At 38.3% G+C, this 54,774-nt stretch overlaps 2 protein-coding genes and 1 non-coding gene across 3 annotated transcripts; 2 read left to right on the top strand and 1 right to left on the bottom strand.

Moving 5' to 3' along the window:
• Positions 1–1,123: 1,123 nt before the first annotated feature.
• Positions 1,124–1,205, bottom strand: TRNAS-GCU (transfer RNA serine (anticodon GCU)). The gene has a single exon. It is a non-coding gene; the product is annotated as a tRNA-Ser (tRNA).
• A 257-nt stretch (positions 1,206–1,462) lies between these two features.
• KNL1 (kinetochore scaffold 1) lies at positions 1,463–38,449 on the top strand. Its single transcript, XM_063288736.1, has 21 exons — positions 1,463–1,532; positions 1,895–1,950; positions 4,115–4,174; positions 4,928–4,989; positions 6,782–6,819; positions 9,033–9,082; positions 11,768–16,357; positions 18,548–18,695; positions 19,975–20,042; positions 20,362–20,460; positions 20,856–20,971; positions 27,042–27,132; positions 27,864–27,980; positions 29,145–29,232; positions 30,631–30,714; positions 33,506–33,545; positions 33,637–33,738; positions 34,481–34,581; positions 35,045–35,113; positions 35,965–36,074; positions 37,584–38,449. Exons 1-21 carry the CDS (start codon positions 1,463–1,465, stop codon positions 37,716–37,718), a joined length of 6,294 nt encoding a protein of 2,097 aa, XP_063144806.1. The 3' UTR covers positions 37,719–38,449.
• Positions 38,450–42,450: 4,001 nt separating this feature from the next.
• RAD51 (RAD51 recombinase) lies at positions 42,451–50,176 on the top strand. The gene is made up of 10 exons (XM_063289951.1): positions 42,451–42,718; positions 43,034–43,141; positions 43,846–43,983; positions 44,512–44,629; positions 45,336–45,427; positions 46,465–46,559; positions 46,821–46,934; positions 48,055–48,184; positions 48,327–48,448; positions 49,410–50,176. The coding sequence occupies exons 2-10, from the start codon at positions 43,055–43,057 to the stop codon at positions 49,531–49,533; spliced, it is 1,020 nt and encodes a 339-aa protein (XP_063146021.1). The 5' UTR covers positions 42,451–42,718; positions 43,034–43,054; the 3' UTR covers positions 49,534–50,176.
• The last annotated feature ends 4,598 nt before the right edge of the window (positions 50,177–54,774 follow it).

Raw genomic sequence — 54,774 nt, 5'->3', positions numbered from 1 at the left:
ACAGGGTTATTTGCAGGAATGCCTGTCCCACCAGATCTGGCATGCCCTGGGTCCTTTAGTCAAGCAATGGCATTTGATAGCACTCAGAAAGTGTACCTTCTCTGTCATGGCACCTTCCTGATGGAATAGTCCCCCCCCCAAACAAATTGGCCCCAACCCTGTTGGCTTTCAAAAGGCAATGAAGATCAGCTGTCCCTATGGGCATTGGGCCAGGATCTTGAGCAAATCTTTTTCCTCCAAAAAAGTTTAGTTTATACAATATTTCAAAAATAATTATCCCAACATAAACTATTATTGCAAAGCTAGTTAGATGTCAAGCACATAGAATGAACTTTATTTTAAAAACAAAAAATGAACCCTAGATCCACTGGCATGAGCTCTCTAGAAAGAGAAACTCATGAAGTTCTCACAGCAAAAGCACTGAAATAATTTTAAGAAATGATACGAGGTTTTACGGAGATGTTAGTCCTAAGCTGCAGTGTGTTCTGTTTAGAGGTTGATGTTTATAACCTTTTAAATTTGTAAGCTGCTCAGAGTTATTTTGACTTGGGTAGCTAAATCAATCAATCAGTCAGCTGTATTCCAAAAATGTGGAATTTATTTTATGTGTCTGAGAGACCAAAGGTTTGATGAAATGTGTACACTTTCAGCCTTTGAACTAACTCTTTATTGATGTCATGGAAAAACTGGATAATTATTCCATGTGGTTATACAAATTTGTTGTTTAAAAAACAGTTTGTATTACTTTATATATAGATATAAATAATAATTTAATATTTATTATATATATATATTATAAAATATAAATTATTTTAATACTTTATTTACTTCTATTGTATTTTCTGTCTTTTAAAAATTATATTTCGTTTTTGTTGCAGTTGTATTAAAGCAAATAAATGAATAAATAAATGTCTGATTTCCATTATTCACCCTTCCATCTATATTATTTGTATTGGTGAAAATTATTTGCAGTGTTCGTTTTTGTTGGGAAAGAATACAATTGTATAGTAACAGCAATTAATCCAGATCTGTTGTAACAAAGATCTATTACTCTTTTAAAGGCATATATAATTTAAAGGCGCTGCTGCAGCTTTAGAAAAACTGGTGAATAAAAGGAACACAACGACGAGGATGGGATTCGAACCCACGCGTGCAGAGCACAATGGATTAGCAGTCCATCGCCTTAACCACTCGGCCACCTCGTCGCGGAAGCTTAGACTCATTCCAACCTTATAAGAAACGATTTCTGCCGAATGGCTTTCTCCTATTCATTTTATACGCTCTTGTTCTAAGCAGCGACATCATTATATGTAGTACTTCGTGCTGATACACGACAACTGTCTCGATTCTAAAGATCATTTGCTCGGATCTTTGCTATTTCTCCTCCTTCCTCGATTACTTCGGCGCAGCACAGTCGTGGCCACTGGGGGGCCATGATATTGTACGGCAAGAGGAATCCGCCATGACGGAAATGAGCCTTCAGGAGTGTTTCGACGTGGTTGGAGGCAGCGGCGCATGCGTGGAGCCTGGCGGTTAGTTTGAATCCGACGGCAGTGGCGGCGTCAGTGCTTCCAGCTGCGGAAGTGAATGGCCGGGGCGGTCGTGGGAGCTTGGCAGCGAACAAGGGATCTGGATTTGACCAAAAGCGGGAACGAAGCCTAGGCCTAAGTAGCCAGTGTATGGTCGGGGCTGGCGCGAGTTTGTGACCTGGTGAGGCGGGTTTGAGGCTGGATTCCTGAAGGCTCATCGGAACCAAGCCTTTTCCCGGCCTCCCCTAGAAGCCCTTTTCCTCACGGCTAGCTGTGGGCGGCCGCCGGAGACCCGCCGCAGGCTACTCCATTTCCTTAGGAACCTCCAAGCTCCCCCCTCTTTTCCTCCCGTTCTCCTGTCAAAGGCTTCAGCTCCTCCCCCGCTCGCGGCCCACCGCGTAGAGGAGCAGTAACTCTTAGTGTAAGTTCCGAGAGGTCGAGGGGAGGGGACTTTACTCCTGCCCGAGCGAGGGTCCTCGTCTTCATCAGAGAGGCTTGACCGTAGGTAGCTTCTGCAGTCTCAGCCTCCGTCCCGTCCCTGCGTTTCTTTTGCGCGGGACTCCTCCCTGCCTTTTGAGTCCGCGGCCGCCCTTTGCCCGGTACTGGCTCCCGGGCAGATCAACGGAGAAGCGCTGACGAGTAGGGCCGTCTTTTCTCCTCCTCTCGACCTTTCTCCCGAGCTGCCCCTTGGCCGATTCCCGGTACGAGCAGATGTACTTGGCGGTCCTTCCTTTCTGGGGAAGGGCCGCTGCTCTCGAGATGGAAGTTCAGTCGCTGGGTTTCCAGATTCCTTCTGGGAGCAAGGGTCGTGCAGGGAGAGTTCACCCCTGGTGTCAGGTCCACACCTGGAAGGGACCCCATTCAAAATACTGTATCGATCCATGCTTGAAACGATTACAGTGATACTCTGTCTTCAAGGCAGCAAAGCTAATCTGCTGAGATTTAATCCCGGGAATTATTTCAGTATTTTAGGTTTTCCCTCACGTCTCATTTGCTAGGTCATTGACAACCAAAAACATTTTCTCATTTAAGCTGTATTACATAATGTGTATTTATATTGTTAACCTGGAGAACTCTCCAAGGCAGCTCGTTGTTGTAGTTTGATTGACTGTCCCATTGTCCTTTGATTCACCAATATCGTAGAAACCAGAGGCTTCCAGAATGGACAGGATATACTCTGAGATGAATGAGGAGAAGTAAGTTGAGCTTCCAGTGGAGGCCTTTTCTGTGATGGGTTTTGGTTACTCTATGTAATTTACAGTACTGTGGTTATCACTATCTCTTAAGATTTAAATGCTGTTTTTATTTTACCTTTTGAAATATTAACTGTTTTTTATTGTATGCATGGTATAAGTTATTGTGTGTGTGTATGTGTGTACTGTTGGTAATAAATGGATATTAGCTTTCACATAGTTTTTTCCCCCCATTATTTTAGAGACTATACAGATGGCACAAATAAAAGAAGGATTTCATCAGTAAGTATAACTTACCAGTAACACATATGTTTTCCTTGCAGAAGAAAATGATAATAGTTCTGATTATTCTGTTTACTTTAATAACATGAACAATAATTTATCAAAAAGATGTTGCAACTGATGTTCTTTGGTCTTATGTCTACTGAAATAATAGATACAGTACTTCATTTTTGTATTATGCTAGAAATTTCTGTCCTATAGATATATTTTTGCCCAGGACAGTATTAGTTAGATTATTTCACTGAACAACTATGTAAGACTGCTTTCTGGAGGGGGAAAAAGTATATTTTGAGCTGAATATAGTCAGCTATTATGACAATTACTGATCTGAAACAGTCAACTGTATGATAGCCCTCTCAGTAATGGATTTTTTTATCCTGGCATTTTTTGATAGATTATGTGTCATGAAGTCAGTGTCAACTCTTAGCGACCACATAGATTTTCTCCAGGGTGATATGTCCTCAAGCTGGGTACTGAGTTTCTTGCTTTAAATAAACAGAAAATTCTTCATACCTGATTTAATGAAGTCACTTGTGCAAGGGAAAGAAGATGTTTTCCAGAATTTTCAGTGAAGTTTTTGCTACAGCTGCCTAGCAAAGAGATTACTTTGTTTTAATATCTTGCAGTGCTAACTATGGAAAATAATGCCACAGTAGTGTGTGAATTTCATATCTGTTTGTTTTTCATAATCTGCTGCTCAGTAGAGTGTGCTATTTGCATTGAGCTGAAATACTCAGCTTGTTATTATAAGGTTACTAGTAAGATGTGAATTAGTATCTTGTTTTTGGTGTGTATCTGCAAGGCATGATCTTCAGGACATTTCTTAAATAGTTGAAGCATGTTAGAATTCTTGTTGAATCCATTCTTTCTGAAATTTTCCAAAACGGGTTGCTATACAGGTTACCATACTTTGACTATTTAAGATATATCCTGCAGGTAAATGTTTTCAGTCTTGGGCAAGAGAGAGACCAAATAATAGAAGTAAACTATAGTTCAACACTATAATTGAAAACCAATGTACCCATCTTTTTTAAAACAACAGCTTCCTTCAGAAGTTAATTTTTGGCAATGTGAAAATTATTTTCTGAACTATGCCTATCTTCTTTTTAGATTTTAAAAACTCCTCGAACACCTCTTTGTGACTTAGGCAGTGGAAATGAATTAATTCAAGTAAGCACTAACATTTTTTGATTGAAAGAGAGTCTCATTTAAAAAAAAACTTCAGTCATTTACTGACTATAGTAATTACATAAGAAAATGTGACATATTTACATGGGAAAAATCCAACTGAAGTATGTGGGACATAGTTGCATGCAAGTTTGTTTAGGATCAGGATGCAATGTTCCAGGAATATTTCTACAATATTCCATATTATAGCTTGGATTGTATTTTACCACAGACCATGGTCCTTAAGGATACACCTTAATTGCAATTATCTGTAAAACTCTGTTCTGGTGCTACAGAAAATTAAATTTTTCTCCTGAAAGATGCTGATTAGGCGATACTGGGAGAGCTTGTAATTTTTTGGCCTGTTTCAGACTTGGACCACATTATAGGCCACTCCCAGAATAGTGTGTTATGGGATAAAAAATAAAACATTCCATATCTTGAACACAGTGTTTTGCACATTCCTGCTGAACTATACTGCAAAGACAGCACATTTACACGCCAAGGCAATTTTAAAATATATTGCTATTTGGGCATTTCACTTGAGAATCAATTCTATTAGCGGGTTTTGTACTGTATCTTCAGCATCTAGAAGAGATCAAATCAGGGTTTTCCCCCCCCATTTACATGTGATTAAATACCACAGATACACCCATCCCCTAAAATATGCATAGATATAGGCAGCAAGTTATTTGTCAGTGTTACCCATATCAGATGTTCTAGTGCCTCTGAATTTAATTTGTCTTGCATGTACAGGACTACAATGTTGAGAAACGTCAGAAAAACTCTAGACGTGTGAGTTTTGCAGAGACCATAAGGTGAGTTTGTTGAAAAAGCACTTCAAGAATAAATGCATTCCTGCATATAAAGAACGGTATGTGATAGTGGCTACAGAATATTCCTTGAGAAGTTGTACTGAGATTTTTCAACTGAATCTTACAATTGTTTTTAACATAAATATAATATAATATAATTTAATTTAATACAAAGAAAGAAAGGAAACCTAAAGGAGAATCTCAAGTACTAAACAAGAATAAGTTCTCTAAATTTATAGATAATTAATAATATACAGTTAAATTACTAACATTTAAGTCAATTCATTTAATACTAGAATTCAAAAGAAAATAAAGTATAGAGGTAGTCCTCAGCTTACGACAATAATTGGGACCAGAATTTCCATTGCTAAGGGATGCGGCTGTAAAGCGCGACAGCATCACTTAGCCATGGCAATTCCTGCAGCCCTGATTGCTGTTGTTAACTGAATTGTAGCGGTCGTTAGGTGAGGACCTCCTTGCAACTTCCTGCCAGCTTCCCACAACCAAAATCAGTGGAGAAGCCGGCAGGAAGTTACAAATCCCAGGAAGGTAGGTAAGTGGCTGCTGCCAAGTGGAGGAGGGTGTAAGTGGGTGTGCAAGAGGTACTGGGTGGGTGGGGAAGGGTGTGTGGGGGTGTGTGAGATGCTGCATAGGTCAGGGAGGGTGCATGGGGTGTAGTGTGGGTGGGGAAGGATGCGCAGGGGTGCACAATCATGTGACCATGGGGACGCTGCAATGGCTGTAACTTGGGGACCAGTTGTAAGTCCCTTCATTCAGCACCGTCATAACTTCGAATGGTCACTGAACAAATGGTCTTAAGTCAGGGATATGTATAGATTAGGATATGCAGTCCAAAAATCTTTAATATTAAAAGCAGATATAGCATTTTCCAAATACTGCTCCAGTTTATGTCCAGAAACAGCTTGGTAAGAGCAACTTTCCAGACACTAAATAGAGCCAAGTTTGAAACTAAGTACAGGTTAATTCCCTCTCAGGACTGACTGCATCATTGGGTAATATGGCTGTGCAACTATATGAATTCCAAGAAGAAAAGATGATTTAGACAGTGTTTGGCTCACACATTGCGTCTGTCAGCACTTCCTTAAATAAACCTATTTCTAATAAAACGAAAATACTGTTTTGTTAGCCAATAGTTTATATTACTAAAATTATCATTATTTTTTAGGGTCTTCCCACATGATCCTCAAACCTTTGTTGAATTAAATTGTGCAGGTGAGAACTTTTTAATTATCCTTAACTGGTACATATAATAAAAATAGATGTGTTACATTACTATGATTGCCACATATGCTTGTCATAACTCTGATCATTTCTCACAATATTTTATTTTAGACCCTTCAAATGAAGCAAGAAATCAAAATCTGTTAAATGAGTAAGTTACTGAATGAATAAAATGTCAAACATTTTCTTTTAAAATGGTCCCAGCACTTCGAATGCTTTGTATGCATTCATACTAGTATCAAGGTTGTTTGTTTAGTACATTTAATACATTCATTTTTATCATGTTATTAGTGTTCCAGTTCACAGTTCTAAAATTATTGGCTAAATGAAGGAATCTCTACTGTGCAATTGGAGCTAGAAGGATTTCACTAATAAGATGTTTCCAGACACATCAATATTTTGAACAATATCCAATATCTGGCATTATTAAATGCCAAATTTCTTAGAAACATTCCACTAACTCCAGCATTTGCAATTTCAAATTATGCTTACCGCTTGATTTGCTTAAGAAGCCTTTAATAAAAAGTTAATCTTAAGTGGATTTTTTTTTCAGAAATGAAGAACCAGAAGCTACCAAATATGAGATCACTGGTAACTTTTACTTTATGTTTTATTTATTTATGCAGGTATTTCAATTTATATGCCCACCCAATCAATAAATAAATATTCAAAGCTTTATTGATAGCTGTGGTTTGTTATATGTTTTCATAAAAACATTGTTGCTAAGTAGTAATATACAGTTGTAATTGAAATTATTCAACCCCCATTGCAAATCAGGTTGATTGTCAAAATGTACAGACGTTCAGCTGTTTGCAATGAACAAATCAAAAACAATTGAAATAACTGAACACAACGAGTGCTTCAAGTGGTGTCAGCAAATTCAACTGAAAATGCAATTTATAATGACTTCTCCAGTCTCAAAATTATTCAACCCCTTCATGGCAAGCATCTTCAGTACTTAGTAGAGCACACTTTTGCTGTTACGACCTGCTGCAAACAAGATGCATAGCCAGACACCAGCTTCTGGCAGCGTTCCTGAGGAATCTTAGCCCATTCCTCATGAGCAATGGCCTCCAGTTCAGTAATCATCTTGCGCTTGCATGCTGCAACCTCCTTCTTCAAATCCCACGAGAGATTTTCTATGGGGTTCAAGTCAGGTGACTGTGATGGCCACTGTAGAATCTTCCAGGACTTCTTCTGCATCCAAGCCTTAGTGGAATTTGAGGTATGCTTGGGATTACTGTCCTGTCAGAAGGTCCAATAACGCCCAAGCTTCAGCTTCCTTACAGACGGCATGACGTTGTCTCCTAAGATTTCCTGATACTTCAATGAATCCATCTTGCCGTCTACACGCTGCAGGTTTCCAGTGCCAGAGGATGCAAAGCAGCCCCAGAGCAACACCGAGCCACCACCGTGCCTAACTGTAGACAGAATGTTCTTTTCTTTTGCTTTTGGGTCAGTAGTGGTGTACGTCTTGGAGTTCTGGCATAGAAACCTTCTGTGTTTAGTACGCGCCTTACTGTACTCACTGAAACCTCAGTGCCTGTTGCCACCAAGTCTTGCTACAGGTCTTTTGCAGTCACTCAAGGGTTTTTCTCAACCTGCCTTCTCAGAAATCTGGTTGCAGCCATTGATTCCTTCCTTTTTCTACCCTGTCTAGGTAGTCTTGGGGGAGATGGGCGGTAATTAAATTTGAATAATAAATAAATAAATAGTGTAACCACTGTTCCTTTAACTTTGAACTTGCGAACTATGCTTCCAACAGTATCTCTAGGAACATTCAGTGCCCTCGCTATCTTTTTGTATCCTGTTCCTTGTTTATGAAGGGCGATGATCTCTTATCTTTTTGGACCATTATTTTGACTTAGCCATACTGTATTTCTAACATGCAGTCAAACGTGACACTCAACAAACCCCTAGCCAGTTCAGGTATTTCATGTGTCCCAGCTCAACCACACCTGGTGCAACAAATGAAGCTCTTGATTAGTTGCATCAGGTGGGCTTGAGACAACACCTGTTTTGCATACTGTATGTGTGCTGTTGTGACAGATTCTAATCGGGGTTGAACAATTTTGAGACTGGAGAAGTCATTATAAGTTGCATTGAATTTTGATAGAGAAGCTTCTGAATCCTAATAGGCCCACATCAAATGGTTATATAGTGAGACTGTTAAAATCAACATTTTGTAGCAATCCATTTCTGAGAAGGTGAAGAAAACTGCCAATTTTCTGAATTGCAGATAAACAAACTGGACAGGAAGAATAAACGGTAGAACAAATTTCACAGAAAAAAAGCTAAAGCAAGGGGCAGTGTTAGGCAATGTGTTAGGAAGAATGTATCCCTCTATGAAGATGAAGAATCAGGGCATGGACATTTGCAAGATGAACAAAAGACATATGTTGTCCTGTCATCACGCAAATGGCACAACTTACATATTTGTGTCAGACATCATGATGCCATTAAATAAACACACCATTTACCTGATTATGTATATGTCATTGTGGTTTGTAATGGGCACTGCTGCTTGAACAACAAAAGACAGAACTGAAGCCAAACTGGGGATATGAGAAGGATACAAAAGAGTCCCTCTTTTGGGGGCGATGGGCGGTAACAAAATTTGAATAATAAATAAATAAATAAAATACTATGAAGAAACTTCTTGCATCTAGAAAGTTTAATCTTTTACTAGTATTAGGTCAGGGGGAGAACAGTCTTCCAATTTTAGTTTGATTTTATAAAAAATATATGTGGCATGTCAACACAATGCTGACCAGAAATATTTAATCTTGTTTTCTTCCCCAAAGGGATGAACACTTTACTTCATGCCCCTATCCACACTTTGCAACAAATGGAGGTAAAAATACAGAACTTTTTCATCTATGTAATCTAGCATATCAATTTATATGCAGTACAATTTATTGGAATAATAAGCTATAAATATCAGTACAGGTCTTCCAAAAGAAGTGAATACTGCTTTCAGTATTTCCACAGGGTGAAGGATAACTACCCTGTCAAACTATTCCTTTTATAGTTGCTTATTATTTTCTGCAGCAACTCAAATAATACTCTTACTTAAATGGATAATCGATTCTTTCATCCAAATTGCTTGAAGATTTAATTGAAGAGCTTTGGCTCGCAAATTATAATTCCTGTATATACACTAGAAACTGACAAAAAATTAAACATGTTTTTGTTTTTTTATAAGAATTTTATTAAGTTTCAAGCAAAAATAAAAGTTACAGAAAAACAAAAAACTACAAAGAAAAAATAAAGTGTAGAAACACAAGAGAAAAGTTTTCAAGATTACAAAAAGAGGTGACTTCCGACTTAACGGCAAGGATATACAACAATTTTCCATAATCAATCTCTTACTCTATATTAAACTAAAACATCAGTTTATTTCTATAAATCATTCCACTGGTACATTATAAAAATCACTAAATACAGTTGCTCCCTCCCCTTATATTAAAAGGAAAAATATATATAAACCTCCTAATCAACTTCCCCAAGATAACATTTATTTAATTATTTCCTTCCTACTACTATTCTATACATTCCTGTCTACTATAATAAAGATCAAACTAAAAAACATAAATTGTCTGCCATTGTAGTTGATAATACAACAATTTTAATAATCATATTAAACCCAAAACCATCTGGATAGACATTTATTATTTTTTTATTATACCTTAATAATCTTAATCCAAATCATTAAAGATAAATGAAATCAGCCAAACCCTAAAAGCAATCCAGAAAATTATTCTTAAACTCTTATCCCACTTCAAAATAAACCAGAGCATTTACATATCCCCACAATGGCACACAGAACTTTTTTCTTTAAAAAATTGAACAGTCGAACTGCCCCACTCAAAAACTCTGACTTCTCTTCAGGAGACCTCCCATACATAATAACCCCTTCTTTTCCATGGTGTTCCACCAGAAGATCAATTTCACTTGTGGCTTGCAACTCACTCTCTCCCTTAAGTTTCTCCAACTGGACTATCCGATCTTCATCCAGCAACTCAACAGAAATCCCGATCTCACTCTTAGAAGAGACATTTCTGTCACTGTTAAATTCCTCAGTTTTATCCACAACATCCCCAACCAGATAACACATTTCAGACCTCATATTTTCCACAATGTCCTGAATGCCTTGCATAAAAACTTGGTAGGAATCAGAAAGAATCTGTTTAAAATCTCGCTGGAAGTCAGAGAATGTCTGCTTAAAATCCTCCATGTCTCACGCAGTAGATTATGGCATCCCTTAGGAGCTTAACCAGCGAAAGTTGAAGATATGAAAGGATTCTGGAATGTGTTTACATAAGCGAAAGTGAGATATGCAGAAAGTTCCCCAGGGAAAGTAGAAGTAGAAAACTGAAAGTTCAAAACAGCTGATTCAACGTGTAGGAAAATGCTAATAACTGCAAATTTAGTACAAAAATAATAACTGGGAGACAATTATTTACTCTCAATCCTCCTCAATATCTGGAGGGAAAACAAAGTCCAAAACTTAAAAAGATTTTTTTTAAAAATTGATTCCCCAAAATAACACTAAGCACCAAGAGAACCCGCTTCTCCTTGCTGTAGAAAGCCTCTCTTAGGGTACACATACTTAAATTGAGTGATTTAGAAATGGGGTGGCTGGTCTTAGTGTCCCTTTAAGGCTACAGCGTGGCTTGGAAATGGTGATGTCCCAGCTTCCCAGCTAGCTCTTACCAGTTGAGCACGAACACTGTTTGCAATCTTCTGGCGGCAATCAGCCATCTAGAGGACAGATGGTGTGATTCCAGGTGTTTTCAGAAAAACACTCCTGGGCTTCAGGAAAAACCTGCCTGAGCCTGAAAAAACTGCCATGTTGTCAGTTCAGCCCGCTGAGCCTGTGGGCACAGCTGTTCAGTCTGCCATATCCCCACCAGAAGTCCAAAAAATTAAACATATTTTAAATCTCTGAACAATCTGATTTAGATTCCACACTGATTTTTCATTCCCTATTTTTCAGTTTGTACTCTTTTGACCTACACATCCTCAATACTTTTCCCTTCATTTCTCTGCTCTTGTGTGATGTACCTAAACACGATCCTGCCAGTAAACATTATACCTTGAGTCTTAAAGCTTTTCTTCTTTCTTTAGAATAACTTTATAAAAACAACTGTTGAGAGCATTTTGAATTTTTCATGCTATATTTTCTTTGAAACCTATGACATAATCTCTACACACTAAATATACATAATTGATCTGAACTATTGTGGAGATGCTTTCATTTGTATCTCCCCTTCCTTTATTGCACATAATAATTGTTTAGTTCAGATTCAGGGTTCTTTCTTTCTTGTAACAATTTTCAGTTTAAAGCAATCACATTTGAGCCCAGAACTGCCAAACCATTCCCACTTCTATGAAATTCAGAAGACAGATTTAAAATAAGTTCTGTATTTTAATTGATTTATTGAAAGTACTGGTCTTAGATTTTCAGTATCTGTAAAACATAGGTTAAATATAATTAGTAGATAAAATGTTGGTGCTTTCTTCATTTTTTTTATAGTGTCTTGATGCCAACACGTTGAACAAGATGGATAGAACACTGATTTTTTCAGAACAAAATGAAATGGATATGACATCTGGCCACACAATCTTGATTACCCATAACACTGAAATCTGTCAAGAAATTGACAAACCCCAGAAAATAGATTTTGAATCATTTTCACCTGAGATAAAACTGGAAAAAAAATGTTCACAAGTTACTGAAACCAGCTTCTTCAATAGCTCTGTGAAGGTGAATGAGAGTAATTTATCTCAGCAGAAGACAAACCCTGAAAAGATACAGAAAATTAATTTTGGAGAGTTTTTGGAAAGTTTAAGGTCCACTAAGTTGTCTTCTGCACCCTGTAGTGATACTGTTCCTTCAGCTGCAGCAGTTTCAGAAAGAAGCACATATTCTAAGCAAAACATATGTTCTCATTTGCAAGCAGAAAATTGCAACATGACTACTCTCTTTGGAGGACTTGATAATAGGCAACACCGTGTAACCTCTACTCTGTCTAATGAAAAGACCATTCTTTCTGCTTCAAAGCAATTAGGATGTGCTGAAAATATGGATGTGATTACTGCCAATACAGAAGGACTTTTGCCAACTGGCACTAGCACAAGTAGCATGATAAATCAACAGAATCTCAGAAAGGATTATTCAGTCACTCACAGCACAGATAGCTGTACACTAAGGACTTCAAGTTATCACCTTGGTGTTCAGCAAAAGACAAATATGTCTTACAGTGAAATAAATATAAATAACAAGGAAGCAAATATGAACCATAAATCTGCTATCAAGATAACTAGCAGGGACTCCTCACAGTCACAAACTAGTTTTGGAGCTACTACAGGACCTGTGCCTCTTACTTCTGTCACTTCTGTACCAGTTCTCCATGGTGATAAAACTAATTTCTCTGCAGATATGGAAATGACCAAGAATTATACAGATTTAATCTGGGAACTACATTCTAAAGGAACAGATACCCCTCTTCATGGATTAGTTCAAAAACAGAGAAATGATGTTTTCAAGCTAATGGACAGAACTGATTTTAGAGAGATTGATATGGACATTACAAAAAATCGTGTTTCTATGAATTCTTATCTAAATAGTATGCACCATTCTAACTTATTCAGTAAAATGACTGCTGCAGATCAGGAAAATGATCACAATAATATGGAGCTTTTAAATCCAAGAGTAAATCTTAGCTCTGCAAAAAACATAAACTTAAATTCAAGTCAAGTTTCCAAGAGTTTTAAAAAGCAGGTAGAGAGTCCATTACTGGCATGTACTACTGGTGGAATCACTAAGTGGACTAATTCAGCAATAGGAGATAGTACAATTAATAGAAAAATGGGGCTTTTGAACACTACAATATCTTTAATACCTGAACATGAAATTAATACTTTCACTTCCAGTGAGAATATGGAAATAACCAAAACTACAGCATCCTTAATACATAATTCTTTGAGGCCTGTTGGATTCCAAGATATACCACAGCAGTTGACAGGTGCTACTAAGAAAAGTGTAACTGATTCAGATTCTGATAAGATTACGGCATTTCCATTTAGTGAAGATAGTGAAATGGAGATTACCAAGAGCTGTACAGTACCAGTAAATTACAACATGCAGCAGCATGAGAGAACTATTGAAGTGTTTCCTTTAGAATCTGTAGATAAAACTGCTTATACATATAATGATATGGATGAAACTAAGCCCATAACATGTATAATAAGTCAGCATGTAGAAAATTCTGGTGCCCAGATTGTGCAAAAACAAAATAATGAATCTCGTAGAAGAACTGGGTCAACCAAAGATAGGACTCCTGTATTTTCCCTCGATGACGGGAATGAAATGGACATTACCAGGAGCTACACAGTAGCATTAAACCATGATGCTGTCACTTATGCTGAAGATATGCCTATTCTATCAATTGTACCTTCAAATAAAACTATCTTATCTGCATTAAATGATGATGTGAAAATAACTAATCCTATGGCATGTGAAACTGATAACTCTCTTAGAAGTGTAACTAATTTCCTTAATACACCAAAGCAGAATGCAGGAACTGGAAAGAAAAGACTTGAGTCAGGCACTGATAAGCCTGTTGCATTTTCTCTGGATGAAAATGGTAAAATAGAGTTTAGGAAGAACCTTACAGAGGCAGTAGAAAGAGCTCCTCAAGAAGAAACTTTATTTTCTGAAGAGAATACCAACATTAATATATCAAATAATACGGCAGTAAATAAAAGCATGCCTTTTGCTCCAGCAGATAAAACTGTAATGTTTATGCATAATAATGACATGGAAATCACTAAACCAATAAGCATGACATCTATCAAAGATACTGGTTTTGAGGCTTTGCAGTTAAAAAACAAAAAAAATGGCAAAGCAATTCTAGTAAAATCAGCCAAGGAAGGACCTGATGCATGTTTGCTGGATGAAAATGAGATGGAGATTACAAGGAGTCATACAGTAGCATTAAACTATGATATCCAACATACCAAGGTAGCTCCTCAGAAATTGTTTTCAGATCCTACAGATAAAACTAATATGTCTGTGTACAATAATTATGAAACAACTCAATCCACAACTTTTGTTCCTGCAGAAAAAAACACAATTATGCATAATAATGATATGGAAACAACAAAACCTTTATCAACTGAAATTTTAAAAAATAGCGTGAAATCTTTGCCACACAAAAGGAATGGAAATTGTGAAACTACATTAGCAGAATCAGTTAATGTTTTTGCACAACATGGTAATGAAATGGAGATTACAAAATGCCACACAGTATTAGTTAACCATGATAATGTCTCCCATTACAAAAAGACTCCCCAAATATTTGTTCAGAATAATATGGATATTGTAGGATTCCCTACAGTTACCAAAAATGCTGAAGAACATTTTCATAAGACTGAACCAGAAAAGAATGCTGAACGGAAGTCCTCTTCAAATCAAACAGCTAATGAACCAGTGAATGCTAATATGCATGCAGTACTGTTTGATAACAAAACAATTGAATATTGCCAGGCATCTAGCCAATCTAAGCAACTTTTTCCTTTCAATGAGACTAGTGTATTCACATCTTATCAGGGTGGCACAGAAGTTATTAACTTGCTTTCAAATACTATGAGTCGTGGGGATCTGCAGGAATTTAAGAAAGAAATGCCAGAAAAAAATATAGAACAGAGTCATGAAGAAAAGACAAATAATCTGGAAGTTACAAAAAACCGCACAGTTATCAACAATGAACGTAATTGCTATGTGCTGTCTGTTGAGAAACAGATACCAAGCACCTCCAGAATCCTAAAAGAAAAAACAGTTGCATCTTCAGATGATGGGAACATGGAGGTAATTAGCAATTACACAACAGGAACTGAAAGAATATATATGAATGATAGAAATGAATGTGACTTACCTTCCCTTGCTATATCTAATGCTGAATTCTCTTCTTCAGTGGTTGCTTGTGAAAAAAAATTAAATATTGACAAAACTACATCTGAAAAATCCATTGTCCAAGAGCAGCAGAACTTTTTGAAAACTCAACTAGAATTTTGCACAGCTAAAATTAATCATATGCAAGAAATTGTATCAAATGTAGATTCAAATAAAGGGAATGAATTTATATTTTCTATGAAAAGGTCCTCTCTAGAGCCAATCCTATCTGAGGAAACTGCCCTTGATTTAAACAGAGAAAAAAGCAGCCTGTTAGGCAGTGAAAGCAAAACTCTAAAAGATGACCTTAAAAAGTTATCTCAGTCAAGACAACTAGATGATACCACTGTAAAAGCAATGGATGCTCTTCCGTATGATGATAAAATCAGAAAGAAACATGAATGGGGCAGCTTTTCAAAAGATCAGCATAATGACTTAGAATCCAGCCATGTAAATAACTTACTTCCAGTGGAAGAGCGAGTCATTTTACATAAAGGGTCTAGTGTTATTAACAACTGTCCAAAGCTACAAGATGATGAAAAGAAGCTAGAACTTGTTCTATTCTCTTATGATGCTGAATCCAGTCATGGTGAAGAATTGTCACAGCTGATAATGAAGCCGGAGAGCTCCTTGAAATTGAAAGAAGATAGAAGAACTGAATCCAGTGCAATGGCTTCTAAAGCATGGGTAAATACAAGTTCTACTGAGGGTATTCCTCTCAGTGTACCTTTAAATACAGGTAACAGTAAAATAAAAATAATACCCCTGGCTATATTCCCACCTAAATTACCAAATAAAAGAAAATCTGCGCTTTCCAACATAGAAGCTACTGCTGCCGGACTGGAAAAAAGAACAGAAATTCAAGGTTCAGAAGTCTCTTTAGTTACAAAGAGCTCCTCAGACAAAATGACACAGAAATTGGGTCCCTGTTACATAGATGAAGAACTGCTCCCTGCATATGCAGAGGAAGTGGATTCTAATGAGTCTTTATGTCAAGAAGTGCCAGAAAAGTGTCATGATGAGGTAAATGAAAAAAGAATTGTCAATAATGAAATGTTTGAAACTGATCAAAAATTAAAGAGAACAAGAAATCAAGAAAATGAGGACGTTCAAAACGAAAAAAGGTTCAAGTTAGATATGGACTGGAATGATATCACAGAACAAAAGCAGGTTGGTAAAAGATTACTATTTTGGTAAATTCTTATAGTTCTGTGGATTATAAAATAGATACCCAGCATATGGTTTTATTTTAAAAAAAGTCAATAGTATTAAAATTAGCTAAGTAATATTGAAAACTGATTATTTCAGTTGTAGTGCTGGAACCTGTGCTTTGAGGTTAAACATGCTCTTCTAACAAAATTGTGATAATAAATTGGTATTGTAGCTAAAGAAAAGACTTTTATAATCATTATACTTTGCTTTAACCTCTTACCATTTTTTCTCATACATAAAGTCTGTATGTTAGAAGAAAACAATTTTTAACTGTGGAGAAACTTGGATGATTAAAAATAGCCTTTAAGGCTAATCAGAAAGAATTATTTTTGAAGTATTTTTCCTCTTTTCTTTCACTGGTTTTCTGTTATGCTGAATACAATTAATAATTAAACATACATATACCAAATTTGCTAGGATTGTAAAGAGTGATCATAGTTTTGGCTCAGTCCTATTCATATTGACATATATATATTAGTACATAGACTTTGTACTAATACAACATGAACTTTTATTAAATAGTTTTTTATTGTATTTTCTAAAGTAAGAAGCAACATACAGGTACTAAATTTAAGCACAGGTTTTATAGGTAAGAAAGACTCCGTGGGTTGGGAGTGGGAGGCACTGTATTGTGCTGGTTTTCTTCCTACAGGGCCGATTCCAGTCAATGTTGATCAGGAGTGAGAGATTCCACCCTCAGCCCCTACTATGTGGGGTTCTGCAAGGTTCGGTACTCTCTCCACTCCTGTTTAACATATACATGAAACTGCTGGGTGAGATTATCTGTCGCCATGGAGTGAGGTATCATCAGTATGCTGATGATACCCAATTGTACAACTCTGCCCCTGGTGAACTAAACAAAGCTGCTGATATCCTGTCCTGCTGCTGGAGGCTGTGAGGGAATGGATAGGGAACAACAGGCTTCAGCTGAGCCCTAGCAAGACTTAAGTGTCTTTGGGTTTGGGGGCCCTCTGGATTTGGGAAATTACCATCTTTGGTGGTAGATGGGGTTGCACTGCCACAAACAGACTCTGTGCCCAATCTGGGGGTCCTTCTGGACTCATGACTCTTGCTCAAAGAGCAGATAGCAGTCATGGCTAGAAAGGCCTTTGCATAACTTTGGTTGTGTGCCAGTTGTGTCCGTCTCCTGATCAGGAGGCTCTACACTCAATCACTCATACCCTGGTCACCCCCTGAATGGACTACTGTAACATGCTGTACAAGGGGCTGCCCTTGAAGAGCATCCAAAAGCTTCAGCTGGTGCAAAATGCGGTTATGTGTGCTCCTAGAACTGCACACAGATTGGTTGCCAGTCTGCTTCCAGGTTCAATTCAAGGTTCTGATTTTGACCCTTGAAGCCCTACATGGTATGGGGCCAGGTTATCTGAGGGACTGCCTCTCCCCAGTTACATCTACCCATCCCATCAATTCTGACAGGAGGGGTATGTTGTGGGTCCTGTCTGCTAAGACGTTCCCTCTGATGGGACTGGAGAGGAGACCCTACTCCGCCATGGCACCCCCTGTTTGCAGCATCGTTTCCCCTGAGGTAAGATTGGCCCCGACCCTACTGACCTTCTGGAAATCCTGGAATCCCATGGAAATAGGGAGCCGACAAAACGGTTATACTGCATGTAAGATTTTGAATGCACTCCCCCATGGTTTTGTTTATATTTATAGTTTTTTAATGGTTTTGTTTTAATTGTTTGGTTTAAATTGTGCACACCACGCAGAGTCACATACATGAGGTTGGCAGCTATATAAATGTAATAGATAAATAAATTAAAAAGACAGATCCATCTCAGGTTAATTTGCTTAACGCTGGAATATATAGCACTTCAAATGATATAATGCAGTATATTTAAAAACTTCCATTATAACATAATGTACAGTCAGCTTATTTTCTTCTACTGAGAAGAAAGGCCCACTGAATTAAAGGAAGCTTCCTCCTAGGTAAATAAGATAGGAAACCTAACTACTGTAGGTTTCTGTGTATCTGGCTACTGTATACATAATGCATTCCCACTGCAAGTCTAAACGTTGCTTTATATGATATCTACAGCAAAAAATCAAACATGTTAAGTATCTGTAATATTACCTTGTGATTTGATATTTTTGATATTTTGTGAATAATTACTATTTTAATTTTAGACCCTCCATAGCTCAGTGGTACCGCATAACTACACAGAAACTGATGAAAATAAACATATTCCAGAAATGGTGGCCACAGAACTGGAAAAGAAACAAAGCAGCAAGAACAACCTTTTTTATTCACTTAAGGGTGATTCAGATTGCAATAGTAAGATTTATTTCTAACCAAATTAATGACTTGGATAGCTGAGACTGAAGTAAAGGCACTTCGCAGTATTGTATATGCCATGGAGGTTTCTCCTTCAGTTGGCAGAAGGTATCCAGGCTTATTTCAGAGGCAGGCTTATCTACTAGAATTGCCCAGTTTGGGGTAATTTTCTTTTCAATTGTCTTCTGCATCTCTTCGTACTCATATTGTTCAGACGTAGCTCACTCTAAAGATGCTTCTGGGCAGGAATAACAAAACTTTCGGCTCAGTAGACATGTGGAATTTTGCTGCAAAATAGTTGTTATAGGCTTGGTCATTCATAGAATTACTGTTCTACAGGTAATGCCAGTTACAGAACAGTGATTTACCATATAGGATGCTCCATACTACCCCACATAGATACTGTTCCAAACAAAGCACTGGGCTGCAGCTCCTTCCATCTTTCTTTTCTAAAAATGCATACAGCACACTGCAGGCAATAAAGATTATGCTGGGAGGCTCGCTTTTTGAAGCATGCCAGCTTCCTGTTTACTTTTTTTTTAATTGGAGCTTAGCAGGGGACAAGGGAGGTGTTTGTGGCACATTATTTTCAAGGGATCTTATTGGAGATAGCAGCTTTTTGAGGATGGATACAGACAGTCAGAAAGTGAGGGAAGACAATAGACAGACATTGTTAATTTCTTTAAGTTGACTTACCTTTGAACCCAAACCACATTCTCTCTAATGAGTCTTTGGATTTTCTATAATATTCTATATTATGTTTTCTATAATATGATATTAGTCCCCCTTTTTCCATGAATCAGGGTGGGCAAACTGATTATTGGGTTCTCTGAAGTAGGTGGGGCTGACATTGTCTGATCCAGTTTTGAAGAATTTGAGGAGAGCTGAAATGGCTTAAAGGTTAATTTCATTCGTAAAACCAGGAAGGAAGGTTGGTTGGTTGGTTGGTTGGTTCTGCCTGCTCTGGGGTTGTTACTGCCATAACTTTGCAGTTGTGGTTTTAGAAACATAAAGTGAGAAACTGGATGACCTTAAATTTAAATTCTTCTGTAGAAAGATTTCTCCACTCTCACTATATTAGTCATATTATAAGCCCCTATGAGTGGGGTGTCTCTTCTCACTGTGAAGATCTCTAAGATTATCAGGATTTCATAGGAAAAAAAAAATCAATACTCTAACCCAAATAAAGTAAAAATAAAAATCCATTCAGATGCTGATTGTTACTGATATAATCTTTATATAGGATTTTTTTTCCTCCTCTGTCTCACCTATCTTCTAGTTCAACAAAACAATGAACTGGAGACTCAACTTCTCATGAACAGTATTTGTGAAGAAAATTTGCAAGAGGTATATGTTAAAACCTTAAAGCCTTTTTCTTTCAAAACATAATGACATACAGTATAATGAATACTCTTCCTAGTGAAATCTAGCAGGCTTCTCATCCTGTTTTATTAGCTAGATTTTTTTCAAAGTTTGTTTTTGCTGTTTTGCTGAAATTGTGTCTTTCTATTGATTGTTTAATCTTAGATAATTTTTTTATACACTAAATATTTTTTTATTAAAATTGGATTATAGCTCAATGAGTATATTAAAAATCTAATAACAAAATTTTGACTTTTGATTTCAACTCCCAACTAATGATTATGCTTAAATCTTTCAATTTTAGAAGTTGCTGGAAGGTACTATCACAGTCCGTGAATTTTTCACACTTCTCCAAGTCCATGTTTTAATACAGATGCCTCGCCAGAGTCAGCTTCCGCTTAAGGTGTGTGTGTGTAAAATATTTGTGAGTGGTCCCAGGAGCTATGTAGTGATATGAGTAAGTATTTGATTTTAGTATTAAAACAAGCCTAGTGCTTTATATTAGATATTATTTAAGATTCATCAGTGTGCATACTGGACTTCATAGATCTCATCCAGCCATTAAAACAGCCTGCATCTTTATTAACGTTCAGTTCAGCCAAAGTTTAGTCCTATTGTGATAGTTCTAAAAAAGCCATTTTGGAATTTTGGCCTCTTTGGAATTGCTGTAGTTAAGAAAGAAGCAATTAGGTTTTGCTTCTGATTCAATTTTCTGCATTTCTGTTTTCTACATTCTAAACAGGAAAATTTTAATTATATTTCTTCTTAAGAAGCTATATATGTTTTTCTTCTCTATAGCACGCAGTCAACATAGCATCTATCCCAGAAGATGAGATTCTCAGCCAGTGCATCCATCATCCCAAATTACAAGTTTATAATGAAGATTGTCAAACTCTTGTAAAGACAATAGAAGAGTAAGATGTTTCCAATTTTTCTTTAGACCTTATTTTTATTAATATGTACTTAAAACTTGGTATGAATTGCAGTGTTACTGATATCAGTTGATCTCTTTAATGAGTACATTGTAATTCTGTCAGAAATTCTTATAAACAAAGATATTATAAAGTAGAACTGTGCATGAAATAGAAACTGTTTTGTTCTGGGCACAAATAAAGTTCTACTCATTTTGGACTGGCCATCCAAAGCATGGAAGGTTTTGATCTTTGCAGTTTTCAGCCAAAACAATATCCAGAGGGATCCTGGATTGATTTGATGGGATGAGTAGGACAAGACTGATGCATGCTGTTCCCTGTGTCCCCTCCTCCTCTTTTTCTTGACCTGTTCACCAGCCCACCAGCCCCAATCTTCACAGTCCTTTCCCTTTCCTGCCTTACCTCAGGCATTGCCAGTGTGCCAGCACAGCCTATCCCACTGACCTACCTGCACACTGATCTTTCCAGCACCTTCTCTCCCACTCCTTTTTCAGCCCTTGCTTCTACTGCCAGTATACAAAACAGATATACTAACCTGTTTCTTAATTCAGTGGTTTAAGCAGTAAGGAGCAGGCTTCCAGCATCCTATATTCCCTGCCTCTCCTCAGCTGCTGCCACTGATGTCCACACACATCATCACCAAGGAAACCCTTCAGTTTTGGCTTTTTTGCTGGAACACGTATGTTTCAGTCTAAGTCCAGAACAAAACAACCCTATTTTCAGTCTGTGTGCAGACCAAAGTGTCCAACACATGTTTCAGTTTGGGCATGGACCACACAAACCCAATTTTTCTGTGCATGAAATGTTTTGTGCCCAGAACAACATCCCTGTCATAAAGATTCTGGGTTTTTCTGCATTCATTAGAGAGCTAATAACTTGGATTTCTTCTCTCTATTTAGCTTTTTCTATATCCCATATTTGTGCCCACGGAGAAGTTCTGGTAGCTTCTCTAAAATGGGGGTAGGTGGAAAGCAGATATAAACCGTCGATAACTCACCACCTGTGGATTACTCACTATACTATGCAGCACACTAAGGCATTATACAAATAAAATCCCTGAGAAAAATCAAACAATTGTAATGCAGATACTAGAAATGATTTTTTAAAGGAAGTATTCCATAATCACATATGTGCTGCCCCACTAAAAGCCTGCTTTCTTGCTGTATAGTAGAATCCAGTAAAGAAGCCTTTATGGAAATCCTCAAGATTAGAGCTGATTACAAGGGTGATGTAATATGTCTATCAATAATAATCCTTGTTCCCTTCTGTGAATAGTTCTACAGTCTTTTTAGTGTTTGGACATGTAGGCAAAGCAGAAGTGAGTGAAAATACAGGTAATTATCTTTAAGCATTATGAGTGAAATCTAGCAGATCTGTGTAACAGAAAGTTGAGAGATCCAAGTAAGCTGTAGATCAACTAGACTGCTAGTTAATAGATGTTCAAGATGTTGCACAACAGCAGAACCTCTTGGAAGCAAGCTATTTTTCTTTAGAAAGCTTTATATGGATAATTAAATAGAGAAGGGTCCCCAAAGCTCTTGTAAGCTGTTTCTTTCCATATTACGGTATCTGAAACATTTCTTTATAAACGTCTGAAAATCTTGCAGTGATACTGCAGGAAACGTTAGTAGAGCCACCCTTTATTTTACTGGATCTCAGCCAAGGTAGATCAACCAGCTGGCCAGGGGCGTTAGGACACAAGACAACAGACAATGAACAAGAGGCTGGAATTGAGAATCCGGCAGACTGGGGGTTTGAAGCACCGATGAACTGCAGCACGATAAAGCAAGCCAGGCAGTCTTGAGAACATCGAGATAGAGATTATAGCAAATTAACTGACCATCCCTTCCTAACCGTCCCAGGATATAATTAGGCTATTAGGGATCCCTAAATGGTGAATGGTGGGCCCCTTCAGGTATGAGAGACGTGAGAGGGTGCCCAGGTTTGGATGGGTAGTGCATGAACACTCACCTTCTTGAGTGAGAGGCAAGAGGTGAGGAGTAGTGGTTGGGTAGCCCCCCTGCTGACTAGTGAGAGAAGCCGAGGGGGGGGCACAGTGTGTGAGTGTGGGCAGTGGTTGGGCTTTACCAGTGCTGAGAGCGTGAGCTGGTGCACTGGGGGGGCCCACCATTGCCCTGTGATTGAGTTGTGTGGTTGTGTGAACGAATGGAAGGGTCCCTATCCTTAACCAGCGATCTTAGGAGTCCAGGAGTGGGGGCTAATGGACCTCGAGATCCCGGGGGTTGTAGGGCGAGGCAGGTGATTGAGGTGGTGACAGGTAGGGGACGATATGACGGGAGCCAGAGGGCGGGTCATCATAGAGGAAGACGCCCCCAGTGCTTGTTACCTGTGGCGTGTTCCGGCCCTCTGTGCTCAAACCCGGGCCCTGGACAGTGGACTCGTGGTTGTCCTGACTTTCGGCTGCTGCTCTGTAACGCCAGGTCAATAAACAACAAGGCCCCCCTCATATGTGACTTGATCACAGAAGCGGGGGCAGACCTGGCATGTATTACTGAAACCTGGCTGGGTGTTGAAGGAGGCGTTGCTCTTTTGGAGATATGCCCAACTGGGTTTCGAGTCTGGCATCAGCCGCAACCTCAGGGCAGGGGAGGAGTGGGGGCTGTTGTCATCCGAGAATCCCTAGTGGCCGTCAGGGGCCCTGCTCCACAAGTGGCCAGGTGTGAGACCCTGTTCTTCAAGCTGGGTTCTCGAGAACAGTTGGGAGTTCTGCTACTGTACCAGCCTCCCTGTTGCGTAGCGACCTCCCTGCCTGAGCTGCTGGAGGCCATCTCAGGTTTGGCAGTGGAGTTCCCCAGGCTTATGTTGTTGGGGGACTTCAATCTGCCTTCCTTGGGGCGGGCCTCGGAAGCAGCCTGGGAGTTCATGGCTACCATGGCAGCCATGGGCCTGTTCCAGATTATTCAGGACCCAACTAGAGACAGTGGCCTCACCCCGGACCTAGTTTTCTTGTCGGAGCAGTGGCAAGATGATCTGAGGGGAGAATTACAGCTTTCCCCTTTGTCAGGGTCATGGATCATGCCCTGGTGGCCTTGAGATTCTCTCGTGCCGCCCCCCTCCGCAGGGAGGCAGGACCCATTCGATTGATCCGCCCCTGGCGACTGATGGACCTGGCTGGGTTTCAGAGGGAGCTGGGGCTTATATCCGAGTTTCTCCTGCACAGTCCAGTGGAGGCCCTGGCTGCTGCCTGGAATAGGGAGGCAGCCAGAGCCTTGGACAGGATCACGCCTGTGCGGCCTCTCTTGCCAACTCAAACCCGGCACTCCCCGTGGTTTACGGAGGAGCTCAGGGTTTTGAAGAGGGTTAAGAGACGCCTAGAGCGCCGCTGGAAGAAGACAAAAGCCGAACCTGTAATGATTGCCTATTCTGACATACTCAGCCTCACAAGCAGGTTCTTAATGAAAACTGATTTATTGAAAGAATAGTGTGCAAATACAAAGAAAGCTGAAAATGAGCAAAAGCGCGCCAAATACAAACTAAAAACCCTCGCTTCAAACCCGGTTCCGCCCTCGCTCCCGCTTAGCAACCACCCCCTCCCAGGTGTTAGCAACAGTTGCCCACATTGGCCTGAGAAAGTAACCTTGAAGACATTCCATAACCCAAACATACATTCCACAGTTACAGTAATGAGATTACAGCCTGGCACGGCTGGAAATCTCCACTCTGCAAACACGTATCAGGAAAGCGACATGCGAAACGTTACGATGTATTCAGAACATCGGAACGATGAACATGACAGAACCCGACCAAACACAAGCTAGAGCCGCGATTAAGGCCTACCTTGTGGCAGTAAGAGCAATGAAGCGCCAGTACTTCTCTGCTCTTATTGCATCTGCAGATTGCCGCCCGGCGGCCCTGTTTAAGATTACCCGATCACTTTTAGGGAAAGGGGAGTCAGATTTCCATCTACAGGGCCATGCGGAGGAATTTTTGTGGCACCTGCAGGATAAAATCGCTCGGATCTGGACCAAGTTAGACTCCAAGCGTGAGACAGAGTCGGAGGAGATACCCAGGGAACGTACTTACCAGGTTATCTGGGACCAGTTCAATCCTGTTGAACCCGAGGAAGTGGACAGGATCCTTCAGACTATAAATGCTACCACATGCCAATTAGATCCATGCCCCTCCTGGCTGGTGAAAGCAGCACAGGAGGTGACATGTGGCTGGGTCCAGGCGATGGTAAACACATCCTTGAGAGAGGGGGTGTTCCCAGCAGCCTTTAAGGAAGCGCTAGTGTGCCCCTTCCTCAAGAAACCATCGCTGGACCCTACTATACTGGACAATTTTCACCCAGTCTCCCACCTCCCCTTTTTGTGGAAGGTGGTTGAGAAAGTGGTGGCTTTGCAGCTCCAGAGGATTCTGGATAAAACGGATTATCTAGACCCCTTTCAGTCAGGTTTCAGGCCCGGTTATGGGACAGAAAGGGCATTGGTTGCACTTATGGATGACCTCTGGCGGGAGCGAGATGGAGGCAGTGCATCCATCCTTGCTCTTCTTGACCTCTCAGTGGCTTTCGATACCATTGACCATAGTACCCTTCTGGACTGACTTAGGGAGTTGGGGGTGGGCGGTGTAGTTCTGCGCTGGTTCACCTCCTTCCTCCAGGGTTGGTCCCAGTCGGTGTTGATAGGGAGCGAGAGATCCAGCCCGCGGCCCCTCCTTTGTGGGGTGCTGCAGGGTTCTGTACTCTCTCTGCTCCTTTTTAACACCTACATGAAACCACTGGGTGAGATCATCCGTCACTATGGGGTGAGGTATCATCAATATGCAGATGATACCCAGTTATACATCTCCATCCCGGGTGAAGTAAGTGATGATGTGGCGCCCTTTCCGAGTACCTGGGGGCTGTGTGGGCCTGGATGGGGGACAACAGGTTGCGGCTGAACCCGGGGAAGACGGAGTGGCTGTGGATTAATGGCTCCTCGATTTCTGGGAAATTGTCATCTTTAATTCTGGATGGGGTTGCACTGCCCCAGACAGACCCGGTGCGTAACTTGGGGGTCCTCCTGGACTCACGGCTCCTGCTTGAAGAGCAGGTGGCAGCCATGGCTAGGAGGGCCTTTGTGCAACTTTGTGTTGTGCGCCAGTTACGTCCCTTCCTGGAGTGAGAGTCCCTTCGAACGGTCACTCATGCCCTGGTTATCTCCCATATAGACTACTGCAATGCGCTGTACATGGGGCTACCCTTGAAGAGTATCCGGAAGCTACAGCTGGTGCAAAATACAGCTGCGCGGGCGATCTTGGGTTTCCCAAGATCAGCACATGTCACTCCTTTGCTCCGCGAGCTGCATTGGTTGCCAGTATGCTTCCGGGTCCAATTCAAGGTGTTGGTTATCACCTTTAAAGCCCTGCATGGCACGGGTCCAGGTTACCTAAGGGACCGTCTCCTCCCCATCACATCAGCCCGTCCCACCCGGTCGTATAGAGAGGGTATGCTACGGACCCCATCTGCAAGAGAATTCCATCTGGCGGGGTCCAGGAGGTGGGCCTTCTCTGCAATAGCACCTGCCCTTTGGAATATCCTTCCCCCGGAAGTGAGATTAGCTCCCTCCCTCCTGGACTTTAGGAAACAGCTAACGACCTGGTTCTGTAATTATTCCTGGGGCGGGAGGGAGAGTAGCCATTTTTGGGGATGGTTCGTTTCTTAGAAGAACCCAGTTCTGCCTGCAAATCATAAAGAACTTTTAACCATCAAGGTTTTTATTATATTTATTTTATCTGTATTATAGGGTTTTATAGTTTTATATTTTTATCTATCTTTTATTGTAAACCGCCCAGAGTCCCTTTTGGGAGATGGGCGGTGATAAATTTGATTAATAAATAAATAAATAAATAAGGTGTTTCTGCTTTTATATGTTTCTGCTTGAGTTTTAGAGGAGGTTTAGTTGTCATTATCATCTTGTAATCAAGATATGTAGCTAATACACTTCCCGTCTTTTAGAACTGCTGCAGCAGTTCTAACTAACAGAAATAGAAACCTATCTGCAGACTTTATTTATTTATTTATTTATTTATTTATTTATTTATATTTCAGATTAAAACATCATGCAGCTGACCAAGATAAACTTCTGGTGAACGTGCATAAAAGTTTATGGGAAGTAATGAGAACTTGTTCAAATGAAGAGGTATAGACAACTGACTTGTTCTGCTTAATTGTAGCTATTAGGATATGTCAATATCCTACCTTCATTTATGAATATTTGGCTGTTTCTTCACTGCTGTTTGTATAAGAATTGCTCCTATATGCTCACTTTAAAAAAAATTATTTAAAAGAATATAAATGAAAAAAGTATAAATAAAAGAGAAAGATGTAAGAAAACAAAATAGAATGTACAGATAGTTAGCTTTTTAGGAGGTAACTAAACTAAACTCTTTTTAGGAGGAATGGTATTTTAATCCTCTGTAAATACAAAAATAAATTCCTTTTACTTTTATTGTTCACCAGATGCGAAATTTAGATGCTTACAATAGGTCTTGCAGAAGCAGACATTTCTACCAATTCCACAAAGTTCTGCCAGATTCTCAGAAAAAAACACTACCAAGGATAAGGAGGTTTCATTAAACGGGATAGGCTATAATGTTGAAGTGAACGCGGAGGTATCCTTAGAAATTGAACAGAGGCTTGTGAGGACCTGTTCTTCCCAAATCCTCTACACCATAAAGTTAATTCAGCAGATTCCACCAGCTCATTTTGTACTATTTTCAGGAATTCAGAAGAACTGTTTTGGAAAAGGTAGATGAGAAGATTTGTTTCTGATAGTTGTTTGGTGTGGCCTAAATTTGAATTCAATCCATTGTGACTCTAGCATGCTGCTGGTGAATTATCAGCTAAGGAAAATGTTTAATTTTACTGCAGTTGAGAGGCTTTGGCACTGAACTGAACAAAATGAAATCCTGTTTCACCAAGAAAAGTAAAGTTCTTGCTCACAAAGGAAAAGCAAAATTATATGTGAAGTTGGTGCACCATGCAAAGGTAAATTGTTTAAGGTATCCAATGAGATATAACTGTTGACAATTTTAATTATTAAGAATTCTATTTTTTGTATCATACCCTCTTTATGAGCTGTCTTCTTTTTTTCTCCACTATGCAATTCTATAAGATAGGATGGTCTGAAATATAATAGCTTGTTCCCAGAAAAACAAACAAAGCACATTGTGGCTTAACATTCAGTATAATCCAGGCTGCTGACTATTCCAAGGTGAAATTTATATCTGAACAGGGATTTGAATTCAAGTTGTCCTGTCCCAAATCAAACATGACTTGGGTAAATTCAGAACTCGCAAATAATACGTAATATAGCTCAATATTCCCCAATAGAATTTTTCCCTATTCTTCTTGTTTTGACATAATTGGGACTACTATTTTTTAAATAGTTTTTATAAACAATAAAATAGAGATTCACAATTCATGTAGATGAATTGTGGGATACTAGTTGCATCTAAACTTAAACTTGCAATGATATAATGTGGGTGGCCTACTACAATTACTAGCATTGTTCAGTATTACACGGCTAGCTTTTCTCTCCCTAATAGCACAAAACCCATTCTAATCTTCTCATACAAAGAACGTAACAAAAAGAATAACAAATGCTTCGTTTTCTTAATTTTTAGTATGTCACTAAGTACAGTAGACTCTCAGTTAATTGGCACCCATGGGGATTGGTAGATGCGGGATAAATGCAGTTTCTGGTTGCTTGAGAGTTACTATTACACCCTAACACCCACCAGATGGCAGCAGAGAGATACAGATTTTTTTTTGCCGTTGCTTGAGAGTGCCAGTTTTTTTCCGGTTCGATTTTTGTGCCAGTTGCTTGAGAGTGCCGGTTGCTTGAGTTCTGGTTAACTGAGAGTCTACTGTAGTATATTCCATGGTGGACATTACCATTTTCATTTGGCATACGATAAAGAGACTAGAGACCCTGATTATGCTGCCATTAAATATGTGTATGTGTCAGATCTGTCCTTTGGTTGATACATGACCCAACACATTATGTAGTAATTGAATTACATTTTTTATTTTGGAGTTAGCAATCAAACTATATTAGATGGCATTGTCAAGATTAACTTTAGACGTACTATAATATAAATATTACATTACAAATAAAAATTATGTTCTAAATGTCCTTTATTATATAAGCTGCAATGTGAAAAACTACAATCAAGATTAGCTAAAATGGATGAACTTCTGAAAGAAATGGATAGCTGTCTTTTTGCTCTGGAGACAGGTACAACTTCAAAACTTTTAGACAATTTGGTTTTCTTAAAGAGTTACTATCAGTTGCTTACTTTCCTTAATTTAGACACAAACCTCTATTACATGTGGACAACCCATGGTCTCCATAAAGTTTTGTGCCATAGCTTTTATTTATATTTTCTTTATCAACTAGAGAAGGCAAAAGAATTATTCCTGTATAAAATTATATTTGGCAGGCTTAGAACATACTACAGTATTTCTTCTACCCCAAACAGAGGGAGCAAACAAGTGGGGAGAGGAATAGCAATAGGTTTTGAAGGACTTAGATGCATTATAAATTTGATGTTTTAATCTCATCCCTGTTTGTACTAGATACTTAAAATTAGTCTGGAACTCAAGTATTATAAAAATACTGTTTCTGAATGACATTTCCCACTTTATCATTAATGCATTATACAAATAATCCACAGATGCCGCACTTAGTTTAAACAAATTATCTTACTAAATTTGTACAATTCTATGACAGACAAGAATGAGAAACAATTGAAAAATCATGACCCCTGTTTATTTAATCTGAGTTGTAGTATGCTGATTAATTTTCACAGTGTTTTATTGATGCTAATATAATTGATTGATAGGGTGACTACAATGTGATTTTTCTTTTATAATTTGTCAAACTGATATTATTTTTAAAAAATAACAGCAATGTCAAGAAAAAGATATGCAGCTAGATGCTGACCTGCAAAATGAACATTCTGATTGTAGCACCTTTGGCTTCTCTGTATATTATTAATGACAGATGAACTAACTTATTTATAAGTGGAACATCCTGAAGTTAGTTTCTGTGTTGCAGTGATATAAATGTACACCAATCCTCCCAAAACCCATGCAATGTGATCACCTGTTGGAAGTTTTCTTTTTTTTTTTTCTCAGAATGATATCAATCTGTAGGCACAATATAGTAAAAATAAAAGCTGTATCTATAATTTATTCTTACCTGAAACGTTTTAGCATTTCTGTTTTCTCTTTAAATAAAACTACCCAATTTCTGGGATATAACTGAAACTTCAAAATTGGAAGCATACTGTCCTATCTTAAAGCGAAGAAACATGCTGAGACAGTATCTTGGTGTCTAGTGTTTATTGTCCTACTCTACTAGACAGAAAATTCTGCCAAACTGAAAGGCCGTGGGAAATCTTCACAGATAAACTCAAGAATCAAGGCAGGTCTGCTCTAAGTTTCTTCGAAGGAAAGTTCAAAGCCTCTAAACTACACATGCGTTTTTCCCCATGGATAGGGGCCCCCTCCTGCTCACCATCAGTATTCATGACACATATTACTTTAAAAAATGCATTTCCTACTAAATTGTCTGATACATATGTTATAGTTTTGGATTACATGTCCTTGTTAAACATTACCTGATGTTTAGAAACTGCTATTCTGGATGATCCTGAGTTGGATGCCAATTATGCCACTGCAGAATATGAGTCCAAAATGACACACATTGAGAAAGGTAAGCAGGCTTTCTTTAAAGGTAAAGTTTTCCCTTGACATAAAGTCCAGTCGTGTCCAACTCTAGGGGGCGGTGCTCATCTCCGTTTCTAAGCCTTAGAGCCGGCGTTGTCATAGACACTTCCGGGTCATGTGGCCAGCATGACGACTCAGAACGCCGTTACCTTCCCGCCGAAGCGGTACCTATTGATCTACTCACATTTGCATGTTTTCGAACTGCTAGGTGAGCAGGAGCTGGGACTAGCAACGGGAGCTCACCCCGCCGCGCGGTTTCGAACCGCCGACCTTCCGATCAGCAGCTCAGCGGTTTAACCCGCAGCGCCACTGCGTCCCTGGGAGGCTTTCTTTAATTAAATGATATAAAATATTTGGAATTAATTTTGAATAGATGATGGTGACATTTGTAATAAAAGGTAAAGGTAAAGGTTTCCCTTGACGTAAAGTCCAGTTGAGTCTGACTCTAGGGGGTGGTGCTCATCTCCGTTTCTAAGCCTTGGAGCCGGCGTTGTCCATAAGGACCCGTCCGTGGTCATGTGGCCAGCATGACTGCACGGAACGCCGTTACCTTCCCGCCGAAGCGGTACCAATTAATCTACTCACATTGGCATGTTTTCGAACTGCTTGGTGTGCAGGAGCTGGGACTAGCAACGGGAGCTCACCCCGCCGCGCAGATTCGAACCGCCAACCTTTCGATCGGCAAGCTCAGCAGCTCAGCGGTTTAACTTGCAGCACCACCGCGTCCCTGACATTTGTAATAGTGTTCTGTAAAAAAATGTTTCAGGCCTACAAGACCATTGGGCTCCATTATTGCTTAAAAATAAAGATTATACTATTTTAATAGGATTCCTCCTGTGATTATATTGGTTTTATGATTCCTCAGCACAGAAATATTTTATATACTATTATTGTTTGACTATTTTTGCTGTTTTAATCTTGTTTACATATGGTAGAATTGTAAACCATTCAGAATCTCTTGATGATTGGAACATCATACAAACCTGGTAAAATAAACTGTGATGACATTCCTACATGGAGACTACCATAAAGTAGTATTTGAGGTACATGAAATCTACTGGTGCCTGTCTGCTAGTAGAATGTGCATCACTAGCCAGAATTTACCTTTCTGACAGCCGATCAGGAGTATGCTTTGGATAGCTGGATCATGTCATGTTCAATGTTGCTCGTGTTCTGAAAAGCTGTGGTTGGTTTTACCCCCTAATATATGTACATTTGGGTTATATGCTATGAACCAAATGCTTCCAGGATCATCATGATCAGATTCATGTACTCTTTTTCAGGCCAAAGCCTACATTTAGTGTTTTCCTGGCATGCCAGAAGGACACTGCAAAAGGTTAAGGGCCAGGACAAAAACTGAGCTTAAATGTAACTAAATACAGTTAATATAATCATTTCCAATATATTTAAGAATTATCCTCTTCAATTAAATTAAAAATTACAGTTTGTTTTACCCAGTTCTTAATCCATGACTCCAATTGCAATACATTATACCAAGATATTTTACTCTGTCCAAATATTCCCTTTATATCCTCTTTATTAGATACTTTACTTAATCAATCCTTTGATCTTAATACCCCAGCTCACTCCATATCGTTTATTAATCCTGCCTTAAGATTCTCTGGGAATTTTTCTAAATCTACAATTCGAGTCAATAGTGATATTCCTGGACTAAATATTTTTATTTTTATACCAAATCTGTAAAGTAGCATTACTTATGGGTTTTTTTATTTCACTAAAACGTTTTTTGTTTTGTATAAAAAGAAAACAATCCTTATCACTTATCTCCCCTAACTCCATTTCTCCCCAGATCAATTTTTCTGGTCCATATATCATATTAGGAACATATCTCATTTGATTAGCTATATAGTACATATTAATATTTGGAATACCTAACCTTCCTTCTTTCTGGGATACATACCATAACTTTTTATTTATTCTTGATTTTTTATCTCCATTACAAAAATTACAGTTTGGCAAGAACATTTCAATGGCTCTGAGGCCTGTGCATAAAGTGTTGCATGAGAGCACTGCAGGATGCAGTGTGTGTGTGTGTGTGTGTGTGTGTGTGTAGGACAGTCATACCCAAATTGTTTCCATGTAATCATTCAGTTCAAGGCGCTTCCACATAAGATTATGTACCAATTTGAAACCAGTTCTGGATCTCTCGTCCCACAGGAGATGTTGGTTGCCTTAAGCAGCTGAACTGATGTATTACTGGCTTACCTGCATTGTATTTAAGTATAGCAAAATTAATATTTCCTTTGAAATGCTGCAGCTGTTGATTTTGTGGATGGTCTGTTTTCTTGTCTGCAGAAACTGTTACCTCACCTGGCTCCTAAGCTTCAGCTGTCCTAGCAGATCTTTCAAGATTTGCATGTCCCCTGCCCCCTTTAAGAACCACTCAGAATTTTTTTGCAATGACCAGACAAACACATAAAATATGAAGTAAGAATATGCAGGCAATTTTATTTATTTTATTTCCCTTGCAGTGGGGAAAGTGAAATAACCTTTTTCTTTCCAGGTCCTGCAGCAGTTTAGGATGGGACACTTGTTCTCAGTATTGTGCAAAATTGGCAGCCACGAATACAATTGCAGATTAGCTTCACCTACTTTTGAGGGATTGGAGAGTGGAAATTACAGCAGTGTGGAAGTATCTATAACTTTGTTTTAGGAAGAAAAATGGGACTGTTTGGGACCAGACCTGCTGAATTAGAATGAACAGCTATGCTTGTACTCTATTTCTGGATTTTTGATGTATTTTTCTTCATTTTTAGAGCTAGAAAACTACAAAGCCCAAGAAGACATTCTTCAAAGGTAATATTTAGCAGTCAAATGATCCATATTTACAACCTGTAAAATATATATGTTTTTAATACTATTTTATCCACATGTTGCATTCTTACAGAAATCAATCAGATCTCAGAGATCAAAAACAACAGATAATTGCTGAAATCAACCATCTTCAAAGATACGCAAGAAACTGTCAAGAACTTACAGAGAAATACAAGTAAGTAAATTAAAGAGAATTTTACTGTAATGATATTCACCATCCAATTAGTTCTGTCCCAATATATGCTGTCCCTATTTGGAACTTAACTGTGATTACAAGACAGGGTCTCATTTGACAGGGAATTGTCTAAAATTTAATTTTAGTTTTAATTTTAATTTTTGTTTCATGACTGCTATTCACTCTAATTCAGGGCTGATGTAGTATAATTTCTCCCTTTAAAAGACTACCTGGTAAAAAATAAAAGCTATCTAGGAAAATAAAACTCATGCGTTTTCGAATTCTGGTTAAAATACCAAGTTCTCTGTTTCAAGAGTATTTGTGTGTGTGTGTAGGGAACTCTCTGCACAGTTTTGAAGTTAAGTGATCAGCGTTATGATATCAGTTAACCTAGCTGATTTAATCTTAAAATTAAAGAGACATTGCTATTGGTAGAAGTTCTCTCCTAATCTGTAGAAGTCTGAGGCTTTGGGATTCTCCTGCTTTCTTCCTGGAATTTTATGAGAAGGTTCCTCTTCCATTTGGAACCTATATTTTCTTCACTTTTCTTCCCCAAGAAAAAAGTATCTTAAAGAAATACAGAACTGATTAGTAGCACTAGCAGCCTAGTCTAGAAGCACTTTACCACTTTTCAAAAGTGGAGAGAGCATTAACAGCAAATATTAATACATGTGCATGTCTTGTCTTTCCAAATGTTTCCTCTTTAATTAACCTGTGATTATGTAATGTTTTCTTCTTGCAGCTTCTCTGAGTGGGTAATGAAGGAATGGAATGATCACCAGGCAGTGTTCACGTTCCTTTATGATTCTATTGAGCTCACTGTTGGACTTAAATGTCCCTTAGGTAAGCTGCAAAATAGCAGGAACTCTTACCTAGCTTATACAGCACTACTATGCGAAATATTTATGTTAAAATTATTTGAGTTTAACTGTTCGTTGTGGCTGTTTTTTGGCTATTTGGTACCACTGTTTTGTGAAATTATGTTTTTATTGTAATAAATTACCATCAGTGCTACATTTGCACTAGAAGGATAGGTTGTAAATACTGAAGGATCAGCCTGTGTCTAAACAGGACAACTTCAGATTAGGGTAGAGGCTTACATGATCAGTTGTCTCTCCATATAACTATTCCTCAACATCAACAACATGCATAGGAGGTTATCCAGTTTACTCATGGATGTATAAATCTGATACATACAACACACTAAGCCATAGTATTTGTCATACAAACTCTATACATTACTAGAAATGGAGTAGCCCAAACCTCATTTTGAGATACTCTTCACTCTGTGTGTGCTTTTTCATAGATGATGCTACTTTCAGAAACAAGTTCTCTTGGGAGATTGTTAGTCTGAATTTTGAATCATTATTGGATGGTAAGGCTGCAATGTTTTATGATCTTAAGGAATTTCCAACTCTTAGTGTGAAACATATTGCTGAAATGGAAGGAAATAGGAAAAGCAAGCTGATATAAGGAATCTTTGCTTTCTCATAAATTTTAATTATATTTAAGACAGCCAGTCTGGTGTAGCGGTTAACGCACCAGGCTGGAAACTGGAAGACTGTGAGTTCTAATCCCATTTTAGGCATGAAGCCTAAGTGACTTTTGGCAAGTCACTCTCTCAGCCCTAGGAAGGAGGCAACGGCAAGCCACTTCTGAAAACATTGCCAAGAAAATTTGCAGGGACTTGTCCAGGCAGTCACCAGGTGACTCAAAGGCACCCCCCGAAAAAGTTTTGTTTAGATAGTAATCAGTCTACAGTCAAACTATTAACAATAGACAAATAACTCTTAAAGCAAAGGTAGTAATGCATATCAAATTCAGTTAAGCTACTAAAGTAATTTAGAAGAATTTGTTGTTGATCAAGTTCAGCTTTTCTTGGATTCTTAAAGTAGCTAAAAAAAGTAGGAAACAGGTGATAAATATTGCCAACATAGGATGTTGGATGTGAAAATAGCATTAATGCAGGGCTGGATGTAGCAATTTAAATCAGCATGGGATTCACTCAGGGTTAGCTGAACTCTAATACAGGGCTCGTATCAGTTTTGCTGGTATCTGTGGCTTTTATTCTAAAAAGGCAAATCTATCTTTGGCCTGTGCTACTTTTAGACTGCAGGTGGATTAACTATTTTTTTAGTGGTCAGCTAATTAGCATAACATGAAATGATTTGAATATAACTGAATTTCTCATAATAATTTGTTACTTTTGCTTGGTGGTTTTTACAGAAACAAAAGCTTTGCCTACTGCAAAAATTGTGCATAAGCTCATCTTTCAGTTTATTGATAGTCAAAATTCATGGCAAGAGAAATGCTCAACAGTGTATCACCTTTCTCAGGTAAGGAAGCTAATTATAAGGAAGCCTAGAATTTGTACATTAATATAGAGTAAAGCAGACATGAGAGCAAAGCCCTTAAAACTGTGTCCTAAATCAAATTTATTATCTGCTGGTTTACTTTCCAGAAGCTTGTGGGATAAATAAGGAAGTTAGAAATTTATAGTGAAGTGTATACCTTCTTGGAAAAACTGTGGGTATTACTCTAATGGATAATTATGGGTTGGAGTATTACTCTTTGGCTTAGTAGCAGTGGCACTTATCTGCTTGATTGCCTTTAGTTATTTAAAGAAGCAAAGTAATGCATTTTTCTTATAATTTACTTTATTGTTCTACATACTGCTTTGAGAGTGCTTTTAAGGTAGAAAAGCCATACATTACAATATACTGAGCCATATATTACCATAACGGGTTAGTTCCAGGCACTTATTTTGCCAAGAGACAACTGCTATCAGGAGAATTCAAAAAGCATAAACTAGGAGGGAGGCAGAGGTAGCCAATTACCAGTTCCCAATGCACTGCAACCTCTGCTACTATTTTCCACATATTCCAGAGAGTGGAGATGGTGATGATGATGATGATGATGATGATGATGATGATGATAGAATACTGCAGGAGGGAAGACTTACCAGATATTCTTCATGAATTTTACAAATAAAATTCCTCTGTTGGATTAAAAGCCTTCTACAGATAAAAACAACCCTTCCATTCATGGGAAGCAGAACCCAGATCCAAGCACAATCAGATCATTTGTAAAATCGTAACTTCTTAAATGCTACACTGAACTTAAATGCAATTTAAAATAAAAGAGTGTAGTGTTTGTCATAATTCTTACGTAATGTGGATATTTGGTTCCCATCTTTAAAATGTGTGACCTCAGAATTTGGTTGCTTTTCTTTGTTGAGAGAGGCACATTTAGAAGGAAATGTGTTACTAGAACTTTATTCATTAAAAAAAGGTGATTCCTAGCATTCTAAATGCCTTTCCCACTCACTGCATTACTGCACAGTCACAGTAATCCTTGATATGAGGCACAGCAGTGAGTGGCGTATTTATTCCAATATACACCTTTCAGACTCCTCAGTTCTATTGCCCCAAACAAGGTTTTATTGTCTGGAATGAATTCCAACTGTATCACTTCTTCTCTAGCAAACAAAACATCTCAGAGTATTTTCTTGTCAGTTCTTTTTGTATCACCTAATGACCCATCCAGAACAGCAGATCTTTCATGTTCTGTTGTTTGTAGGTCTTCAAACTCCTGCTGGTTATATACAGTATATAATGTTCATGAAAGCTTCATGATATTCCAGCAGTTCAGCTGAAACAGGAAAATGAGAGTGATTATAGAGTTTTGTTTCTTTTTAATTTGAAGCTTGGCTAGACAATAATTGGAAGCGATTCAGAAAGTATGCATTAGGGATCTTTTTAAAGTCCATTTTTGACAAACCACATTTTCTTGAAAATCTATGTATTAGGATGTCATGATTACTTTTGTTTTGATTGTTCAACCAGATGCTGCAAGATCTCTCTCTCGTGGTGAACCGCTGTCAACTTCTAGGAGAAGAGATAGAGTTTCTGACCAGATGGGGTGGAAAATTTTATCTGCTGAAGACCGAAGTGAATGATACAAAGCAAGTGCTTGTCTAATCTAGTTCTATTCATATGTTTGGTACACTATAATTGAAAAAGCCTCCCCAGTCTGTAAATATTTGTTATAACTCAAATTATTCCATAGTTTTGTGCTTAACTGGTTAACACTGAATTTTTACAATGGTAATTTTTAAAATGAGAGCCAGTTTGGTGTAGTGGTTAAAGGCACCAGGCTAGAAACCAGGAGGCCGTTGAGTTCTAGTTCTTGCCTTAGCCACAAAGTCAGCCAGACAAAAGTCAGTCACTCTCCCTCAGCCCGAGAACGGAGGCAACGGCAAACCACTTCTGAAATTGCTGACAAGAAAACTGCAGGGACTTGTCCAGGCAATCACCAGGAGTCAAGACTGACTTGAAAGCAGCAAAATAAAATAAAAAGTTCAACAATTTTCTGTAAATAGTTTTCAAGGAGTGTAATAGGAACAAAAATGTACAGTTATCCAATAAGGTATATACATTACAAAACAAAAACACAGTAATTAAAGAACAGAGAGAAATTCAAACAATGGACTCAGGAACCCAATTAAAACGAATAGTAAACAAAATAAAAAATGTTATTAAAATAAAATTAGACAGGCAGCTTTAAAAAAAGCACACCAAGCAAACAGATCTGACAGTTGTTTTTTTAGCAGTGAAGCTTTGAAAGATCTTAGTACTCACACGCAATCTCTGTATGTAGGTATACCATGAGAAAAACATCTAATAAGAGTTTTTGTTAGCAGTTATTTTCAGTTATTTATGATGATAATTTGTACACCACCCCTCACTGAATTATTATGGAATATTCTTCCAATCGGACACAACAATAAAAACAAAATTAAAACAATAATATATTAAAATATCTGCAAGGTATATTTACTAAGGAACAGACAAGTAATTTAGTTTCTGACCATTTATGGCTCTCGAATACTTATTTAAAGTGTCTCTGGAGATAAACTGGAAGCAAATAAAGTTTGTTAAGAACAAGCAAGCAAGCTTCATAAAAAGAGGTACCTGCTAATAGTCCATTGGCTACATTCTAGAACATCTGAAGTTTCCAATCATTTTTCAAGGGCAGCCTGTTTATAATATGTTATACTAATGAATCCAGGATATTATTAAATCATGATAAGTAGCTATGTCATTCTGTTCTAGGAGCGGCACAGCCAGCACACCGTCTGAAACTTGGCCATTTGAACATTCAGTGAGAAAGGATGTAAAGTAGTCTTTGAGAGAGAACAAGTTCAGTATCACTGTTGTCCAGAAGATGAAGTTACTGCAAATAGGCTGAATCCAGCTTTATCTATTAGTTTTCATTTGCTAAATTATTAATTTAGATTCCAGTTCAGATTATTACCATATCACTTGGTTTAGATGAAAGATAAAGATATCCAGGTTCACATTTTTTCAACCTAAATCTGATTGCCTCTCCCAACCATTTCATATGGGTGCTGAGGAGCTTTGTTTGGGTAGTGGCATATAGTATGTAACTATTAACTTTATATATCTCTTTTTTCATATGCAGAGTAAGCCTATTGTTCTCCAGTTCTATGCCTCTTGCAAAGTTTGAAGTCGAACTCTCTTTATCTGCCAGTTATCCAACATCTCCAATAGCTTTCACTATCCAAAAATGCACAGGCAACCTTGGGTGAGTAAAACAAAGATGAATGTCTGTGGGTAATAATATTTACTCTGCTTTTGTGAAAAGGTTTGATTAAGCGAAATGTTATCTTAATCAGCTTGTATATATGCATTTTCTGTTCTCAGCCATGAGGAAATTTCTGTGGTTTTGTCCAGCATTCCAGTGGGAGCCAACTATTTGAAGAGAATGGTCCATCAGATTCATTGTAAGCTGTTCCAATATCCTTCAGCAATTCCAGAAGATAAAAGAGCAGCTGTCCAATAGTTTGTTCTTCTAGAACACTTGGGGAAAATACCTGATGTCAGCTAGCAAGCGTGCAGTATTGGAGTGATTAGATCTTTGTTTAAACTATTAAAAAGCAGAAATATTTAACCTTTCTTCTACAAACTTTACTGAAAAATTGTCATGTGGTTCCTCTATTGTTTCTATTTCTTTTCTGTATTTTTCAGTAGTGCTTTGTGCTGTCTTTTATTTCTGAGAGACTATTTTGTAATAGAAGAACGAATATTGCAGTTCAGTTCCAGTAGTTGGTGTAGTTTCAAAACTTAAATACTGCAATACAAAGGAGCCCAATATAAGTAAGAGGAGCTTTTGAGTCCTCTGTATTAAGCGCTTAAATAATTGAACATTGGATGTAGAATACCAGATCAGTCTCATGTTTTAGAAATGTATCTATTTGATCATAGGATGTACTAAAGTTTTATTTCATTAAGCTGACTGAGGGAACTCTTCAGTTTCAGAGACAACACCAGTTAGAATTATTAGCATGCATCTTTGTGCAGGCTCATCTTGTATCTGTAATGTTGATATTCCTATAACAAAACTTACAGGATTTTTCCCTTGCTAATATATTGTTGGTAGACAAATTACGTTTATATGTAAATTATATAGCATGTTGAAATGCTTTTTGATGTTTGAGTGTTTTTTAAGTTTAGAATCTTTGTCAAAGAGGAAAGTGTAATAAAGTTTACAATAGTACTTTTACCATCTTGGCAGTGATTTAGAAATGAAAAGAACACTGCCAACGCTCAATTTAAATTCAATATTTACTTGATTTTTTTTCTTTGTCAATTTTTTTTAAAAAACTATTCCCCCTAAATTGTGGGAATCACATTTTGTTGTTTGTTTAGTTTTTTTGTTAACACTTAATACGTTGGTTTAAACACAACCTTCATTTAATCCACATCAATTCTATGAAAAGAGAAAAAAAGATTTCGTAGAAACCCTTTTATAAGTAGAACAGAACTATGCAAATTATTATGCATCTAGATAAAGGAAGGTTAACAGCATATGTAATAAGAATCACTGTGGTGCTGTGTTCAAAATTATTCCTTTCCATTATAGAAAACAAAAAATGAATTAAAATAGTATAGTATAAAACTTTACCCTTGATAGATTTTGCATTTTTCCTGTTCAGTACCACACACAACTGAAAACATAAAGACAACTCTTATTCATTTTTTCTTAAATCCTTCATATGTTTTTATGCATTGTTTTCCTGTTTTTTCCTCTCATTTGTCTCCCTTTCAGGTAATGCTTTTTCCTGCTTTTCTTTTATCTTTTCTATTTATTATCCCCCCTATCCCCTGCCTGTTTCAGTAGTTTTAATTTTTACTGAGATCTAATACATGTCTAAGAATAAATCCTACTGAAATCTAATTGACACTTATTATTTAATTTGTGCGTGGTTGTATCATCTAGACTTACAGCAGATTCGCAATATAAAATACAATAAAATAGCCACAGTAGGAAAAATAGACCTACAGCCCCAGTAACACTAGAACACAGAATGCATTCATTAAAAATCCAAACAAAAAATAACAATTACAGTACAAAATAAGAAAGATAAAATACTGATATCAAGCAATCATATTCCAAAGGCCCTCCAGAAAAGTTCAGCCTGCACTAATTTCTGGTACATTGTCAGTGAGGGGAGCAACTAGCTTCTAGAAGTATACCATAAATAAGTCTTATTCTCCCTTCAGTAACTCTTTATGCACATGTTAATTCCTGCTTTGGTCAGTCTTAATGGATCACTCCTACCTTGAATTATTCATGACAGTAGTAATAAATGAAGTTACATCAGTTAATATCTTATTGTCTCAGTTCTTAATGGTAGCTAGGGAATTCTGGGAGTTGAAGTCTACACAGCTTAAAAGTTGCCCAGAATGCTGCCTAGGGAATTCTGGGAATTGAAATCCACACATCTTGAAAGTTGCCAAGTTTGAAAAACACTGGCTTAAACCAAATTATAATTTGGCTCAGTATGAACCACGCTGCATTCACGTGCATTTCACAAGAACTGGCCTACTCAGCAAATCCCTTCATTCTGGGGGGTGGGACAGCCAGTAAAAATAAGTGAAAAGGAAATCCAAGAAAACAGCGTTCTGTCTAAACTTGTCCTGGTTTGCTCTGTGCCGCCTATTGGCACAATTTTCAAGAGGAAAAGTAAGATGTTCAATTAGCAGGACCTGCCGTCTATCGAAGTATCCTAAGTATTTCTCACAGCGGAACACGTACATGCTTTACTACGGAGTATCCTTTTACAGAACCATTAGCAATCCTCATCCCAAAATCTCACGTGGGCATACAGCATTTTTGGAAAGCTTGTTTTCTTTTGCAAACAAAAGGCCTAAAAGTTCATCCTCTACGGCATTCCTATGGCCATGGAATTCTGGGATTTGAAGTCCACCCATTTTACAGTTCCCAGCGTTGAGAAACACCGCTCTACTGCGCACGTTTTCTACTGTTTCCATCACGCATTAGTCTGCCTCACTTCCCCACGTACATTTTTAAAAGTTTCAGAAGTTGCACCCATCCAGATGTAAGGGGTACATACGAATAATCACGAAGAGAAACGTTCGGCTTGAAGTTAGCATTTTGAAAATTATGGCCCTCTAGATAACCGATCTAGACACCACGAAATAAGGGGAGAATCTCACTCAAGGTCAAGTACACGAAAAAGAAATTGGAAAGACGCCTCTCTGCCAGAAACAAACACCACCCCTCCCCCTGGCCGAGCCCTCTAGAAAACGCGCGTGCGCAAAGGGCAGCTTGCTTGGCCCAGCCAGCATTCGGCGGCGACGTCTCAACGCCTGTGCGTCGATCACGTGGCCCAGTGGCGGGTTCGTCTGAATTGGGAGGCGGAGGAAGGAAGGCAGAGGACGGGCGGAGCGGCCAGGGGAGCGAAGAATCCCGGCTGGGCCAGGCCTTCGAGTGGGCCTAGCGGCGGCTCGATTAAGGACTCGAAGGCAAGATCGATCTTCGTTAACTTTCGAGCAGGGAAGGCAGTTGTTGGAGGCAAGAGGCCGTCGAGAATCGAACGTCTCCCTTTGGGCCTCCCTCGCGGGGTTAGAAGAAGAGACTTGGGGACAAAAAGGTGGTGTTTGGGGATTTGTAAACGGTGGTCTTAGTTCCTGTCAGGAATAAAACGAAGGCTGCTTATTTCATATTAATCTCATGTTTACTCCTGTTAAATGTCAATTACTGCAGTATACCAAGAATTGCACAGCATTTACAGTGTTAGAAGTATCTCTGGTTTGCCTTTCAGATACGTCACTTTTCAATGAAAAGATATAGAGGATATTATTTACCATATAAGTATAAAAGTAAAGTGTAATTTTAAAAATTTGTTACATCATTTACATAATTTTGTGCCATTTGTTCAAACTTCCATTGTTTTCTCTCTTGATAGGAATATTGGATACTTTGTACCATGGCTATGCAAATGCAGTGTGATGAGAGCATAGATATATCAACAGAGGAGGAAAGCTTTGGTCCTCAACCTATTTCCCGTTTAGAGGTATGTAATTAGCACATATTAATGTAAAACTTGTATGTGGAGTCATGTATTCAGCAGTCACATCTTATATTCTGTATTGATAGTTCACAAGTATTGTTTCAGTGAAAGTTTCAATGAAACCATTAATTCTTAGCTTTTTAAAATTTTTGATAAAATAAAGCTACCTGTCACCAGTACTGTTATTATAAAATATTTTACTTGACAAAAGATTGCCTGTTACTTTTTCTATGCAGTCTGTGAAACAATTGAGAAAAAGAGGCCTTAAAACTGTTAACCAAATCTTAAATGTATTTTTTACTTATTATGGCTTATAAATAAAAAAGGAAAATAACAGTGTTAGTTGTTGATTCATTATGCAAAATACATTTTCAACAAAATATAGCTGGTTTAATTCTTTAAAACTTAGAAAATGTTTTAACTAAAAACCAATACTTGCAAAAGAACTTAAAGCTCTGTTTTTGTTTTTGTTTTTGTTTTAAATTGATGCAAATAACCGAAATAGACAAAGGGTTATAAATGTCAGCTGCTATCTTTGCAGAGTGCAGGAGCAAATCTCATAGAGTTCAGCAGAGCTTACTCTTAAGTGTATTAGGTTGTTTAGTTTTGTTATCTATTAAATTTGGATCATTATACCTGACAAAAGAGTCTACTCTTTGAGTTCTACATTAAATGTGCTATATTAATTAGAGTATTTGTTTCTATAGCAATGCGGAATAAATGCAAATGATGTGAAGAAATTGGAAGAAGCTGGTTTTCACACTGTTGAAGCTGTTGCCTATGCACCAAAGAAGGAATTGCTCAGTATTAAAGGCATCAGTGAAGCTAAAGCAGACAAAATCCTGGTAATCATGCTTAGCTTAAAGATGTTCAAAATATATAATATTTAGGTAGTACTGAGTATTAATTATTTGGAAACGGTGCTTTCTGAGTGATTGAACTTATATGGCCCCCATCTCATATAATGATTCTAGGCAGCTCACAACAATCCATAAAACAGAAATACCCTTCCCCCCAGGTGCCAGACCAAACAGCCTCCCAGCTCAACCCCCATCCTAGCCCAACGCTTGGCAGAAAAGCCAAGTTTTCACAGACCCCCAGAAGGCTAAAAGGGTAGGATTCCTTGGCTCTCAGATGGGAGACTATTCCAAAGGGCTGGGGTAGCCACCAAGAAGGCGCACCTCCAAGGTCCCCTCAGGATTTAAGGGCGGGGACCTGGAGCATGCCCAATGTATCATAAACTTTTTGGAAGTGGTTGGTTGTTAGTTTTTTTAAAGGATTATAGCAACATAGAGAGTTTTAACACAAGAATACAAATGAAATAATTGAGTTGTAAAATAAAACCAATCTTTTGATTTCACTGTCTTTCTCAGGCTGAAGCAGCGAAGTTGGTTCCAATGGGATTCACCACAGCTACAGAGTTTCATCAACGGCGCTCAGAGATAATTCAAATTACCACTGGATCTAAAGAACTTGACAAGCTCCTTCAAGGTACAACGTTTGATTTACCATTAGCCCTGAAGTTATGAATAGTTTTATTACATGTTGGAAAATCAAAAGCCAAGTTTAGAAGATGACATTAACAATATGTACTGTGATAGTTTTGGATTGCTTCTAGTGTTAATATAAGGAAAAAGCATATTTCGAGGCCCCATAAACCTTGAATTTCATACTTATATTACAGTGCTGTACAGACTTAATACACTAAAGTTTACTTCTGAAAAAATGGTAGAAGAACATTTCTAAACACTTGTAGAGATTGTTTCCCAAGGTATCTAAGGTCCTTTCTTACTCTCATTCCTCCTAAAAAGAATTGCTACAAAAATAATCTCATTCAACAAAGGAGTAATAGCATCCTAATAAGACCACATGGAATTCTTTATCTAGTTGCTGAATAATACTAAACAGTTTTCTTAACAAATCAGAATAAAAAAGCTGTAGCGCAGTATGACTTATTTACCTAATAATTTCCATCATCAGAATTCTGTTTCTTATGTATCTTGTAGCTGAAACTTGTAAAAGCACCCTAATTTCTGAAGTAAATTGTTCAACATAGGATATATTTTCAGAAATAAATCAAAGTGATTTGCAGATCTCTGTACGTTTGAACTTAAATGTGTGTGATACATATCTAGTGTGTGTATTGGTGTGTCTACAGTTACTGTGATATGCCTGAAATTTGTACTTCTTTGTCCAGGTGGAATAGAAACTGGGTCAATAACAGAGATGTTTGGAGAATTCCGCACAGGAAAAACTCAGTTATGTCACATGCTGGCTGTAACGTGTCAGGTATGCAGCTGAAACTCTTCTTTGTGTAATACTTCGCAGAACAATCTTTAGAATTTATTTCATATATTTTAATGACATGAATATCATTCTCATGACTTGAGAAGATAATGCAGTAAGTTAGAATTCTGTAGTACCTTTTGACTGTGAAGGCTAAATTAGATGCTTGGTTGAAGACCCTGATTTGGAAGTCTTGTTTCACTGAGGTGGAGGATGCTGCAGTTCTTTAAAAACACCAGTTAGGGCAGAACATCTTTAGATTAAGTACAAGTACATTCTAGAAGTTGAAAGCTAAGTGAGATATTTGGCTAGCCAAATTTCCACAACAGTGGATTCATTTGCTGTAGCCTCATTCAATTGATAGCTCTTAGAATGAAATTATACAATAGTTTTTCTCAGTCAACTTTGATGTCTTATCTGGTGAAATTTGCCCCATAAAATCCATCAAATAAATAAATATTAACCATGGTATATAGGCTACACGTTCGTTTATTCATTCATTCATTCATTTTTCAAATTCAGCCACTGCCCATCTCACTCAAAGTGATTATTAGGTATTTATAGTAGTTTGATTATCATTTGATGTTGTTTATCTTAAACTGGCCTCTTCTTCAATTAACCTTTTCTTCATTTTCTTTTTAGCAAACCTATTAATTAAATAAATCCTTTCTTTTAAGAATTACACGCAAAACAGCACATTTTGGTTTGTTTGGTTGTTGGTTTATATTTCTAGGTGATTGCAAGACAACTCTCCAACAGCTAAATATAATGGATTGTATCCAATGATGTCTGTTCACTGATAGAACAGATCTCTTCTTCCTCATGCACAAATTTCAGATTGGCTCTGGAGGATTGGGGAATCCTCTGCTGCAAATTTAGAGAAAGCATAGGTAATTGGATTGGGAGAGGGGGTCACCCTGCATAACACTGGATACAAAAGATTGCATGGAGCTATTCATATCATAGAAAGATGAAATGTGGGTTAGATTTTGTAGAAACCAAAACACTTCTGTAAACTGAACTGATCTTTCTTTTCTAAGCTCCCTATTGATCGAGGTGGCGGTGAAGGGAAGGCCATGTACATAGACACAGAAGGCACTTTCCGTCCAGAGCGTTTGCTAGCTGTGGCTGAGAGGTCTGTAGTTCTATCTGGAAATTATTGGTGGTACATCCTGAATTTAGGAATTATACTGCCATCTACTGACAGTTAATAATACTTAAGTAACATGCATTTACTTCTACTCTGATAAAATTGATTTATTTTTATAAACTTGAATGTTTTTGAAAGTGCCATATTGTTTGCTTAGTAAAATTAGTAAATTTGTATCCGTCCTAAAGGGATTGCTAAACTTTTGTTCAAAACAGAGATTATCTTTCCTCTGCCTTATTTCCCTAGATACGGTTTATCTGGTAGTGATGTACTTGATAATGTGGCTTATGCTCGAGGATTTAACACAGACCATCAAACCCAGCTCCTCTATCAAGCATCTGCTATGATGACTGAATCAAGGTAAAAAAAAGAGTTAGGTCAAGGAGACAGAGTTTACTTTAACAAATTAAAATATTTATATGTAAAGATGCACAATTTAGTATACTGTACACATCATTTTATACAAATTCTCTAACAGTGGAAAGATAATGGCACAAAACCCCTCTTTGGTTGTTTCACTATAGAAGCTCTGATGATAACATTGCCTTTCAAAATAAGCTGGGATTACTACAGGCTTGCTTGCTTCTAGGAGTGTTCTGTTAGCTAAAGGCAAGGCAACATCTCTTACAGTTCTTCAGTAGAAGCTTTGTTAGCAAGTTGCACTCCCCTGACAACAAATTGCATACAGCTCTTCGTCACCATATATGCTGAATTGCATGCAAGTGCTCCCTTTTTTATTTTTTTGTCCCCCTTCCCCATATTTCAAGGAAAAACATTATTTTCCTGTATGTATACCATTTCCTGATATTAATTATAACATATGTAAGCATATCTTTAACCAATTAAAACGATTTGTTTTAACTTTAATAATTTCAAATAGAATTATCCTAACAGAGCCAGTCTGGTGTAGTGTTTAAGGCTCCAGGCTAGAAACTGGGAGACTGTGCGTTCTAGTCCTGCCTTAGGCACAAAGCCAGCTGGGTGCCCTTGGGCCAGTCACTCTCTCTCAGCCCTAGGAGGAGGCAATGGCAAACCACTTCTGAAATCTTGCCAAGAAAACTGCAGGGACTAGTCCGGGCAGTCTCCAGGAGTCAAAAAACTGTCTCAAAGGCATACACACATCCTGGCAAGAGATGATGGACAGCCGTACAGGGGTGCTTGTCGTTATTAGGCATGCCTGCTTTACAGAACAATTTAGTCAATGTGAAACTTAATGGATACAAAGAAGGAAATCAAGATTGTTCTCAGTGCTCCAACTGTCACTTGGGTTGGTTTTCATCTTGGTAAGGCTATAAATATTGATAACATGGCTCTATCTTGCTCAGGAGGAGCAGTAGGATGTATTCCTTCTTTGACATCTATGTATTCAGTTGAAGTATGCCAAGAATTGGCCAGACAATACACAAAAGCAAGCATATTTCAAGGGCACAATTTAAATCAGTATTGCGCATGGCAGTGTTTATCTGCTCTTTTCTTTTAGATATGCTCTGCTGATAGTGGACAGTGCCACAGCTCTTTACCGGACAGACTACTCTGGCCGAGGTGAACTATCGGCCAGACAGATGCATTTAGCCAGATTTCTGCGCATGTTGCTTCGACTTGCAGATGAGGTAAGCCTTTGTTCCATTTGCAGTGGTTGGCATGGCTTTGGCCGTGAAGACCCTGGTAGCAATGTGTGGTGCCAAGCTACCTGGGGATTTTTCAGTTTATACTGAAGAAGTTGAAACTGACTGTATGTTTCTTTCACAACAGTTTGGTGTAGCAGTTGTGATCACAAACCAGGTGGTAGCACAAGTAGATGGAGCTGCGATGTTTGCAGCAGATCCCAAGAAACCTATTGGAGGGAATATTATTGCACATGCTTCCACAACCAGGTAGGATGTCAGACTGCTAGTTTTAATTATCACAGTTTTCGTGCCTTCGTTTAACTAGAAATTATGTGAAAATTAGGGTGAAGCTTCAGTGTGATGTCTGGATAGGTTTTTTTGCAGAAACTGAAGCCAGATTTTGTTTAAATAGAAATTGATAATTTGTAGCCTCTATCCTAACTCAAGATAGCTAACATCTCTAAGTGCTTTTTTCAAAGAAAAGCAGGATAAAAATACTTTTAAATAGATAAAAAGCAGAATATAAAATATATTCCTGGAGCTATTAAATATCTCTTTAAAGTCTGCTTGTTTTATAAAGCCATGTTGCCTCAAAAAATCCCAGATGTGCATCAAGTATACCCTATAAAAGAACAACTTCAAGAGTTTAATCAGGTTGCTGTGTTTGTGACATCAGCTGGAGAAAGCTAGTGACTGCAACAGTTAAGAGACAAAAATTATGGAGAGGTACACTTTGTTCTGCAAAAAGAGGTTATGGTAAAAAAATGGTGGTTTGAATGAAGACAAATAACAGATGCTATAGAAGCAGTACAAGACCTGGAACCTTGGGGTTCGTGTGCTTCCAGTAACTCATTTCCACCAGCAGGTGGCCTCAGGTCCATGGTGAGGAGTAAGAAGAGAAAGCAACAAAGAAATTTGAGATCTTATTGTTCAGCACTGGATTTGGTTATGTAACTATATGTCTATCTGTTAACAAATAAAGAGGAGAATGGAGTAGGAATTTTTCCCGTTTGTCACATTAGCCTTTTGTCACCAACCTATTCTACCTAACCATTTTGTTTTAATGTCCGACAGTATATAATGGATGGGGAAAACCTTAACATACAAATAATTGACTCAATGTTCCCTAGAAAACTTTCTGGATAAAAGGGTGGAATATAAATTGAATAAATGTCTGATTTTTTATTTAATAGTTCCTTACTTTTTATTAAATGTATTGTCTGGTTAGGCTGTACTTGAGAAAAGGTCGGGGTGAAACTAGGATATGCAAGATATATGACTCGCCTTGCCTCCCTGAAGCCGAAGCGATGTTTGCTATTAATGCTGACGGAATAGGAGACGCTAAAGACTGAAGAACTCCATCTCTTAATTTATGGTGCAAGATTGGTCCAAAGAGGTGTTTCTTTCCATATGATCCTGTTCTTCATGAGACTTCCACTATAGCTTGTGTGACTACCAGAAGAAACAATCCTAAATTAAGCAAACTCTAACTCCTCCTGTTATTGTGGCTAAGCTACAGAAGACTCCTTGACTTTCTAAAACCTGGTAACTTACTAAGATCTTTTTGTTGTTTAGTGCAGCAGAATAGTGACAATTTTGAGAAACAACATTTACAGAATTTATGCAAAGTTTATGAATGTATCAAGTGTGAAACATTAAACACTTCCTGATTTTTTATGATTGAAGCCAAAATAAAATGGAAGAAATCTGTTCAGTAAAGGAGCTATATAATAAAATTAAAGCAACATCTGTTAAATGGCTAGCAGAAAATGTTCTTAAACTTATATCTTTTTCAAGGACAAACTACAGGTTAAAACTGTATCTATATATATATTTGCACAGCTGTAAATTGAAATGTATCAGCTAAGAAGAGCTAGGTATTGTGCTGTTATAAGCAAAGGCTGTAAACATTTTAAAGATACGTTCTATGTCTGTCTTCCACTTGTAAATATTTCCATGAAAAATTGATTTAATTAAAGTGAATCATACTATGAAGATTGTTATCATTTATGCTCTGATTCTTATACTTCGAGACAAAAGTGGTGAAAGACTGGTGTAGGAAGTCTCACCCAGAAAAATCAAGATTTTGTATCTGTTATGCAAGCAATTCCCACAAATTTAATGGCTCCTTACAAGTGATAAAGAATAAGCTACAGAGGGAAAGTAGAGACCCCCAGAAAAACTAGAGCAGCTCAGGGGATAATTTAATTTATTCAATTTGGGTACCACCCAAAACAAACAAAAAAATTAAAATACAACACTTCAGAAACATGACCAGCAAAACAAAAAAGGCAGATAAAAAACAAGATGGGGAATCTGGCCAACAACAGAACTCACAAGGGATTCTAGCTACCTTAGCCCAAGGCCTGGGAGAACAGCCAGGCCTTCAAGGCCTCTGAAACATCATCAGGGTAGGAGCTGCCCAGATTTCAGGAAGAACTTCATTCCAGAGGGCAGGCACTGTGACAGAGAACTTACATCTCCTGGATCCTGAAAGATGACAATTCAAGGGACCTGAAATATGCTGACTCTCTTAGTTGATATCAGCTGGGCAGACATCACAGGAGATAGATGGTCCTTCAAATAAATGCACCCTATACCATGTAGGGCTTTATAGGTCATAACCAGCACCTTGAATCGCTCCTGGAAGCAGACAGGCAAGCCAGTGTAGCTCATGGAGCAGAGGTGTCACATCATTGCCATTGCCACTGCATTCTGGACCAACTGAAGCTTCTGAGTGGTCTTCAAGGGCAGCCCCCTGTAGAGTATGTTGCAATAGTTGCTGTGTGGTGACTAAGGCATGAATGAATGACTGACTGGCCTCCCAGTACAGGAAAGGGTGCAACTGGTACACCAGATGAAACTGCAAAGGCCGCCTTGGCTACAGCTTCCATCTATTCATCAAGCTCATCACCTCATCAAACATTGAGTTCATAAAGACCCCCAGTTTGCGAATCTCCCTGGATCTAGGGGACCCTGACAACTACAGCCATTCAGTCTTGGTAGGATTGAGCTGAAGACAGCTGCACTCATCCAGGCCTGTACAAGGCACTTGGCAGAACCTTGACAGCCTCACTCAGCTGGCCTCGGGTCAAAAGATATAATTAGGCATCATCAGCATACTGATTATACCAAACACCGAACTGGTGGATAAAAGTGTGATTTGGCATTACTGTACTTGGCAAAGCTTTAAATTAATGCTATAGAATCAAACCATGTCTGCAAAAATTCTATTTCTTAAAATGTAAATGGACAATGATGTGTTTGTGAATGTACCATGACAAAACGGTATAGTTTTTTCAGAAATGCTAGTATCCATAGCAGTGCACAGAAGGCCTTAGTGTGATTACCTCTTGCATTTTATCTCCCCAATTTTTCTTCTCTATATTCAGAAGCAGTCTCATGATTAATTATTACTAACACTGCCCTAGATCTACTGAACTGATGTTGATATATGCAAAGTAATGATGAAGCGAGCCCATGCTTATTATATCATTATCTCTTACATCCCTTAAATTTTGTATTTGACTTCGTATCTAACTGCAACACTAAACAGCTGGCATTTTTGTTTTATTTTGTTGGTATTTGTAAGTTAATAGTGTGATAACCATTCAATCAACAACTGCCTGATGTTTCTAACTAAACATTTGCACAAAATATAGAAACCTGTCTGTATTCTTCAGCTTGTTTATTATAAAGATGTGCAGCAATATAGAAGCAATGTGATAATCAACAATAATCATGGAACCAGATGAATATTTTCAGGTAAACATTATGGTGAAATGGGAAGAAGTGTTTTTATTTCTCAGAATGAAAATCTGTTAAGCAAATTCCATGTTATGTTGCAGCAGAACCATTTTGCTTTTTTTCTAGTTGCAGAAGTCCTGTGCCAATTTTATACTGATGGCAACAAACATAGACATGGCACAGATGTGGTCTATAACTCCCATTAACCCCAGCCAGTAAGGATAAATGTCTACAGTCTGTGGAGGTTGTAATTTAAAATGTATGCAAGGCATCAAGACTACTTTATAGTCCTGGATAAAATAATGCAGTATTGTAGTTTCTGCTTCCCAATGTGGCCCATCTCAGAGGGCTGACAATATGTGCACTGGCGTTAAACTAGAAGCCCTGCAAAAAGATGCTGATAATGGTTCTGGACCTCTAGAAGCTAAGAAATAGTGAGAATCTTCTAAAATGGTACATGTTAATTGATGAGTATCTTAGCAGTCTTCAGGGGTACCTGTTAATCTGTAGGCCTGAATTCAAGAAAAAACACTAGAGTGAAACATTCTGGAAGTATGATACTGTAGAATAATGTTATTTTTGTATGAATAAAGAGACACTTACCCTCATTGTGCTGTCCTTCCAGTTGTGACGTCCACTTGTACAATGGAGCAGAAAGAATCTGGGCAGAATAAGCAAACCATAACATGATTGATCTCTAAACATAGCCTTTGAAAGTACACTCATTTTTAAGCTAACCATAGTGTGTTTCAGTGTGCCATTTTTATTGACTTTTTTTTTCAGGAATCAACTGTGTTTTCAAGAACATCTAATCCCCACTAGACAAGTGCTACTCGCCTTTGTTAATTGCCGATTAGGCATTGTATAGCAATGTCTGCACTGTAGATGGAAGCAATCATGGGTCTAATACTCAACGGCCCAGAGTTCCTCTTTTGGGGGAGATGGGCAGTAACAAAATTTGAATAATTAAATAAAAAATAAAAATAAATAAAATATAGTGCTGAGGTCCAGAACCATTATCAGCATCTTTTTGCAGGGCTTCTAGTTTAATGCCAGTGCACATATTGTCAGCCCTCTGAGATGGGTCACATCGGGAAGCAGAAACTACAATACTGCATTATTTTATCCAAGGCCATCTCTGTGCATTACACATACAATAGAGGTGCACGAGGTCAACAGATAGTCTTTTTTTTTTAATGAAGATTCTTACTGACTCAGTTATCTACTGAGCAGAGATTAAACATGCACTGAAAGTGCTTGTTTAGATATCAATCAGCACTCACAACGTAACCTAAATTAAAATTTAAACTTAATTTGAATGTTGAATATTGAGAGTCAAAAGTTAGTGAATATGCTGTAGGCTACAATCCAAAATAAACGTTAACCAATGCTTAAGGACTGCAGGGGTTCTGAAGAAGTCTGGCTAATAAAACCTCCCTACACTGAACATAAGTTTCTGCTTTTTTCTCCAAAGAATACAGTAGATTGAGAGACAGAGGGGAGACTGCATTCTGCTGCCTAAACTGACCCAAACAGCTTCAGTACACTGGTTTAGTTACTAGTCACGAACATCCCACTGCTGCTTTGTGGAGGTCAACCACATCTGCTGTACACATTCAGGAAAACTGGTAACACAGTGGTCTGTACAATTAGCGTGTTGTAGAGAAATTTAACTGCTCCCTAATACATGTGAGATGTGAGGAAACCACTGTGCCAGAGGAACTGAGCCAGGCTCTCTGTTGGAGGAACAAATGGGTAGCCTTGTGTTATTGAGAAATCTGTTCTCTCATTTCTGGAAAGAAAATCCACATCTTGTAACAAGTTTGTGGGAAGAGAATTGGCTGAATTCATCACTGTGTGTGGTCACAGAAGTGATTTTCAGAAGCATATGCTAAGCTGTTCCATATGTGAACTTAATTTGTGTAAAAATAGAGAGATGGTCTTCATGTCAGCAATCTTCTAGTTTTGCCAATAATTTGACAGAATGCTAATATACCCTTACATATGACTAAAATCACGGATACACACACACGCATACAGCTCATCATGCAACATGTAATAGAGGTGGCATTTTCTACTGGACAGTCTGAAAAATGCAACCTGCTGTTTTATGTTCTTACCTTCCCTTACTGTTCTCTTCACAAAGTTCTGTCGTAGATGGTTTGAAGAATTTTTATAGCGACAAACATATACAGAGAGAGAGAGAGAGAGACTCTATATCAGAGCATGAAATAACAATATACAAGAAGAGAAGCATTACATAGTTTGGGCACAATCTCCAGCTTCTATTTGGTGGTCACTGAAATAACAAAAGCTCTGCAATAGTTCTGTGTTCCAGACCCGGTGTGGAATTTGGGGGTCCTCCTGGACTCGGCTCCTGCTTGAAGAACAGGTGGCAATCATGGCCAGGAGGGCCTTTGCCCAACTTCGTGTTACTCACCAGTTACGCCCCATCCTGGATCAGGAGGCCCTCCAGTCAGTCACTCATGCCCTAGTCATCTCCCGTATAGACTATTGTGATGCACTCTGCATGGGGCTACCCTTGAAGAGTATCCAGAAGCTACAACTGGTCCAGAATGCGGCTGCGTGAGCAGTCTTGGGTGCCCCAAGGATGGCACACGTAACACCTTTGCTGTGCAAGCTGCATTGAGTGCCAGTTTGCTTCTGGGTCCAATTCTAGGTGTTGGTGAGCACCTTTAAAGCCCTACATGGTATGGGTCCAGGTTACCTAAGGGACCATCTCATCCCTATTACATCGACCCATCCCACCTGGTCAGACAGAGAGGGCATGTTATGGACCCCGTCCATGAGAGACTGTTGATTGGCGGGGCCCAGGAAGAGAGCCT

Source organism: Candoia aspera, chromosome 1 (genome assembly GCF_035149785.1).
Source record: "Candoia aspera isolate rCanAsp1 chromosome 1, rCanAsp1.hap2, whole genome shotgun sequence".
NCBI classification, from domain to species: domain Eukaryota; kingdom Metazoa; phylum Chordata; class Lepidosauria; order Squamata; family Boidae; genus Candoia; species Candoia aspera.
The sequence above is the reverse complement of the archived record's forward strand: the minus strand, read 5'-3'. Positions and strand labels throughout refer to the sequence as shown.

Coding starts and splice junctions, on each gene's coding strand:
- KNL1 (XM_063288736.1), top strand. CDS start 1,463: ATGACGGAAATGAGCCTTCAGGAGTGTTTCGACGTGGTTGGAGGCAGC. Junction 20,043..20,361: donor GTGAAGAAAATTTGCAAGAG/GTATATGTTAAA, acceptor TTTCAATTTTAG/AAGTTGCTGGAAGGTACTAT. Junction 35,114..35,964: donor TTTTGAATCATTATTGGATG/GTAAGGCTGCAA, acceptor TGGTTTTTACAG/AAACAAAAGCTTTGCCTACT.
- RAD51 (XM_063289951.1), top strand. CDS start 43,055: ATGGCTATGCAAATGCAGTGTGATGAGAGCATAGATATATCAACAGAG. Junction 46,560..46,820: donor TTGCTAGCTGTGGCTGAGAG/GTCTGTAGTTCT, acceptor TTATTTCCCTAG/ATACGGTTTATCTGGTAGTG. Junction 48,449..49,409: donor GCACATGCTTCCACAACCAG/GTAGGATGTCAG, acceptor TTGTCTGGTTAG/GCTGTACTTGAGAAAAGGTC.